The sequence below is a fragment of the Tachyglossus aculeatus genome, chromosome 10 (genome assembly GCF_015852505.1).
Source record: "Tachyglossus aculeatus isolate mTacAcu1 chromosome 10, mTacAcu1.pri, whole genome shotgun sequence".
Lineage (NCBI taxonomy): Eukaryota > Metazoa > Chordata > Mammalia > Monotremata > Tachyglossidae > Tachyglossus > Tachyglossus aculeatus.
In genome coordinates this window covers 53651985-53720384 of record NC_052075.1, presented here as the reverse complement: position 1 = coordinate 53720384, position 68400 = coordinate 53651985, and the positions used below count along the sequence as shown (strand labels likewise).

At 54.3% G+C, this 68400-nt stretch overlaps 4 protein-coding genes and 5 non-coding genes across 11 annotated transcripts; 2 read left to right on the top strand and 7 right to left on the bottom strand.

Moving 5' to 3' along the window:
* Positions 1-2932: 2932 nt before the first annotated feature.
* Positions 2933-3004, bottom strand: TRNAW-CCA. Its single transcript has one exon. It is a non-coding gene; the product is annotated as a tRNA-Trp (tRNA).
* A 774-nt stretch (positions 3005-3778) lies between these two features.
* Positions 3779-3871, bottom strand: TRNAI-UAU. The gene is given in 2 exon segments: positions 3779-3814; positions 3834-3871. It is a non-coding gene; the product is annotated as a tRNA-Ile (tRNA).
* Positions 3872-5989: 2118 nt separating this feature from the next.
* On the bottom strand, positions 5990-6081 carry TRNAI-UAU. Its single transcript is given in 2 exon segments — positions 5990-6025; positions 6044-6081. It is a non-coding gene; the product is annotated as a tRNA-Ile (tRNA).
* Positions 6082-11794: 5713 nt separating this feature from the next.
* ZNF641 (zinc finger protein 641) lies at positions 11795-23853 on the top strand. Of its 3 annotated transcripts, none has more exons than XM_038753203.1 (8): positions 11795-11832; positions 14609-15088; positions 17389-17638; positions 18080-18171; positions 20491-20578; positions 21046-21150; positions 21364-21791; positions 23642-23853. In XM_038753203.1, the coding sequence occupies exons 2-8, from the start codon at positions 14705-14707 to the stop codon at positions 23822-23824; spliced, it is 1530 nt and encodes a 509-aa protein (XP_038609131.1). In that variant the 5' UTR covers positions 11795-11832; positions 14609-14704; the 3' UTR covers positions 23825-23853. The 3 variants fall into 3 exon arrangements, with proteins under 3 accessions (XP_038609131.1, XP_038609132.1, XP_038609130.1); XM_038753204.1 differs by having other exon boundaries at positions 20449-20578; positions 21364-21731; XM_038753202.1 differs by having other exon boundaries at positions 20449-20578.
* A 4065-nt stretch (positions 23854-27918) lies between these two features.
* Positions 27919-27992, bottom strand: TRNAT-AGU. Its single transcript has one exon. It is a non-coding gene; the product is annotated as a tRNA-Thr (tRNA).
* A 701-nt stretch (positions 27993-28693) lies between these two features.
* TRNAP-CGG lies at positions 28694-28765 on the bottom strand. The gene has a single exon. It is a non-coding gene; the product is annotated as a tRNA-Pro (tRNA).
* Positions 28766-32345: 3580 nt separating this feature from the next.
* On the bottom strand, positions 32346-33293 carry LOC119933630 (histone H1.3-like). Its single transcript, XM_038753181.1, has one exon. The coding sequence runs from the start codon at positions 33161-33163 to the stop codon at positions 32408-32410; it is 756 nt and encodes a 251-aa protein (XP_038609109.1). The 5' UTR covers positions 33164-33293; the 3' UTR covers positions 32346-32407.
* Positions 33294-38732: 5439 nt separating this feature from the next.
* On the top strand, positions 38733-45429 carry MCRS1 (microspherule protein 1). The gene is made up of 14 exons (XM_038752987.1): positions 38733-38781; positions 40029-40167; positions 40403-40541; positions 41178-41336; positions 41749-41858; positions 42089-42197; positions 42347-42485; positions 42593-42668; positions 43847-43875; positions 44008-44100; positions 44301-44383; positions 44481-44568; positions 44794-44921; positions 45075-45429. Exons 2-14 carry the CDS (start codon positions 40058-40060, stop codon positions 45159-45161), a joined length of 1350 nt encoding a protein of 449 aa, XP_038608915.1. The 5' UTR covers positions 38733-38781; positions 40029-40057; the 3' UTR covers positions 45162-45429.
* Positions 45422-65913, bottom strand: KCNH3 (potassium voltage-gated channel subfamily H member 3). The gene is made up of 15 exons (XM_038752988.1): positions 65791-65913; positions 62419-62652; positions 61872-62006; positions 61547-61680; positions 61042-61285; positions 60379-60536; positions 58552-58759; positions 57497-57787; positions 56772-56971; positions 54500-54749; positions 52580-52800; positions 49497-49816; positions 49171-49274; positions 46413-46492; positions 45422-46312 (listed from the first exon to the last, which is right to left on the bottom strand). Exons 1-15 carry the CDS (start codon positions 65864-65866, stop codon positions 45743-45745), a joined length of 3225 nt encoding a protein of 1074 aa, XP_038608916.1. The 5' UTR covers positions 65867-65913; the 3' UTR covers positions 45422-45742.
* Positions 65914-68400: the final 2487 nt, after the last annotated feature.

Below are 68400 nucleotides of genomic sequence, written 5' to 3'. Positions count from 1 at the left end.
CTTCCCAAGCGCTTAGTACAGTGCTCTGCACACAGTAAGCGCTCAATAAATACGATTGATGATGATTGATGATGATGATGATTGATTGATTCTTCAGGGCGGAGTAAGGAACTGGAGAAGCCAGGCCGCTAGCCACAGCGGCCGGCCCGACTCCCTGTGTGATATAGCAACAGAGCGAGCCGAGGAGGATGCAAATCTGACCATCCCATTGGCTGAGACGCTGAGACGCTCTCAAATCCTATTGGTTCTTCTCCGCCTTCTCCAGCGCCTTCACCAATCATAATTCGAAAGAGCTCCAGGGCGCTTCCCAACCAGGGCTGCGGTGTAGCAGGGGAGGCGGAATAAGCAGGGGTGACGGGGGAATGGAGCCATTTTTCGGGCGCCCTTAGTTGGGCCGTGCAACCTGGATACTCCCTCGGAGTTTAACGTTCTTTTACTGGGCTCCCCTCTCCCCTCCACCCCAGAGAAACCCTGGAAAGAATTTTTCTTACCCCTAGGTTATACCTCCCCAGAGATCACTTCAGCGTCAAGAAATGTTAAGGTGTGCCAATATTACACACTTGAATATGTGCCAAGCTTTGAGGGAGATAATCGGATCGGACACCTCGGGTAATTTATCCCCATTTTAAAGATGAGGAAACCAAAGCGACAGAGAAGTTGTGACACTCCCAGGGTCACACAACAGGCAAGTGGCATTAGAAATTAAGGCTCCTGACTCCCAATCCGGTGCTCTATTAGGTCACACTGCTTCTTACAACTGTGTATTTGTGTTCAGGCAGCTACCGGTAGCATACAATTTTTCCATCTAAGCACTATCTCTTATACTTATTCTCTTCACCTTCTTCCTCCTATCCGAAAATTATTTTGGCGTTTGTCTCCCCTGCTAAGTTGTAAACTTCTTGAGGGCAGGAGATAGATCTAGTAACTATTGCACTCTCTCAAATGCTTAGTACACAGCTCTGTGTCTAGTACATGCTCAAGAAATGCAGTTGGTTGATTGATGGTAGGGTGTTTTATACCCATCTCGGCACCTATTTACATCTGTATACTTGGCTGTATATTCAATTAGTTTACCCTGATATCCTGTGATTAGTATATCTTTGTTCCTCCTCTTGCTTCCACTCTCTAAATAGTTTGTCGGTGTGTCTCCCCCATTAGTGTGTAGACTCGTTGAGGGTAGAAAAAATGAATCCGGTTACTATTGTTCTCTTCCAAACCCTGTTTCCCCCACTAGACTGTAAGATCCTTGAGGACAGGGATGGTGTCTATTAACTCTAATGTTCTCTTCCAAGCACTTGGAACAGTGCCCTGCATAGAATAGGCTCCTCATAGTAGAGAAATAGTATGGCCTGGTGGAAAGAGCAGAGGCCTGGGAGTCGGAGGACCTGGGTTCTAATACCTGCCCAGCCAATTGCTTGCTGTGTGACCTTGGACAAGTCACTTAACTTCTCTCTGCCTCAGTTTCCTCAACTGTAAAATGGGGATTCAATGCCTATTCTCCCTCCTACTTAGACTATGTGTCCTATGTGCTCAATAAATACAATTGCATGAATAAATGAATGAATGAGACAGGGACTGTATCTGACTTTATTAACATGTATCCACCCCAGTGCTTGGAACAGGTTTTGACGCATAGTAGGCACTTAACTAATACCATAAAAATACTATTGATTGATTGATTGATTGATTGAGTCCCCATTTGTCAGAGCTCTGAGGGGCTATGATGATAACTCTGCTCTTTCACCCTTTGCTGCTGGGGTGTTGTTCTAAACGATAAATTCTTTTCTGCACTTTCCCAACACAGTTTTTCATTTCTCCTCACAAGATCCTTAGGAAGTCCTGGATTGTATTAGAGATGGGGAAACAGAAACCCAGAGAGATGAGTTCCAGAGGGAATCAATCAATCAATCAATCAATCAATCAATCGTATTTATTGAGCGCTTACTGTGTGCAGAGCACTGTACTAAGCACTTGGGAAGTACAAGTTGGCAATCAATCAATCAATCAATCAATCAGTCGTATTTATTGAGCGCTTACTATGTGCAGAGCACTGTACTAAGCGCTTAGCACTGTACTATGCAACATATAGAGACAGTCCCTACCCAACAGTGGGCTCACAGTCTAGAAGGGGGAGACAGAGAACAAAACCAAACATATTAACAAAATAAAATAAATAGAATAGGTATGTACAAGTAAAATAAACAGTTTGACTAAAATGGTCCTAGTAATAGTAACAATAATAATGGTATTTGTTGACGCTATGTCCCAGGCACTGGGACAGATACAATACTATAAGGTTGAACACAGTCCCTGACCCACATAGGGAAAACCTGATTATCTTGTACCTACCCCAGCGCTTAGAATAGTGCTTGGTGCATAGTAAGTGCTTAACAAATACCATCGTTATTATTATTATTAGTATCATTATTTATTGAGCATTTACTGTGTGCAGAGCACTGTACTAAACGCTTGGGAGAGTACACTAGAACAACAAACAGACACATTACTGTCCACAAAGAGCTCACAGTCTAGAGGGTGAGACAGACATTAATATAAATAAATAAATTGCAGACATATACATTTATCTTTGCTCGTCCTCTTGCTTCCACCCTTTGTAAATAGTTTTTCGGTGTGTCTCTTCCATTAGATGGTAGGCCCGTCGAGGGCAGAGAAAACAAATCCCGGCTCTGTTATTCTCTCCTAAACCCTCTCTGTTTCCCCCACTAGATCCTTAAGGGCAGGGATGGTGTCTATTACGTGTAATGTTGTCTCCCCAGCCCGTGGTACAGCGCCTCGCACAAAGTGACTCCACTGTCGTCCTCACACGACCGCTTCTCCCGCGGGGATGGTGATCCAAGGCTCCTCCCTTCGGGGATCGGGGACGAAGCCACCAAAGGGGAAATTCGACTCCCCCGGGGGATAAAAACAGATGTGACCCCGACGTGATTTGAACACGCAACCTTCTGATCTGGAGTCAGACGCGCTACCGTTGCGCCACGAGGTCCTCTTCTCCTAAAATCTCCAAGCGAGCTGGACAGGGTGTCGGATATTCGAGGCGGGGGGCTGCAGGGAGGATGACGTGCCTGAGTTTTTTCGGATCTCCAAATTGAGTCTATCCCCCTAAATCCCCAAGACTCACACACAAACACACTCTCACACGCGGACTCAACGGGCTTTTGGCACGGCACACCAAGAGGATACCCAACACAGCGCAGGAACTAAAGCAGAGGTGGAATAAACTCCCTAGATAGCTCCTCGTTTCTTATTTTATTTTGTTAGTATGTTTGGTTTTGTTCTCTGTCTCCCCCTTTTAGACTGTGAGCCTTCTGTCGGGTAGGGGCTGTCTCTATATGTTGCCAAATTGTACTTCCCAAGCTCTTAGTACAGTGCTCTGCACACAGTAAGCGCTCAATAAATACGATTGATGATGATGATGATGTCTCCCCCTTTTAGACTGTGAGCCTACTGTCGGGTAGGGCCTGTCTTTATATGTTGCCAAATTGTACTTCCCAAGCGCTTAGTACAGTGCTCTGCACACAGTAAGCGCTCAATAAATACGATTGATGATGATGATGATGTCTCCCCCTTTTAGACTGTGAGCCTACAGTCGGGTAGGGCCTGTCTCTATATGTTGCCAAATTGTACTTCCCAAGCGCTTAGTACAGTGTTCTGCACACAGTAAGCGCTCAATAAATACGATTGATGATGATGATGATTATTATTCCCCCGCTATGAAGCTCCCAGTTCGGAGGAAACCGACTCTCCAAAAAAAAAAAACTGCTCCAGGTGAGGCTCGAACTCACAACCTCGGCATCGCTCGCTCTGCACCGTCTTATAAGTACCGCGCGCTAACCGATTGCGCCACTGGAGCCCTGCAAACTCCTATCTTGGGGTCCCATCCCGAGCAGATACGGCAAGTAACTGTAAGCTGCCTGCTCTCCTCTGCCCCAAATTTCAGTGCAGTTCGGCTAAAGGGAGAAAAGAGTATCGTTCATTCATTTATTCATTCATTCAATCGCACTTATTGAGCGCTTAGCGTGTGCAGAGCACTGTACTAATTGCTCTGTTTTACCCCCCTCCCAGGCCCACAACACCTGTGTATATATGTACGTATTTAATCAATCAATCAATCAATCAATCGTATTTATTGAGCGCTTACTGTGTGCAGAGCACTGTACTAAGCGCTTGGGAAGTACAAGTCGGCAACACATACAGTCCCTACCCAACAGCGGGCTCACAGTCTAGAAGGGCTCACAGTCTAGAAACTATTTAAACAGTGCTCAGCGCTTAGAACAGTGCTTTGCAATCAATCGATCAATCAATCGTATTTATTGAGCAATTACTGTGTGCAGAGCACTGTACTAAGCGCTTGGGAAGTACAAGCTGGCCACATGTAGAGACGGTCCCTACCCAACAGTGGGCTCACAGTCTAGAAGGGGGAGACAGAGAACAAAACCAAACATATTAACAAAATAAAATAAGTAGAATAGGTATGTACAAGTAAAATAAATAAATAGAGTAATAAATACGTACAAACATATACATATATACAGGTATATATATACATATATACAAGCACATAGTAAGCGCTTAACAAATGCCATTATTATTATTATTATTATGTGTATATAACTATAATTCTATGTATTTATATTGACGCTATTGATACCTATCTACTTGTTTTGTTTTGTTGCCTGTCTCCCCCCCTTCTAGACTGTGAGCCCGTTGTTGGGTAGGGATTGTCTCTGTTGCCGAATTGCACTTTCCATGCGCTTAGTACAGTGCTCTGCACACGGTAAGCGCTCAATAAATACGATTGAATGAATGAATGAATACATTAGAACAATAAACAGACACATTCCCGGTCCGCAATGAGCTTACAGTCTAGAGGATGGTCCCGAAGGAGGCAAAATCTTCCTTCCACTAGACTGTAAGCTCATTATGGGCAGGGAAAGTACTTCTGATGTAGTGTACTTTCCCAAGCGCCTAGTACAGTGCTCTGCACATAGTAAATGCTCAATACCACTGATTGATTGTCCACCACCCATCCACCAACCTATTGCTGAGGGTCCCATCCGGAAAAAAATCCCACCCTCATCAATCAATCAATCAATCAATCAATCGTATTTATTGAGCGCTTACAGTGTGCAGAGCACTGTACTAAGCGCTTGGGAAGTACAAGTCGTCCTCGCCCTTTCTCGAGCAGGGAGTTTATTAGGGTAAGAAAGTGCCCTAATATAAGTCCCCTCTTCTGGACTGTGAGGCCGTTGTGGGCAGGGATTGTTTCTATTTGTTGCTGAATTGTACTTTCCAAGCGCTTAGTACAGTACTCTGCACAGCTCTCTTCCTCCCTTCAAGGCCCTGCTGAGAGCTCACCTCCTCCAGGAGGCCTTCCCAGACCGAGCCCCTTCCTTCCTCTCCCCCTCGTCCCCCTCTCCATCCCCCCATCTTACCTCCTTCCCTTCCCCACAGCACCTGTATATATGTATGTATGTTTGCACATATTCATTACTCTATTTATTTATTTATTTATTTTATTTGTACATATCTATTCTATTTATTTTATTTTGTTAGTATGTTTGGTTTTGTTCTCTGTCTCCCCCTTTTAGACTATGAGCCCACTGTTGGGTAGGGACTGTCTCTATATGTTGCCAATTTGTACTTCCCAAGCGCTTAGTACAGTGCTCTGCACATAGTAAGCGCTCAATAAATACGATTGATGATGATGATGCACAGAGTAGGCGGTCAATAAATACAAGTGAACCCACTGTTGGGTAGGGACTGTCTCTATATGTTGCCAACTTGTACTTCCCAAGCGCTTAGTACAGTGCTCTGCACACAGTAAGCGCTCAATAAATACAATTGATTGATTGATTGATTAAATGAATGAATTAAAGTGCCTCTCCCGTCTCGGCTTCTTCCTTCCGCAGTAGTTTCTCACCGAGAAAAAACTCCCCCTCTCAGCTCCTACGCCGGCCCCCAAAAGAGATGCTCCAGGTGAGGCTCGAACTCACAACCTCGGCATCGCTCGCCCCGCACTGTCTATAAGTACCGCGCGCTAACCGATTGCGCCACTGGAGCCCGGGTCAATTCACTTGGGGGGTCCCAGGCTCGGCCTGAGCCTCCGGCTCCCTTCGGGTCACCCCTGGGTGTGGAACAAGGAGCCAGGGGTGGGATGCTGCGGGGCAGGGAAGCGGAGAGCAGGATAATGAGGAAAGAAGAGGGATCCCCACGTAAAAAAGAGAAAGGGGATTTGGGATCTGCAGAGGGGAGAAACGTCGTTCTTCCCCCTTCTATCATCAATCGTATTTATTGAGCGCTTACTGTGTGCAGAGCACTGTCCTAAGCGCTTGGGAAGTACAAATTGGCAACATATAGGGACAGTCCCTACCCAACAGTGGGCTCACAGTCTAAAAGGGGGAGACAGAGAACAAAACCAAACATACTAACAAAATAAAATAAATAGAATAGATATGTACAAGTCAAATAAATAGAGTAATAAATATGTACAAACATATATACATATACACAGGTGCTGTGGAGAAGGGAAGGAGGTAAGATGGGGGGATGGAGAGGGGGACGAGGGGGAGAGGAAGGAAGGGGCTCAGTCTGGGAGGGCCTCCTGGAGGAGGTGAGCTCTCAGTAGGGCCTTGAAGGGAGGAAGAGAGCTAGCTTGGCGGAGGGGCAGAGGGAGGGCATTACAGGCCCGGGGGATGACGTGGGCTGGGGGTCGATGGCGGGACAGGCGAGAACGAGGTACGGTGAGGAGATTAGCGGCAGAAGAGCGGAGGGTGCGGGCTGGGCTGGAGAAGGACAGAAGGGAGGTGAGGTAAGAGGGGGCGAGGTGATGGACAGCCTTGAAGCCCAGGGTGAGTAGGGACCGTCTCTATATGTTGCCAACTTGGACTTCCCAAGCGCTTAGTACAGTGCTCTGCACACAGTAATTGCGCAATAAATACGATTGAATGAATGAATTCCCCTCCAGCTCCTCTTATCAATCCATTGTATTTAATCAGCTTTTACTGCGAGCAGTGCACTATGCTGGGCACTTGGGAGAGGACACTAAATGGTCTTCCCACTCGGTAGAGTAACCCCTTTCCAGTCGTTCAAGCTTTTGCCTCCTCCTTTCTGCACGAGGGTCCCATTCCCATCATATGTTGCCAACTTGTACTTCCCAAGTGCTTAGTACAGTGCTGTGCACATAGTAAGCGTTCAATAAATACGATTGAATGAATACCCCCACCTCGCAGGCTGCAGCCCTTCGCCCAGGTGCCTCAGGAAGACTCGGGGTCTTGGGTGCATTGGCTGCTCCCGAGTCTAGGGGCCTGAAAGGGTCTAGAACATAACAGCTTGGCCTACTGGATAGAGCACAGGCCGGGGAGTGTGACCATGGGCAAGTGACTTCATTGCTCTGGGCCTCAATTGCCTCATCTGTAAAATGGGAATTAAAACTGTGAGCCCCATATGTTCTAATCCTGACTCTGCCACTTGTCAGCTGGGTGACCTTGGGCATGTCACTCCACTGTGCCTCAGTTACCTCATCTGTAAAATAGGGATTGAGATAGTGAGGACCCCTGGGGACATGGACTGTGTCTAATCTGATTATTTTGTGTCTATCCCAATGCTTAGATTGGTGCCTGGCCCATAGTAAGTGCTTATTAAATATCATTTAAAAAAGAAAATGAGAAGAATTTCTGTTTCCCTTCCTTTCCTTTTCTAACCCATCCACTCTTGACTCCCAGGCTAGAAATGGAGAGGGGAATGCACGTGATTTTCATTCAGTGTGTCCATCTCTCGGTCCGTGACTTTGTTTATAAGTGTGATTGATGACCGGATGCATCTTGGCAAGTGGCTGTTTTTCCTGTGTGCGTATGTGTGTACTTGAATCTGTGACCTGTGAGCATCTGATAATCGCCCCACGCTCAGCTGCACAGCATTATATAAATATTTATATATACATATATGTTATATATTCTAAATTTTGTATTTATATTAACACCTGTCTCCCTTTCTAGACTGTGAACTTGTTGTGGGCAGGGAATGTGTCTACCAACTCTATTGTACCTTCCCAAGCACTTAGTACAAGGCACTTAATGTCTGTTTCCCCTTCTAGGCTGTGAGTTTGTTGTGGACAGGAATGTGTCTGTTGTTATACTGTACTCTCCCAAGTGCGTAGTACAGTGTGCTTAATGTCTGTCTCCCCAGCTAGACTGTGAGCTCCTTATGGGCAGGAATGTGCCTGTTGTTATACTGTACTAATGCACTTAATGTCTGTCTCCCTTTCTAGACTGTGAGCTCCTTATGAGCAGGAATATGTCTGTTTGTTGTTATATTGTAATAATAATAATAATGGCATTTACTAAGCACTTACTGTGCGCAAAGCACTGTTCTAAGCGCTGAGGAGGTTACAAGATGATCAGGTTGTCCCACGGGGGGCTCACAGTCTTAATCCCCATTTTACAGATGAGGTAACTGAGGCATAGAGAAGTTAAGTGACTTGCTCAAAGTCATACAGCTGGCAAGTGGTGGAGCCGGGGTTTGAACCCATGACCTCTGACTTATACTCTCTCAAGTGCTTAGTACCGTGCTTTGCACATAGTAAGTGCTCAATAAATATGATTGAATGAATGAATGAATGCCCACAGTAAGCGCTCAATAAATGCCACTGATGGTGATGATGATGTGTATGATTGTCAGTTGCACCTACGCTTGTGTGTGTGATTGTATGTGAATGAGCACTTGTGTGCTTCCCATTACAAGTTCCAACTCCTTCATCCTTCCATCCCTCTCCCCCCACCCGAGGGCGGGGGTGGGGGGGACTGCAGGAACCACATGGAACAATGCTTGTCACATAGTAAGCACTAAAAAAATACCATCAATAAAAGGGGAAATGAGGCCCTCACGGGAGAAGCAGCCTGATCTAGTGAAAAGAGGCCAGGCCTGGGAGACAGAAGACTCTGTCATGTGCCTGCTGTGTGAACTTGTCACTTCACTTCTCTGGGCCTCAGTTCCCTCACCTGTAAAAATAACAATAACTATGATGCTTCTTAAGCACTTACTGCATGCCAATCAATCAATCAATCGTATTTATTGAGCGCTTACTGTGTGCAGAGCACTGTACTAAGCACCTGGGAAGTACAAGTTGGCAACATATAGAGACAGTCCCTACCAAACAGTGGGCTCACAGTCTGAAAGGGGGAGACAGAGAACAAAACCAAACATACTAACAAAATCAATCAATCAATCTTGAGCGCTTACTGTGTGCAGAGCACTGTACTAAGCGCTTGGGAAGTACAAGTTGGCAACATATAGAGACAGTCCCTACCCAACAGTGGGCTCACAGTCTAAAAGGGGGAGACAGAGAACAAAACCAAACATACCAACAAAATAAAATAAATAGAATAGATATGTACAAGTAAAATAAATAAATAAATAAATACAGTAATAAATATGTACAAACATATATACATATATACAGGTGCTGTGGGGAAGGGAAGGAGGTAAGATAAATAGAATAGATATATACAAGTAAAATAAATAAATAGAGTAATAAATATGTACAAACATATATACATATATTAGCTCTGGGGTTGATACAAGTTAGTCAGGTTAGACACAGTCCCTATTCCACATAGGGCTCACACTCTTAATCCTCGTTTTCCAGATGAGGTCACTGAGGCCCAGAGAAGCAAAGTGACTTGCCCAAGGTCACACAGCAGACACGTGGTAGAGGCAGGATTAGAACCCACGACCTTGTGACTCCCAGGCCCATTTTCTATCCATTATTCCATGTTGTAAAAATGGGGCTTTAGACAGGGAACCCCACGTGGGGCAGGGACCAGGTCCAACCACATGAGTTTGGATCTACCCTAGCGCTTAGCACACTGCCTGGAAGTGTTTAACAAATACCAACTGCATAGTGAAGCAGCACAGTGTAGTGGCTAGAGCACAGGCCTGTGAATCCCAAGGTCATGGGTTCTAATCCTGTCTCTGCCACTTAGCTGTGTGACGTTGGGCAAGTCGCTTCACTTCCTCCGGGCCTCAGTTCCCTCATCTGTAAAATGGGGTTGGAGTCTGTGAGCCCCACGTGGGGCAAGGGATTGTGTCCAACCCGAGTTGCTTGTATCCACCTCAGTGCCGGAACACGGGGCCTTTGGTAGGAAGTTTTAGTACTCTTCTAATCTAATCCCAGTTCTGCCACTTGTCTGCTGGGTGACCTCGGGTGAGTTATTTAACTTCTCCGTGCCTCAATTAACGTCATCTTTAAAATGGGGATTAGGACTGTGAGTCCTGTGGGACAGGGAAGGTGCCCAACTTGATTACCTTGAATCTATCTCAGCGATTAATACAGTACCAGGTACATAGTAAGCGCTTAACTACAATAAGGTTTAGTACAGTGCTCTGCACACAGTAAGCGCTCCATAAATACGATTGAATGAATACGGTTGGACTGTGTCCAACCCAAGTTGCTTGCACCCAGCCCAGTGCCTGGCACATAGTAAGCGCTTAGCAATTACCACCTCCCCAGCGCTTAGAACAGTGTTTTGCACATAGTAAGCAGCGTGGCTCAATGGAAAGAGCCCAGGCTTTGGGGTCAGAGGTCATGGATTCAAATCCCTGCTCTGCTGATTGTCAGCTGTGTGACTTTGGGCAAGCCACTTAACTTCTTTGTGCCTCAGTTACTTCATCTGGAAAATGGGGATTAAGACTGTGAGCCCCCCATGGGACAACCTCATCACCTTGTAACCTTCACAGCGCTTAGAATAGTGTTTTGCACATAGTAAGTGCTTAATAAATTTGAACTTCCCAAGCGCTTAGTACAGTGCTCTGCACATAGTAAGCACTCAATAAATACGATTGAATGAATGAGTGAATAAACGTCATTATTATTATTAGCAACTATTGTTATTATTGAAAAGAAAAGGGGGGAGAGTGGAAGGCTCCTCCAGCCTTGACTGTATATATGTCTATATGTTTGTACATAGTTATTACTCTATATTTATTTATTTTACTTGTACATATCTATTCTATTTATTTTATTTTGTTAGTATGTTTGGTTTTGTTCTCTGTTTCCCCCTTTTATCTTCATCATCATCATCATCATCAATCGTATTTATTGAGCGCTTACTATGTGCAGAGCACTGTACTAAGCGCTTGGGAAGTACAAATTGGCAACATATAGAGACAGTCCCTACCCAACAGTGGGCTCACAGTCTAAAAGGGGGAGACAGAGAACAAAACCAAAGATACTAACAAAATAAAATAAATAGAATAGATATGTACAAATAAATTAAATAATTTAGACTGTGAGCCCACTGTTGGGTAGGGACTGTCTCTCTATGTTGCCAGCTTGTACTTCCCAAGCGCTTAGTCCAGTGCTCTGCACACAGTAAGCGCTCAATAAATACGATTGATTCATTGATTGACTTCTAGCTGTTCCAGCGCTTAGAACAGTGCTTTGCACATAGTAAGCGCTTAATAAATGCCCTTATTGTTAACAAGTCCGGCGCCTGGCACATAGTAAGCGCTTCTTCGTCCCCTCCGAGGCGCTTTGTCCTCTCCCAAGCGCTCAGTCCACTAAGCGCTCAATAAATACGATCGAATGAATGAACGAACGCCGGCGGCGGTCGAGAGGTGGACCCTCCCCCCGGGCCCGCCCCCCCGGGCCGAGCCGAGCCGAGCCGGGCCGGGCCGGGCCCCGGAAACGGAGGGGATTTCCGTTGCTGGCGGTGGCGGTGGCGGCGGCGCCGGGCCGGGGTCTCCGCTGGGCCCGGGCCCCAGCTCCGGAGGGCGGGGCCCGGTCCGGTCCGGTCCGGTCCGGCCCGGCCCGGGGTGAGTGGGGGGCCGGGGCCCAAGCAGGCCCGGGAGGCAGGACCGGGCCGGGGACCGGGGGGCCATGCGGGGGAGGGGGCTGGCCCTCCGCTTTTCTCCATCTCCGCCTCCCTGCGGCTCTCTCGCCTGACTCCTCGGGCCCTCGGTCTGTCTCCCTGGGTCTCCCCGTCCCCAGTCCCGGTCTCCTCGGATCTCGGTCAGTCTCTGTCTCGGGGCCGCCCTCGTCCCTCTGTCCCCGGGTTTCTTTGGCCCCAGGCCTCGGTTTCCCCGGGCCTCTCTGTCCCAGGTTCCCTGGCTCTCAGTCTCCCCAGGTCTTGGTCTCCCCTTGTCTTGGTTTCCCCGGGCCTCTCTGTCCCTGGTTCCCTGGCTCTCGGTCCCCCCAGGCCTCGTTTTCCCCAGGTCTCGGACCCCCCTTGTAACGGTCTCTCCGGGCCTCTCTGGCCCTGGTTCCCTGGCTTTCAGTCTCCCCAGGCCTCGGACCCCCCTTGTCTCGGTCTCTCCGGTTCTCTCTGTCCCTGGTTCCCTGGCTCTCAGTCTCCCCAGGCCTCGGTTTCCCCAGGTCTTGGCCTCCCCTTGTCTCGGCCTCTCTGGGTCTCTCTGTCCCTGGTTCCCTGGCTCTCGGTCGCCGCAGGTCTTGGTTTCCCCAAGTCTCGGTTACCCCTTGTTTCGGTCTCCCCTTGTCTCTCTGTCCCTGGTTCCCTGGCTCTGGGTCTCCCCAGGCCCCGGTCACCCCTTGTCTCGGTCTCCCCCTGTCTCTCTGTCCCTGGTTCCCTGGCTCTCGGTCTCCCCAGGCCTCGGTCACCCCTTGTCTCGGTCTCCCCTTGTCTCTCTGTCCCTGGTTCCCTGGCTCTCGGTCTCCCCAGGCCTCAGTCACCCCTTGTCTCCGTCTCCCCTTGTCTCTCTGTCCCTGGTTCCCTGGCTCTCGGTCTCCCCAGGCCCCCGGTCACCCCTTGTCTCGGTATCCCCCTGTCTCTCTGTCCCTGGTTCCCTGGCTCTCGGTCTCCCCAGGCCTCGGTCAACCCTTGTCTCGGTCTCCCCTTGTCTCTCTGTCCCTGGTTCCCTGGCTCTCGGTCTCCCCAGGCCCCTGGTCACCCCTTGTCTCGGTATCCCCCTGTCTCTCTGTCCCTGGTTCCCTGGCTCTCGGTCTCCCCAGGCCTCGGTCAACCCTTGTCTCGGTCTCCCCTTGTCTCTCTGTCCCTGGTTCCCTGGCTCTCGGTCTCCCCAGGCCTCGGTTTCCCCAGGTCTCGGTCTCCTCTTGTCCCGGTCTCTCTGGGGCTCTCTGTTCCAGGTTCCCTGGCTCTCAGTCTCCCCAGGCCTTGTTTTCCCCAGGTCTTGGTCTTCCTGTCCCTGGTTCCCTGGCTCTCGGTCTCCCCAGGCCCCAGTCACCCCTTGTCTCGGTCTCCCCGTCTCTCTGTCCCTGGTTCCCTGGCTCTCGGTCTCCCCAGGCCTCGGTCAACCCTTGTCTCAGTCTCCCCTTGTCTCTCTGTCCCTGGTTCCCTGGCTCTCGGTCTCCCCAGGCCTCGGTTTCCCCAGGTCTCGGTCTCCTCTTGTCCCAGTCTCTCTGGGGCTCTCTGTTCCAGGTTCCCTGGCTCTCAGTCTCCCCAGGCCTTGTTTTCCCCAGTCTTGGTCTCCCTGTCCCTGGTTCCCTGGCTCTCGGTTTCCCCAAGTCTTGGTCACCCCTTGTCTCGGTCTCCCCTTGTCTCTCTGTCCCTGGTTCCCTGGCTCTCGGTCTCCCCAGGCCTCGGTTTCCCCAGGTCTCGGTCTCCTCTTGTCCCAGTCTCTCTGGGGCTCTCTGTTCCAGGTTCCCTGGCTCTCAGTCTCCCCAGGCCTTGTTTTCCCCAGTCTTGGTCTCCCTGTCCCTGGTTCCCTGGCTCTCGGTTTCCCCAAGTCTTGGTCACCCCTTGTCTCAGTCTCCCCTTGTCTCTCTGTCCCTGGTTCCCTGGCTCTCGGTCTCCCCAGGCCTTGGTTTCCCCAAGTCTCGGGCACCCCTTGTCTCTCTGTCCCTGGCTCCCTGGCTCTCAGTCTCCCCAGGCCTCGGTTTCCCCAGGTCTCAGTCTCCCCTTGTCTCGGTCTCTCTGGGGCTCTCTGTTCCAGGTTCTCTGGCTCTCAGTCTCCCCAGGCCTTGTTTTCCCCAGGTCTTGGTCTCCCTGTCCCTGGTTCCCTGGCTCTCAGTCTCCCCAGGCCTCGGTTTCCCCAGGTCTCTCTCTCCTCCGGTCACTCCAGCCCACAACCCTGGCTCCCAGACAGATGCTCTGTTATCCTGGTCCTTTCACTGTTTCAGGAAGGCCTGCTTCCTGATGTTTCCCTGCCCACCCCCCAGCTCTTCTCCTCTACGCCCCGATTTATGCCTGCCTGAGGTGAGCGGAGAGATGTAGACCTGAAGGCCTTAAGTCCTCTCCCCTCCCCATCCCCAAAGGGCCTTGGTGGGCAACTTAGCTTAATAATAATAATAATAATAATCATGATGGTATTTATTAAGCACTTACTATGTGCAAAGCACTGGTCTAAGCACTGGGGAGGTTACAAGGTGATCAGGTGGTCCCATGGGGGGGCTCACAGTCTTCATTCCCATTTTCCAGATGAGGTAACTGAGGCACAGAGAAGTTAAGTGACTTGCCCAAAGTCACACAGCTGACAATTGTCAGAGTCAGTATTTGAACCAATGACCTCTGACTCCAAAGCCCATGCTCTTTCCACTGAGCTATGCTGCTTATCTAGGACGCTTAGGACGCCTTTGAGCATTTCCCTTCGTGATCTCGTCTCTCCCCTCCCCCAGCAATTCCTCCTCCAGGTGTTCAGCGGCCCAGGGATCCCAGGAAAGACCAAGGCTTAAGGCCCCCCTCACCCCCCACCCTGACCTCCGACCCCAACGATGGCTACGGCCCCGAGCTCCCCGGCTCGGGCTTCCCGGGAGCATGAGGGGCCCCTGACGGTCCAGGTGGCAGAAGACTCGGTCTGGGGACAGGACGACACCGGCCCCGAGAGCTTCCGCCAGCGCTTCCGCTGGTTCCGCTACCAGGAGGCGGGCAGCCCGCGGGAGGCCCACAGCCGGCTCCGGGAGCTCTGCCGCCGCTGGCTGCGGCCCGAGCTGCGCACGAAGGAGCAGATCATGGAGCTGCTGGTCCTGGAGCAGTTCCTCACCGTCCTGCCCCGGGAGATCCAGACTCAGGTGCGGGAGCGGCGGCCGGAGAGCGGCGAGGAGGCCGTGGCCCTGGTGGAGGGTCTGCAGAGGGAGACCAGGAGACCGAGGCGGTGGGTGAGAAGGGGGAATCGGGCTTTGTGTGACGCGGGGGAGGGAGGGGCTGAACGGGGGTGGGTTTAGGATTCCGGGATGGCGGCGGTGGTGGTGGGACTGGAGCTTTGAATGGCCACCTAATTTTCTCCAGGTCGTGGATCTGTTTTCCCCCCAGCTGAGGCTAGGATGAGTCCGCTCTTGTTGAAAAAAATAGTGGGTGAGCAAAGTTCTGGCCCATGCAGGCATTAGCCAGCTCTCCCGGGCCACGGGCAGAGCTCTTAATAGTAATCATAATAATAATTATGGTCCTTGCTAGGCACTTCCGATGTGCTAAGCACTGAGGTAAGTATAAGTCAATCAGGTTGGAATTCCCATTTTACAGATAACTGAGGCCCAGAGAAGTCAAGTGACTTACCCAAAGTTACACAGCAGACAGGTGGCAGAGCCAAGATTAAAACGCAGGTCCTTCCGACTTCCAGGCCCAGGCTCTGTCCTTCCCACCCACAGCACCCCATTCCCAGAGAGGCAGTTTTTCCTCTCTCTCCCTCGCTGTCTCTTTCTCCCCCTCCACCCTATTGGGCTCATCCTTCTTTGGCACAGGAGTGACAAAAGGGCCTCTAGGCCAGCCAGAAGGTGCCACCTGCAGCTGGGGCTTGCCACTCTCCCCATGCCCCGAGACGCCGCATTTCCACCACCCCTCGTCCTCCTGGAGCCCAGCAGAGGCACAGCGGAGGGCCGGGATGGTCGCTCAAGCGGTTGGACAATTGGCTCAAAGGGTTCGTGGAATCCTTCAAGAGAGATGAGAGTAGTAAGAATATTAAGCACTTACTATGCGCAGGGCCCTATACTGAGCCCTGGGAAAGAGTACTCCAATGACAATTAGATACGGTCTCTGTCCCTTGGAGAGCTTACAATCTAAGCCTGAAAAGTGGGAGGGGGAAGTGGTGACAGATTCATAAGGAGAGATGAAACAAAAATCACACTAAAAGATAAAGACACAAAAACAAAGATCACTTCACAGTTGGCATTCCTCTTGTCCCCACTCTCATCTCTTTTGGTTATGCCATCTCGGGCCAGGGCATCATAGGAACCCGCCATGGCAGCTTGGGTCTTGAGGCCCACAGTCTGGCACCCATCTTGCCCACTTTTTCTGGCGTCCCTCTGGGAACCAACCACGGCCCCTTCCTGCCCCTAAAACCCCATTGCCTGTGGCCTATCTAGACTCTCTGCCCCCCGAGAGGAAGTCCCTGACCAGTGGGCAAGCCCACCGCAGTTTCAGTGGCCATTTTTGGTCATCTGACCAAACAATAGTATTGCTTGAGCATCTGCAGCATGCAGAGCACTGGACTAAGCCTTTGGTAGAATACAGTGGAGCTAGAAGACCCAATCCTGCCATCAAGGGGTTTACAATCTCGTGGGGAAAACAAGCACTGAAATAATTTATGGAGAGGAGGAAGAAGTGGGTAAGTGTAGGAAGTATTTGCTGTCTAAGAAGCCCCTGTTCAGGTTTCATAGATAAGCAGTTCTGTGAACCCCTAAATGTTCATTGCCAGACACACAAGGGCATATGCACACACACATGCACCTCCCTCCCTCTCCCCTTCAATCACCCCTAAATTAGCAGCATGGCGTAGTGGATAGAGCACGGGCCTGGGCATCAGAAGCTAATGGGTTCTAATCCAGGTTATGCCACTTGTCTGCTGTGTGACCTTGGGCAAGTTGCTTCACTTCTCTGGGCCTCCATTGACTCATCTGGAAAATGGGGATTGAGGCTTTGTGACCCACGTGGGATAGGGACCGTATCCAGCACAATTTGCTTATATCCACCCCAGTGCTTAGTACAGCGCCTGGCACATGGCTATTATCATTATTATTATTATTATTATTATTATTATTATTATTATTATTATGATATCCACCTCCCACCTCAGGCCGGACAGACTTGCGAGCTCCGTACTCGGAAACCTGGACTTTTCATTACCTCAGGCCTAGCCCACAGTGGAGGGGAGGGTTTACATTTGTCCAGAACCTGGGGTTCCCAAATCCCTGCTGTTCCTGGCCCCGTTGGAGGCCTTCTTCCCTTTGGAGACCCCTTACCATCCTCACAGCAGCCCCCGGCCCCCACAATTCCTGGAAGTGGTGGCTGGAGGCATCTGACAATGCGGGACACTGGATCCCACTGCTTGGAGGCCTTGTGAGGGGGTTGAAATGACCTTGAACGGATTCTCCCCGCTCCCCACCCTCAGCCCCATAGCAGCTTCGGGTCTCCCTTTGAGACCTCCCAGGGGCTGGGGGTGACAGGCGCACTGCCTTGTTCCCAGGTGACAGTGTGTGTGCGTGGCCAGGAAGTGCTCTCGGAGCAGACCTCCGCCCTGGGCCCCACACCGTGGGAGCCCCTGACCATCCAGCTGGACAGGCCGGAGTCCCTGGACCAGGAGGAAGAGGAAGAGGAAGAAGAGGAGGAGGAGGAGCCACCGAGCCCGGAGACCCCAAGCCGGGACGTCGGCTCCCCGGACACGCCGGGCTGGGATCCTGAGGAGGAACCGCCCCTGCCACCCACCCAGGAGAGGGGTGAGAGGCTGCCATGTGGTATGGGAGGAGACACAGGGTTCTCTGATTGAACAGGCCTTGATGATCTACATCCACACACACACGCACCCCAAATTCTTCCTCCCCCATTTGCCTAGTTGTCCCCCAGCCCTTGGGAGCGGCCCAAAGATACTTCAGGATGGCTTATGTGGCCACAGAGTCCCAAGGATTTCCTGTTGAAGCCTCTAGACTATAAGGTCCTTGTGGGCAGGGAATGTGTCTACAAATTTGGTTGCCAGGGGACCACCGAGCCCTCCCCCCAAGCGCTGGGAGATGCGGCAGGGTGGGGCATGACCCCTGGAGCGGGAATTTCTGGTGGGAGGGGAGGGAGCAGTTGTGAATGCCTTCCTCCCCCTGCCCACCCCCCCGCCCCGAGCCCCTGTCAGCTGCTGCTGTCTTAATGCCTCCTCTGTCCCCCCTCAGCCCCGTCTGCTCCCCGAGTCCCTGCCTCCCCGCCGGACGGGAGCAGCACCGAGCGGGAGATGGCCGCCTCCCTCCTGGCCGCTGGATCGCAGGTAAACTGGACTGGAAGCTTGCCCTCTAGACTGGAAGCTCGCTGTGGGCAGGGAATGTGTCTGTTTATTGTTCTGTTGGACTCTCCCAAGTGCTTAGTACAGTGCTTTGCACACAGTAAGCGCTCAGTAAATATGATTGAGTGAATGAATAAATGAATGAAAGGTGGGTCATGGCTCCCTTGGGGAGCCTGGCCCTTTCCCGCCACCCCCTTGTCTTCCAGCCGACTCGTCCCGCACACCCTAGGGCAGCCTCCTCGTGGACCCCAGCTACAGCCTGGGCTCCTTGGGGTGGGCCTGGCTGGCTGCTGGCTCCGGGGGGCCTGGGGAAACTGAGTTGGGAGAGGACAGGTGGCCGAGCTCGGCCAGCAGGGGAGGGGGGCCGCATAAGGGTGTGGGTCTAGGAGGGTCCTTGCAGCTGAGCCACAGCGGGTGGTCTTCTGTTGCCGATTTCTACTTCCCAAGCCCTTAGTACAGTGCTCTGCACACAGTAAGCGCTCATGAATGAATGAATGGTCTTGGTTAGCCTTGGTTAGCTTGGAGGTGCAGGAACGGGGGGGCCACAGGGGACTCTCCTTGGAAAACCCCTTCCCCCTGCACCTCCACCCTCATGGTAGACCTTCGCTTCTTTCCGCTTCCCCCTGCTGTTGCTCCTCAGGGCGAAAATGGTGGAGATGAGTGCCCACGGGAATGTTTGGCAGAAGCTTGGATACCTCTCTCCTCTTGGGTGGGAACGATTGTGTGGCAGTCATGTCCCCGTGTGTTTGAGAGGGTAGGAGGGGAAGACCAGTGGATGCCAGACTCCCAGGACTCAGAGTCTCAGAGTCACGGGAGGCATGTGTTCCTGTCGGCTGGTATTAGGGTGATCATGGGGAGCGTTAGTGTACAGTACAGTACACTAACTGTGGGTGTGAGTGTGTTTGTGGAGCGGTTGTGTGCCCATCTGGCTGGATGAAGTGTAGTGACAAAGTGACGATGTCATTTCCCTTCATCTGACGGCACAGTGATGTCCTCAGTTGCTAACAATGGTATTTAATTAGGGTATTTGTAAGTGCTTACTATGTGCCAGGTACTGTACTGAACCCTGGAGTGGATACAAGCAAACGGGGTTGGACACAGTCCCTGTCCCATATGGGGCTCACAGTCTCAATCCCCATTTTCCAGAAGAGGGAATTGAGGCCTAGAGAAGTGAAGTGATTTGCTCAAGGTCCCCCAGCAGACAAGTGGCAGAGTCGGGATTAGAACCTGTAACCTTCTGACGCCCAGGCTCTATCCACTAGGCCATGCTGCTTCCCATAAATCTTCCCATGCTGCTTTTCACTCCCCCCTGTCTCCATGTTCCGTTTTGCTGCTGCTGTCTCTTTCCCCTCCCCACAGCATCCATTCATTCTTCTTTCTTGAAGCAGCGTGGCTCAGTGGAAAGAGCCCGGGCTTCAGAGTCAGAGGTCACGGGTTCAAATGCCAGCTCCACCAACTGTCAGCTGGGTGACTTTGGGCAAGTCACTTCTCTGGGCCTCAGTTCCCTCATCTGGAAAATGGGGATGACTGTCTCCCCCTTCTAGACTGTGAGCCCGCTGTTGGGTAGGGACCGTCTCTATATGTTGCCAACTTGTACTTCCCAAGCACTTAGTACAGTGCTCTGCACACAGTAAGCGCTCAATAAATACGATTGATTGATTGATGACCCAGACTGAGCCCCCTCCTTCCTCTCCCACTCCACCCCCCGCCTTACCTCCTTCCCTTCCCCACAGCACCTGTATATATGTTTGTATGTATTTATTACTCTATTTTACTTGTACATATCTATTCTATTTATTTTATTTTGTTAATATGTTTTGTTTTGTTCTGTCTCCCCCTTCTAGACTGTGAGCCCACTGCTGGGTAGGGACCGTCTCTATATGTTGACAACTTATACTTCCCAAGCGCTTAGTACAGTGCTCTGCACACAGTAAGCGCTCAATAAATACAATTGATCGATTGAGTCCCTTAATAATGAAGCAGACGATTTATTAGCTACTGGCAGCTTTATCCAAGCCAGCCCCGTCCAGCCCCTAAGTGAGTTTGCCGTGCCTTCTATTAGGCAACGGGTTTCCAGGTACTTTGCTCTGTCCGTTTATGTATCGGCTGAGTTTTCCTTCCTAGGTCTCCTCTCGCCCCCGGCACAGCCCACACTCCCTCACGCTCTGCTCCTCACCCCTCCCCTAGCCCCAGTCTCCCCATGTCCTGCTCCAGGATGGGGGTGGCCGAGCGCTGAAGGGCTAGAGTCTTGTTTCGTTTCAGGGCCTGGTGACCATCAAGGACGTGTCCCTGTGTTTCTCCCAGGAGGAGTGGGGGAGTCTGGACCCCGGGCAGACGGACTTTTACGGCGAATACGTCATGCAGGAGAACTGTGGGATTGTGGTGTCTCTGAGTAAGGGCTTGGGCCTCGGGGGGGCAGCTGTCCAAAGGCCCCCCGGCAGACTACCCCCTCTGAGATCCTGTGACATGACAGGGAGAGGGGTCCCCTCCATTACTGAGGGTGAAGGGGAGGTTCGGCTATTTGGGGGCGGGTAGGCAGGGTTGCTGCAACCAATCGGCTGTAGTGAGCACATACTGTGCGTCTGGCACCATTCAAAGCACTTGGGAGGGGATGCTACAACAGTTAGCAATGCGACAAGAGCCCGTCAGAGACTCCCCTGTTTCCCCAGCCAAAGGACCGGGACTACACCGGTGCGGGGAGTGGGAATGGGGAGGGAGGAGCTGGGGGCGGGGAGGTCGAGACCATCCAGCAGGCTGGCATCTTCAGGTTCATGATCGTAGCCTCTCCTGCCTCTCCCTCGCCGTGCAGGGATGAGCCCCAATCCTATTGACTCTTCCTTCTCCTCTCCCACGGGACAGGGTTCCCAATTCCCAAACTGGATGGCTTCTCCCAGGTGGAAGGAGGGGAAGACCAGTGGATGTTGGACTCCCAGGACTCAGAGATTCTCAGAGTCACCTACCCAGGTGAGGAGAGCATCCCATTGTTGGCCCAGCGGGGAACCCCTCCTCCCTTCAACCCCCCACCCCCGATCCTGCCCCTCTCTGGTCTTTCCAGCCCAGGAGGGAGTTGTGGGGAAGGGGCCAGGGCAGAGCTAGCTCCGGCCTTACCTACGAGCAGCTCCCCTGACCCCAGAGTCCCCTTTCACCCCCACGGTCCTCCCTTACCCCCCGCCATAGGAGACGGCAGTGAGCCCGACGGAGTGGTGCCGGAGCCAGAGCCGGCCGGCCTGCCAGCCGACGGGCCGGAGGAAGCCCTCCCCTGGAGCCCCGAGCCGGGTGGGCCCTGGCCGGACGGATCCTGGCCGGACGGGCCAGGGAGCCCTGGGGCCCGGAGCCTGGAGCTGGCCACCCTGCGGGCCGGTGCCTTCCCTGGCCTGCTGTGCCGGGGGGAGCTGGATTCCCTGATGCGGTCGCACCTGTGCCCCCAGTGCGGGAAGAGCTTCGTGTGGGGCTCCCACCTGGCCCGGCACCTCCAGACCCACACGGGCGAGCGGCCCTACTGCTGCCCCAAGTGCCAGAAGAGCTTCGGCCGGAGGCATCACCTGGTGCGCCACCAGAAGACCCACCTGCGCGAGAAGCCCAGCCGCTGCCCCGACTGCGGCAAGGTTTTCCGCTGCCCCGCCCACCTGGCCAGTCACCAGCGGGCTCATGCCGAGGGCGAGGTCCCCGGCCGGGCTCCGGCCCCGGGGCGGGCCCGGGCCTTGGTAGACGGGTGGGCCCGGCCCCCGGGTGTAGGGAGGGCCCGGCCCGGGCCCGAGGGCCGGGAGGGCAAGCCGGCCAAGCCGCGCCAGGCTGGGGAGGGGCCCAGCAAGGTGAGGCGGCGGCGGGCCCCACCCGCGGAGCGCTCCCACATCTGTGGGGAGTGCGGCAAGAGCTTCGGCCGCCGCCACCACCTGGTGCGCCACTGGCTGACTCACACTGGCGAGAAGCCCTTCCACTGCCCCCAGTGCCAGAAGGGCTTTGGCCGCAAGCACCACCTGGACAGGCACCTCCTGACCCACCAGGGACAGAGCCCGCGAGCCCCCCCGCCCCTGGGGACCGCCTTCCCGCCATCCCCACCGGCCACGTCCGCCCAGGGAGCCGGCCTGGGCCCCGGCCCCCTGCCCTTCCAGGACTGGCTCTCCGGGGGCCTGCAGGGACCGGTCCTTCCCCTGACCTCTTTGGGAACATGAGCCCCAGCCCCACCCTGGTGGTGGGGGGAAGAAGAGGAGCCAGTGGGGACGGGGGGGAGGGGAGGGGCCGGAACCATCATCCCTGAGCCAGGACTCCTGGCTCCTAGGCCCCTTTGATTTCAGGAGCGACGGTCCTCGTCGTTAATAGTATTTGTCAAGTCTACTGGGTGCAGGACACCGGGGTGGGGGCAAGAGGGTTCACCCAAGACAGGGTCCCTGCCCAGAAGGAGCTTAATGGGAGGAGTCGAAGAAACCACTGTAGAGGGGGTGCTAGGGCCCCATTGGTTGGGAGAGAGGGCCGAAGGGGCCGTGACCAAGCTCCCTGAAGGCTGTGCGGTGAAGCGTTCAGGCTTTGAAGGAGCAGCACAGGGGACGGCTGAATGGGGGGGTCAGCAAGGCGCTCAGATCCGGGGAGAGGAGAGTTGTCAACAGCTCTTGGGTGACCAGCAGGGGACAACCGCAAGGAATACATTCGGGCAGAGCTGGAGTGTAGTGGGGGGAAAAAAGTTCCGTTAGTGTGACGATTTGTCTCCTTTGTTGGCACTGTCATCATAACGATGGTATTTATTAATAATAATCGTGGTATTTAAGCGCTTGCTATGTGCCAAGCACTGTACTAAGCACTGGCTTAGAGGCAAGATAATTAGGTCAGGTGCAGTCCTCACCCCACATGGGGCTCAAAGTCTAAGGGGAAGGAAGAACAGGGACTTGCTTACCTTGTGCCTAGAAAACTGCTGAGCTCTGAGGTAAGATATGAGGTCACTGGGTCAGAATCGGCTCACGTCCCACATGCGAATTCAGTCTAGGAAGAAGAGAAAAGGAATTCACACTGCTTCACAGTGAGGTCTCTCCTTAGTAATAACTGCTCACTGCCCCCTGACAGGGTGTAGGATAAAGACCTGCGAGAATGGAAAAAGTATTCTCATCCTCTAGTCTAAGGCTTTCTCCGACTGGAGTTTGACCTGTGCCCGGCCTCGGGCCCCCAGTTTGCTTTTGCTGTTTCCTCCATGTGTCTCGGGTCCCCGTCCATCCCCCACAGTCCTGTTTCCCGCGTTAGTCTATTCATCTCCATTGCCGAGTGTTCAGTATTGGTGTCGCTGCCCCTAGGCCTCTGTGGCCCTTTCCTGCTCCCAGAGGCCCCAGGAGCTGTCGTGCCCTGCGGGAGTTGGGGATTCTAGGTAGTGACAGAACTGTTCCAACACAGGGCGTTCTAGGAAAGGTCAGGGTTCCCTTGATGCAAGACCATCGACGTTGTCATTTGACTTCGGCTGCCCCATCCACAGGTGCCAGGATACCGGGGACACCAGGATCGCTCCCACAAGGACGAGGACTCGAGTCTGCCGGCTCCTGAAGGGGCCACGGAGCTCGTGGGCTGGGACTTTGGGAAAGAGCCTCAGGATTGCCAAGGAGCTGCCGGGCTTCGGGGGGGTGGTGGTGTGTGTGGTAGTGACTGTGGTTTTTGCTGAGTGAGTCACAAATTGTTCTGTTTTCTTAACTGGAGTTTGTGTTTTGTTATCCATCTCCCCCTCCACAGAGCACCATTGCGCAGGTGACAGACCGAAGGGTCTGCTCCACTTTATATGTAGGACCAAGTGATTTTCCTTTCTACCCAGGCAGGACAATTAGGCCGTCAGCTTATTGAGAGCAGGAAACATGTCTACCTATTCTGTTCTCTTGTACTCTCCCAAGCACTTAATACAATGTTCTGCACACAATAAGTGCCAAATAAATACCACTGATTAGAATGGGGGAGGAGAGGATAGGTGAAGATTTTTCATTATTAGAAGGTGCAAAAAGGAGCAGGTTTTTAGGGTTTCCAGCAGGGTCTGGATACGTGCAGAGCACTACGGTAAGTACTTGGGAGCATGCAATGCAGTAGAGCTAATGGACCAAAAAGCCACCCTTTTGGATCCTTTCCACCCTGACTGTAACACTCTGGAAGCTGGGATAGGCAAGTGCGGGAGCCTAGCACACCCAGCCATGGAAACTTCCTGTCGACCTGGCCCTTGTGGCCAACTGCCCAAGGAGAATTCCAGTTCCCATTACCACTTCCCCTTCAAGGCGAGTTATCAAGAACAGGGCAGAGAAGCAGTGTGAATATCTGGCCACTGATGACCTATGTATGAACCTGAGGAAATGGGTGGGAGCCCAGGGAAAAGCCTAGGGCTAGGACTCCTTTTGGGCCCCTGGGACAGAATTGATAGAAAGTTGGCAGCGGGAACCTGGAGGGTCTGCTCTCCACCAAAGAAAGGCAATGGAGAGAAGGAGGAGAGCCTTTGTGCTACTCTTGCCAAAAAGAGAGGAGAAAGGGGACCCCTGGTAGCTGTTCAATGCCCAGACACCCCACGCTGGGCTCCTGGTCTTCCCTGCCACCTCACCCCATGAAGGAGCAGTAAAGTTCTTATCAGCTCAGGCCCTCCCCTCCCCCTATTTTAATGGAATTTGTGAGCTAAGCGCTAGGATTCATTCATTCAGTTGTATTTGAGTGCTTACTGTGTGCAGAGCACTGCACTACACGCTTGGGAGGGTACAATACAACAATAAGCATACACACTCCCTGCCCATAACGAACTTACAGTCCGGGGTGGGGGGCGGGAGAGAGGGGAGAGACAGACATTAATAGAAATAAGTAAATGACAGATATGTATATAAGTGCTGTGGGGCTGTGATACGGGAATGAACAAAGAGAGCAAGGGTGACGTGAAGGGAGTGGGAGAAGGGGGTCAGGCTTACTCAGGGAGGCCTCCTGGAGGAGGTGTGCGTTCAAAAAGGTCGATACAAGCTAATCAAATTAAGCACAATCGCTGTCCTGCAGTCGTTATCCCCATTCTAGAGATGAGGTAACAGACACAAAGAAGCTGTGAGTTGCCCAAGGCCGCACAGCAGACAAGTGGTGGAAGCTGGGATTGGAATCCAGTTCCTTCTTACTCCCTTGGCTCAACTAACCTTGTTGGGCCTTTTAGTTTGTCTCACGGGATCAAGGGTCCAGAGTGTTTTCCCCCACCCTGGCCCAGCTGTCATAATAATAACAATAATAATAACAATAATGGCATTTGTTAAGTGCTTACTATGTGCAAAGCACTGTTCTACGCACTGGGGAGGATACAAGGTGATCAGGTTGCCCCACGTGGGGCTCACAGTCTTAATTCCCATTTTACGGATGAGGTAACAGGCACAGAGAAATGAAGTGACTTGCCCAAGGTCACCCAGCTGACAATTGGCAGAGCTGGGATTTGAACCCATGACCTCTGACTCCCAAGCTTGTGCTCTTTCCATTGAGCCACGCTGCTTCTCCCCCTTCTAGACTGTGAGCCCACTGTTGGGTAGGGACTGTCCCTATATCAATCAATCAATCAATCAAATTTATTGAGTGCTTACTGTGTGCAGAGCACTGTATTAAGCGCTTGGGAAGCACAAGCTGGCAACATATAGAGACAGTCCCTACCCAACAGTTGGCTCACAGTCTAGAAGGGGGAGACAGAGAACAAAACCAAACATACTAACAAAAAAAAATAAATAGAATAGATAGGTACAAGTAAAATAGAGTAATAAATATGTACAAATATATATATGTTGCCAACTTGTACTTCCCAAGCGCTTAGTACAGTGCTCTGCACACAGTACTTGCTCAATAAGTACGCTTGATTGATTGATTGATTCTCAATAGGGCCTGTCTTGGGGTGAGCCACCCCGTCCTGGGCACCGGTTCCGAGCAGTTCGGGCCGAGAGCAGTGGAAACTACAATTCCCGGCGGGCAGTGCGCGCGAGGCCTACAACTCCCAGCAAGCCACGGGGCAACCCGCCCTTCTCATCATCAATCGTATTTATTGAGCGCTTACTGTGTGCAGAGCACTGGACTAAGCGCTTGGGAAGTACAAGTTGGCAACATATAAAGACAGTCCCTACCCAACAGTGGGCTCACAGTCTAAAAGGGGGAGACAGAAAACAAAACCAAACATACTACCAAAATAAAATAGAATAGATATGTACAAGTAAAATAAATAAATAGAGTAATAAATATGTCCTTTTCCCTCCCTCTGTGGCCGCCTCCCGTTCTGCTCCCATCCCCGCCAGTCTCCGACCAGAGGAGCCGTTGAGAAGAGGGAGGGAGGAAGGGTGGTGACATAAGGGCAGTTTCAAATGAAGAAACAGGTGTGAAAAGGGCCCAGCACCTTGGCAAAAAAAAAAAAAAAGGAAAAAAGAATGGGATCCGTCCAACGTCCTGCTCAGAGGGGGCGAGGATGCTCTTGGGCCGATGCGCGTGCGCGGCGGAAAATCCAGCATCCACTTACCGATTTAACAATATCAATCAATCAATCAATCGTATTTATTGAGCGCTTACTCTGTGCAGAGCACTGTACTAAGCGCTTGGGAAGTACAAGTTGGCAACATATAGAGACAGTCCCTACCCAACAGTGGGCTCACAGTCTAGAAGGGGGAGACAGAGAACAAAACCAAACATACCAACAAAATAAAATAAATAGGATATGTACAAGTAAAATAAATAAATAAATAAATAGAGTAATAAATATGTACAAACATATATACATATATACAGGTGCTGCGGGGAAGGGAAGGAGGTAAAATGGGGGGATGGAGGGGGGACGAGGGGGAGAGTTAGGAAGGGGGTCACATTTGTTAAGCGATTACTAGGTGCCAGGCACTGTACTAAGCGCCGGGGTGGATACAAGCAAATCGGGTTGGACCCAGTCCCTGTCCCCTGTGGGGCTCACAATCTCAATCCCCAAAGTCACTTAACTTCTCTGTGCCTCGGTTACCTCATCTGGAAAATGGGGATTAAGTCTGTGAGCCCCACGTGGGACAACTTGATTACCTTGTCTCTTCCCCAGGGCCTAGAACAGTGCTTTGCACATAGTAAGCGCTTAAGAAATGCCATCATCATTGAGGCACAGAGAAGTGAAGTGACTTCTCCAAAGCCACACAGCAGGCAAGTGGCGGAGGCGGGATTGAACAGAGATTACTTTCCGAGTCCCAGGCCCGGGCTCTATCCACTAAGCCATGATTTGAGAAAGACCTTTTCATCTGGGTCAACTCCCGGGATCCAAACAATCATCTTGGCCTCCTTTCCAGCCTCTTCTATCTGACCTCCTCCCCGGCGGGGGCCTCATCGAGGGAACGGGCTTAGACGTAATTTAACGGCAAAATAAACCCCCAGAATGGGCGGGGGGCGTGAGGCCGCAGGATCGAACTGGTCCTGAGGGTCACTGGACGCGGGGGGATCGGGGCAAAAACCTGAGTGCGGCAATAACTGCAACCACGCAGCGCTCGAACTCTTCGTGCAGGTGAATAAAAGTCGCGTGTTGCAGCCATGGAGTAGACGAGACTCCCTTAAGGAGCCGTCGGGGGGAAGGAATACCCCCTCCCTGGAACTCAAAGTTAAGCGTCTTAATCAACCCAGGCCCCTTTCAATTTTCCTTCTCAAGGACCGCCCCAGTCACGAGTGAACCCCGTGACCGGATAGGGATTTAGGGATACACCTGTACCGAGGTGGGGAAGAAGAACTAAATGAGAAGGAAAAACGAAGCAATGCAAGAAGTTGAGGCACCGCTGGGATTCGAACCCAGGATCTCCTGTTTACTAGACAGGCGCTTTAACCAACTAAGCCACGGCGCCGGCGGAGAGCTCATCTGCTGAGAGACATATGGGACTCAGTAAGAGCTGCCTGAAGTGGGACACACCCGTTCTGATAAAGATATTGACTCAACTCCTGTTCGAAGATGAAAAACTCTCCCGGATGTGTTGGGAGTCCTAATTGAAAGTTTCAGACCCTTCCCTCCAGCTGTCCCCCACAACACCGTCCACCTAATTCCCTCCCCCTTGGCAACCGAAGGACCCAGGGGGACGTAGATACCCCAGCTAGAGTGGGAAGGGGCTCTGTGGGCCCCGTCTGAGAAACTCCTTCAAATTCCCAACGTTCCCGCGTTATCCACCCGGTCGAGGTCTGGAATACTTCTTCGAGCCTACCCCATTAAACCACGCCACTCCGTACTGGACAGTGTGACCCCGCCATTCGAGGTCTTCACGAACCAAGGATAGAACTGAGGCGAATTACCCGGAAAATTTAAACAGAATCGTCAATATCCCCTGCATACATGGACTCTGGGTTTCCTTATGTTATTTGTAATGGGGTGACCCCGTTGCCTAGGTCCCGGACTTTGCCTGCACTTTTTCTCCTTGATTATCTTGCATCTAACATAAGTGCACAACCAAAACTACACTTCTTATTCTCCCGCTCGCAGCTTTCCACTCCCCTCCGCCTCTTCCTGGCGACGAGAACAGAAGCACAGGCGGCGAAGAAAAAGTATGCAAAATTTGGGCTCGTCCGGGATTTGAACCCGGGACCTCTCGCACCCGAAGCGAGAATCATACCCCTAGACCAACGAGCCACTTACTTCCACACTTCCTGGATATAGCCTCTCATCCCTGGGTACGAACTCCCATTGGGTTGTACTGTAAAATAAATTACCTGATTTTTTGGCTTCTTTCCCTTTCCCTTACTTTTCCCCCCGTCCTCGCGGGATGCAGTTGGTAATCGGAACAAGGGCAGAAGTAAGATGAGTGACCTTCAGCAAATCACATCACTTCTCTGTGCCTTCAGTTACCTCATCTGTAAAATGGGAATTAACACTGTGAGCCCCATGGGTCCAACCGGGTGAGTTCGTATCTACCGCAGCGCTTTGTACAGGGCCTGGCACACAGTAAACGCTTAACAAATACCATAAAAACAAAATGCAGTCGATTCATGAATCTCCCATGATAGGAGGGAGTGGAGAGTGGGAGGAAGGGAAGGTAGGGAAAGGTGAATTGAGAGGTGGGCGAGGAAAGAGGATGGTAAAGGGGGTAGAGGAGAGAGACGAGAAGCTCCTTTAGAGAAGTGGGTAGTGGCGGGACAGGCTGCGGGAGCGCGGTGCCCGCTCTTGGAAGATACTATAACTCGTCCCACCCCAACCCCGCCCCCCGGAGTCCCTTCTAACCCCCCCTGAGCCGGGGGACGGGAGAATTCATTCATTCATTCAATCGTATTCATTGAGCGCTTACTGTGTGCAGAGCACTGTACTAAGCGCTTGGGAAGTCCAAGTTGGCAACATCTAGAGACGGTCCCTACCCAACAGTGGGCTCACAGTCTAGAAGGGGGAGGCAGACAATAAAACAAAACATATTAACAAAATAAAATAAATAGAATACGTACAAGTAAAATAAATAAATAGAGTAATACATATGTACAAACATATATACATATATACAGGTGCTGTGGGGAGGGGAAGGAGGTGAGGAAGGGGGGGGGCTCGGTCTGGGAAGGCCTCCTGGAGGATGGCGGAGGGGGGAGGGGCACTTGGCTTCTTTAGAGAAGAATAGTGGCTCAATGGAAAGAGCACGGGCTTTGGAGTCAGAGGTCATGGGTTCCAATCTCGACTCCGCCACCTGTCAGGTGTGTGACTTTGGGCAAGTCACTTAACTTCTCTCTGCCCCAGTGACCTCATCTGGAAAATGGGGATGAAGACTGTGAGCCCTCCGTGGGACAACCTGATCACCTCGTAACCTCCCCAGCGCTTAGAACAGTGCTTTGCACATAGTAAGCGCTTAATAAATGCCATTATTATTATTATTATTATTATTATTATTATTATTATTATTATTATTATTATTATTATTCTTTCGCCTGGCTGCTCAGGGCCGATTTCGATCCTCGCGGTGTTAGGGAGCCCCCCAGTGGACACAGCGCGGACCTGCAAGCGGCTTTTCTTGCTCCTTTTTGAGGCCGGCGTCTCCTTCAGGGGAACTCACTGTTACGTCTATGTTATGGAACAGTGATCCGCCAGATTAATTTATTCATCCATCCAATATATTTCCCCCCCCTATTGCATCACTTAGATTAGCATATTTTGGACACATAATCAGGAGGACTAATTCTCTGGACAAGATCCTAATGCTAGGAAACGGCCAGGAAAAACGGGGAAGAGGCAGTCCGGCAGTTAGATCATCATCCTCATCATCATCATCAATCGTATTTATTGAGGGATTACTATGTGCAGAGCACTGTACTAAGCGCTTGGGAAGTACAAATTGGCAACATATAGAGACAGTCCCTACCCAACAGTGGGCTCACAGTCTAAAAGGGGGAGACAGAGAACAAAACCAAACATACTAACAAAATAAAATAAATAAATAAATAAATAAAATAAATAGGATACATATGTAATGGATAGAGACCATAGCAACGATATTGGAAGAATAATTAGAAAGGTTGAGGACTGTGGCAAGAGGACAGGACGTTCTGGCGAAAGTATATCCATGGAGTCGCTATGAATCGGAAACGACTCGACGGCATTTAATAATTGTATCACATGCACTTGATACCCTCTAGACTCTAAGCTCGTTGTGGGCAGGGAATGTGTCATTGTGTTCATTCATTCATTCATTCAATCGTATTTATTGAGGGCTTACTGTGTGCAGAGCACTGTACTAAGCGCTTGGGAGAGTACAATGCAACAATAAACAGAAACATTCCCTGCCCTCAATTGTTGTATTGCACTCACCCAAACGCTTAGTACAATGCTCCGCACACAATAAATATGAATGAATGAATACCCTCTAAAAACTTGGGCAGTCACCCCAAGCCCACAGCACTTATGTCTATATCATCATAGTCTTCTTTCTATAATAATAGTAATAATGATGGCATTTATTAAGTGCTTACTATGTGCAAGGCACTGTTCTAAACCCTGGATTTACCTCTTACTTAGACTACGAGCCCCATGTGGGAAAGAGACTGTGTCCAACTTGATCATCTTGTACCTACCCCGATTTTTAGTACAGTTTTTGGCACATATTAAGAGATAAGTACTGGAAAAAATGTCTGTTGTCTCTATATGTTGCCAACTTGGACTTCCCAAGCGCTTAATACAGTGCTCTGCACACAGTAAGCGCTCAATAAATACGATTGATGATGATGATGATGAGGGCAGGGATCATGTCTACCAACTCTAGTGTATTGTCCTCTCCCTAGCGCTTAGTCCAGTGCTCCGCACAAAGCAGGCGCTCAACAAATACCATTATCAAGAGTGGGTATAAGCGAGTTGAAAAGCATGGCGTGATGGGCGAGCCACACCCCTAAAAGCCGGAGCTCCTGGGTTCAAGTCCTGGCTCTGATACTCGTTCCCTATATGGCCTTGGGCAAGTCCCTTAACCTCCCTAGGACTCAGGTTTCCCAGGCTAAATTGGGGATAATAATACCTGAATCCTACTGTGAGGAGTAAGTTACTATTTAATGTAATGAGCTTTGTTAATAATAATAATGATGGCATTTGTACAGTGCTTACTGTGTGCTGAGCACTGTTCTAAGCGCCTGGGTAACAATAATAATAATAATAATAATAATAATAATAATAATGGTATTTGTTAAGTGCTTACTATGTACCAAGCACTGTTCTAAGCACTGGGGGGTTACAAGGTGATCAGGTTGTCCCACGGGGGGCTCACAGTCTTAATCCCCATTTTACAGATGAAGTAACTGAAGCTCAGAGAAGTTAAGTGACTTGCACAAAGTCACACAGCGGACAATTGTCAGAGTCGAAATTTGAACCCTTGACCTCTGACTCCAAAGCCCGTGCTCTTTCCCCTGAGCCACGCTGCTTACACAAGGTCATCAGGTTGCCTCACGTGGGGCCCCCAGTCTTAATCCCCATTTTCCAGATGAGGTCACTGAGGCACAGAGAAGTCAAGTGACTTGCCCAAAGTCACCCAGCTGATCAGTGGCAGAGCCGGGATTGGAACCCACGACCCCTGACTCCCAAGCCCGGGTTCTTTCCACTATGCCACGCCGCTAATAGAAGCATTCCCTAGAAAGGCAGTTTTACTCTAGACTGTACGCTCGTTGTAGGTCAGGGATGACTCTACTGTTGATTCATAGCCTCCCAAGAGCTCAGTGCGGTGCAGAGCACACAGTCACCACTCAATAAACACGACTGGAGGCCTGAATGAAGGGAGCCACTGTCCGTGGCGTCACCCAGCTTTATTGTCCCGCTAGGCTAGCGACTTTCACTGTGGCGATGAGCCCCCCTGGCCCGCTTCGGGCCTTTTTGAAGGGCGTTTCCCCGGGCCACGTTGGAGCGGAGGCCGGTGGGAGCGGACCTCTTCCTGGGCGCTTCCTTGCATCGGGAACGGCTCCCCCGGGCCGGGGCGGGGGTCTTCCTCTTTTGGGGGGTTTGCTTCCTCCGGGGCTTGCGGTGGTTCGGGCTGCCTTTCCCTTTGGCCTTGGGGCGGCTGGGGGCCGTTGGGGTGCTCCTTGGCTTCGCCCGCCTCCGCTTGGCCTTCACCCTGGCTTCGGCCCTGGCCTTCTGATGACCCCTTGGACCCGGGGGCTTGGCCCTGCCCCTCGCCTGGCCACTGCCCTGCCCCTCGGCCTCGCCCCTCGGCTTGGCTCGGGCCCTCCGCTGGGCCTCGCCCCCGGTCTCCGTCGACTGGAGCGTGATGCTGGGATTCGGGCCCTGGCAGACCCTATAGGTGCCCGAAACCCCCCGGCCGTTGATGCGCAGGAGAGCCCCATTGGAGTCGGAGCTTTCCGCGGCCCTGCGCACGTGGTAGCCCGCGTCCTGGAACTCCTTCCTGAGCCGGGCGAGGGACAGTCCTCTGCGACCGGGGGCGGCCGCGATGGCCCGCAGCAACACCTGGGACAGGGGCAGGGCGGCCCGCCGGTCCCGCACGGGAGGCGAGCTCGGTGCCGGCCCCCGCCGGGACCCCGAGGCCGCGGTCAGGTCGGCATCGGAGCGCCGCTGCTCAGCCATGGCTCGGCTCGGCTCGGCTCGGCTCGGTTCTGCTCTCGTCCTCTCTGGCGCGGGGCCCGGCTCACCGGCTCCTTTCTTACGTTGGGGCGGAGTCGGAGCAGGCCCGTCGCCGTCACAAAGCCGGACCGGTTGCTACCCTCTCGCCCCTAGCCCGGGAAAGGCCCCTTGTTGCCTAGGGACCGTCTCTGTTGCCGAATTGTACTTCCCAAGCGCTTAGTAGCAGCGTGAGAAGCTTGAGAACCTTGAGAAGCGGCGTGGCTCAGTGGAAAGAGCCCGGGCTTTGGAGTCAGAGGTCATGGGTTCTAATTCCGGCTCCACCAACTGTCAGCTGTGTGACTTTGGGCAAGTCACTTCTCTGGGCCTCAGTTACCCCATCTGTCAAATGGGGATTAAGATTGTGAGCCCGCCGTGGGCCAACCTGATCACCTTGTAACCTCCCCAGTGCTTAGAACAGTGCTTTGCACATAGTAAGCGCTTAATAAATGCCATCATTATTAGTAGTAGTAGTAGTACAGTGCTCCGCACACAATAAGCGCTCGATTGAATGAAAAGGCCAAGACGCCGAACACAGCCAATAATAATAATGAAGGAATTTATTAAGCGCTTCTTATGTGCAAATCAATCAGTCAATTGTATTTATTGAGCGCTTACTGTCTGCAGAGCACTGTACTATTCACTCAACAGTATTTATAATAATAATCATAGTGGGTTTTTAAGCACTTACTATGTGCGAAGCACTGTTCTAAGCGCTGGGGAGGTTACAAAGTGATCCAGTTGTCCCACTGGGGGCTCACGGTCTTAAGACCCATTTTACAGATGAGGGAACTGAGGCCCAGAGAAGTGAAGTGACTTGCCCAAAGTCACACAGTTGACAATTGGTGAAGCCGGGATTTGAACCCAGGACCTCTGACTCCAAAGCCCGTGCTCTTTCCACTGAGCCACGCTGCTTCTCCTAATCCTCACTCACAGGCTAATCCTCACTCACAGGCCGATACGCGCTCTCTGGACATTCTAGATGGTAAACTCGTTGTGGGCAAGGAATGTGTCTGTTGTTGCAGTGTACGAGCGCTTAGTACAGTGGTTTGGACACAGTAAACCCTCAATCGCAGCTCTGCCACTTGTCAGCTGTGTGACCTTGGGCAAGGTGTGTGACTTGACACCTGTCCACGTATTTTGTTTTGTTGTCTATCTCCCCCTTCTAGACTGTGAGCCCGTTCATTCATTCATTCAATTCATTCATTCAGTCGTATTTATTGAGCGCTTACTATGTGCAGAGCACTGTACCAAGTGCTTGGGAAGTACAAATTGGTGACATATAGAGACGGTCCCTACCCAACAGTGGGCTCACAGTCTAGCCCGTTGTTGGGTAGGGACCGTCTCTATATGTTGCCAACTTGTACTTCCCAAGTGCTTAGTACAGTGTACAGAGCACAAAGTAAGAGTTCAATAAATACGATTGAATCAATCAATCAATCAATAAATCGTATTCATTGCGCGCTTACTGTGTGCAAAGCACTGTACCAAGCGCTTGGGAAGTACAAGTTGGCAACATCTAGAGACAGTCCCTACCCAACAGTGGGCTCACAGTCTAAAAGGGGAAGACAGAGAACAAAACCAAACATACTAACAAAATAAAATAAATAGAATAGATATGTACAAGTAAAATAAATAAATAAATAAAAAATAAATAAATAAATATTGAATGAATGAATGAATGAATGAATGAAGTCACAACTTCCCTGTGCCTCAGTTACCTCATCCGGAAAATGGGGATTCAGACTGTGAGCCCCACGTGGGACAACCTGATCACTTTGTATCCCCCCCGAGCTCTTAGAACAGTGCTTCGCACATAGTAAGCGCTTAAAAACCCACTATGATTATTATAATAAATACGATTGAGTGAATGACAATCCGCGCTCCTCGGCTCCTCTCCCGGCGTAGCTCTCTGGCGCCACCTGCCGCCGGTAGAGTGAAAGACCGTCCAAAAAGCTCCCCTGGCCCTCGCCTTTCATTCATAATAATAATAATGTTGGTATTTGTTAAGCGCTTACTCTGTGCAAAGCACTGTTCTAAGCGCTGGGGAGGTTACAAGCTGATCAGGTTGTCCCACGAGGGGCTCAAAATTTTAATCCCCATTTTCCAGATGAGGTAACTGAGGCCCAGAGAAGTTAAGTGACTTGCCCAAAGTCACACAGCTGACAGTTGGCAGAGCCGGGATTTGAACCCATGACCTCTGAATCCAAAGCCTGGGCTCTTTCCACTGAGCCACGCTGCTTCTCTATAAAAGTTTTATCTCAGCACTCTTAGGTGATCTATTGTAGACCCTCCTAGGTATTTACAATCTTTTTTTAAACTCTCATACCAGAGAAGGGATTAGAACCCAGGCCTCCAGCTTTTCAAGGCTGTTATTTTCCCTCTGAGCCACCACAGGCCTCATTCAACCGTATTTATTGAGCGCTTACTGTGTGCAGAGCACTGTACTAAGCGCTTGGGAAGTCCAAGCTGGCAACATCTAGAGACGGTCCCTACCCAACCGTGGGCTCACAGTCTAGAAGGGGGAGACAGAGAACAAAACAAAACATATTAACAAAGTAAAATAAATAGAATAAACAGGTACAAATAAAATAAATAGAGTAATAAATACGTACAAACATATATACAGGTGCTGTGGGGAGGGGAAGGAGGTAAGGAGGGGGGGATGGGGAGGGGGAGAGGGGGCCCGAACTCCCGAGGCTATTCTGCGCAGGATCCTCCACGCGGGAGAGGATGGTTGGGAGGGAAGAGAAATGGGGGACTGGACTAGGGAGGGGAAATTAAGCATCATCGATGAATCAATCAGACGGTAGCAGAGGACTGACAATTGGTCAGACACTCCCTAACGGTCCGTGCGGAAGAGACGTTCAGCACTTGAGACAGCTCACATCCCGAGTTTGGAGCCTCTTCCTCCCCCGCTCCATCTCCACGGCATTTGCTAAGCGCTTACCATGTGCCAGGCACTGTTCTAAGCGCTGGGGTAAATACAATCAATCAATCAATCGTATTGATTGAACGCTTACTGTGTGCAGAGCACTGTACTAAGCGCTTGGGAAGTACAAGTTGGCAACATATAGAGACAGTCCCTACCCAACAAGCTACCATACCGTCCAGGTCCCAGATGGGGCTCACGGTCAGTCTTAATCCCGTTTTACTGATGAGGTAACTGAGGCACGGAGAAGTGAAGTGACTTGCCCAAGGTCACACAGCAAATAAGGGATGGAGCTGGGATTAGAATCCAGGTTCTTCCATCTCCCAGGCCCGGATTCGATCCACTAAGCCATGTAGGTCCTCCTTTAACGTGGCACTGCACAGTGAGCCCACTCTCCACCCTCCCCACCCCTCCTGGCCCGTTGATTCATTTAATTGAAGTGGCGGAGGGGGGACTAGAACTCAGGTCCTCTGAATCCCAGGCCCTGGACCTGGCCCTGTCCACGTTTGACACCTGTCCACGTTTGACACCTGTCCACGTTTTGTTGTCCGTCTCCCCCTTCTAGACTGTGAGCTGGTATTTGGGGAGGGACCATCTCTGTATGTTGCTGTGGCTCAGTGGAAAGGGCCCGGGCTTTGGAGTCAGAGGTCATGGGTTCAAATCTCAGCTCTGCCAACTGTCAGCTATGTTACTTTGGGCAAGTCACTTAACTTCTCTGTGCCTCAGTTACCTCCTCTGTAAAATGTGTGAGCCCACCGTGGGACAACCTGATCACCCTGCAACCTCCCCAGCGCTTAGAACACTGCTTTGCACATAGTAAGTGCTTAACAAATACCAACATTATTATTATTATTCTGTTTCCAACTTGTACTTCCCAAGCGCTTAGTACAGTGCTCTGCACACAGTAAGCATTCAATAAATACGATTGAATGAATGAATGAATGAATGGGAAAAGCATCATTCATTCAATCGTATTTATTGAGCACTTACTGTGTGCAAAGCACTGTATTAGGCGTTTGGGAGAGTACACTATAACAATAAACCGGCATGTTTGACACCTGTCCACATGTTTTGTTGTCCGTCTCCCCCTTCTAGACTGTGAGCCCACTGTTGGGTGGGGACCGTCTCCATCTGTTGACAACTTGGACTTCCCAAGCGCTTAGTGCAGTGCTCTGCACACAGTAAGCGCTCAGTAAATACGATTGATTGATTGATTGATTGACCGTCTCTATCTGTTGCCAACTTGTACTTCCCAAGCGCATAGTGCAGTGCTCCGCACACAGTAAGCGCTCAATTCATTCATTCATTCAGTCGTATTAATTGAGCGCTTACCGTGTGCAAAGCACTGTCCTAAGCGCTTGGGAAGTACAAGTTGTTAACATGTAGAGACGGTCCCTACCCGACAGTGGGCTCACAGTCTAGAATAAATACGATTGAATAAATACGATTGAATTCTATTTATTTTATTTTGTTAGTATGTTCGGTTTTGTTCTCTGTCTCCCCCTTTTAGACTGTGAGCCCACTGTTGGGTAGGGACTGTCTCTATATGCTGCCAATTTGTACTTCCCAAGCGCTTAGCACAGTGCTCTGCACATAGTAAGCGCTCAATAAATACGATTGATAATTGAATAAATAAACAGGCACATTCCCTGCCCACAAAGAGTATAGAGGGGGCGACAGACTGTGAGCCCACTGTTGGGTAGGGACCGTCACTATATGTTGCCAACTTGGACTTCCCAAGCGCTTAGGACAGTGCTCTGCACACAGTAAGCGCTCAATCAATACGATTGATTGATTGATTGATTAGGGACTGTCTCTCTATGTTGCCAACTTGTACTTCCCAAGCGCTTAGCACAGTGCTCTGCACACAGTAAGCGCTCAATCAATACGACTGATTGATTGACAGACGGCGCCCTCAATCAATCAATCAATCATATTTATTGAGCGCTTACTGTGTGCAGAGCACTGTACTAAGCGCTTGGGAAGTCCAAATTGGCAACATATAGAGACAGTCCCTACCCAACAGTGGGCTCACAGTCTAGAAGGGGGGACAGAGAACAAAACCAAACCTATTAACAAAATAAAATAAATAGAATAGATATGTACAGAGATCACTTCAGCGTCAAGAAATGTTAAGGTGTGCCAATATTACACACTTGAATATGTGCCAAGCTTTGAGGGAGATAATCATCATCATCAATCGTATTTATTGAGCGCTTACTGTGTGCACAGCACTGTGCTAAGCGCTTGGGAAGTACAAATTGGCAACATATAGAGACGGTCCCTACCCAACAACGGGCTCACAGTCTAAAAGACTGTACTTTAGGTCTAAAAGCCCTCACCAACATGGCCGCCCGCAAGGCCCAGCTCGGGCTCGACTTCCGCCCCTCCCCGCCTCCGACGCTGACGTCACTTCCTTTTCGTACGAGAGGGTGACTCCGAAGCAAGATGGCGGCAGCCTGAGCCCACTGGAGGTGCCCTCACCAATATGGCCGCCAGCTGACCCCCCCCCCCCGCCGGGGTTTCCGAATTTGAACCGGAAGAGATCGCCCCCCTTCGCGTAACCCGGAAGTTGCGTCGCCTGGGGAAAGCCCGCTGAGGGCCTGCGGCTGCCGCCGCCAAGGAAACCCTGGAGCGAACGATCCCAGGAATGGTGAGGCGTCGAGGAGGAGGAGGAGGAGGAGGAGGCTCATCCCTGAAGGCTCGACAGCAGGGGGTGGGTCCCTCCTGCTCGGTGGAAGGCGGGGAACCCCATGCCGGTAGCGCCCTGGTTTTCTGCGCATGCGCCGCTCCGGATTCGAACCAGCCTTGGCTCGTGGTAGCGCGCATGCGCGCACGGTGGGCCGGCGGTGGGATAATAGTAATAATGATCATCATTATCATCAGTCGTATTTATTGAGCGCTTACTATGTGCAGAGCACTGTACTAAGCGCTTGGGAAGTACAAATCGGCAACATATAGAGACAGTCCCTACCCAACAGTGGGCTCACAGTCTTAAGCGCTTACTACTATCTCCCCAGTGCTATATGCAGGGTAAGCAGGGTAAGCCAAGCACTGTTCTAAGCACTGGTGTAAGTACAAGGTAATCGGGTAGAACCCGGTCTCTGTTCTCCGTGGGGCTCAGAGTCTTATTCCCCATTTTACAGATGAGGGAACTGAGGCCCAGAGCGGTGGAGTGACTTGCCCAAGGTCACACAGCAGGCATATGGCAGACGTGGATTAGAACCCATTTCTCTGGCTCCCAGGCCTGTGAGCTTTCCACTAGACCATGATGCTTCCCTATTACTTTTACAGGGCATCTGAGTAGGAATGGATTCCAACTCCCTTGACCTCTGACCTCCTGCTTGGAGGAGTGAAAGGGCTGGGGAGGTGAATAAGAGATAAGATAAGACACCCAGATAAGAGAGTTCAGAGCCATCCATGCCCCCCCCCCCCCTTTATAGTACTTGTTAAGTGCTTATTATATGTTAAGCACTGTTCTAAGTGCTGGGGCAGATACAAGCTTATTAGGTTGGACACAGTCCTTGTCCCACAAGGGACTCTCAGTCTAAAATTTAGGGAGGACTTAGTCCCCATTTTACAGTTACCTGAGGCACAGAAAAGTAAAATGACTTGCCCAAGGTCACACAGCAAGCACGTGGCAAAGCCGGGATTAGAACCCAGGTCCTCTGACCCCCAGGCCCGGGTTCATTCCATTAGGCCAAGCTGCTTCTCCCACGCTGGCTGCTGACCGCAGACCTGTTGGGGATCAGGAGGACTCTAGTGGGAGGGGAGGCCCCAGGCCCCAACTGGCCAAGCCCCCAAACCCAATAGGCCTGGGAGCGAGGGAAGCCCCTCTGATTGGGGGTCCCCTTTCACCCTGGGACCCCATGTGTGAAGCTGGGTCTCTCTCCTCCCCAGACCCCCAAGGGCTCCTGGACTCGTCGCTGATGGCGTCGGGCACTGCCAGCCGCTCAGAGGACGAAGAGTCTCTGGCCGGGCAGAAGCGGAGTTCTTCCCAGGCCCTGGGCACCATCCCGAAGCGGAGAAGCTCGTCCAGGTTACTACTACTGGTCGGGGGGCCGGGGGGGATGTACGTGAAGTGAGGGTGGGGGTGGGTAGGGCTGACCTCAGAGCATGACACCCCCAAAACCACTCCCCTGTCTGTGATGGTTGCCTCAAGGTCCAGAGCCCCTCAGACTCGCCGCCTGCCCCTGGATCCTCTGACCAGATGGGGGTCCACAGCCCCTGGGGTGGTGGGAGGGGAGAAGGTGAACAGGTCAGACCCCCCGCAGGTTTATCAAGAGGAAGAAGTTTGACGATGAACTGGTGGAGAGCAGCCTGGCCAAGTCGTCCACCCGGGCCAAGGGGGCCACCAGCCTGGAGCCAGGACGCTGTTCGGGTAGCGAGCCCTCGTCCAGTGAGAAGAAGAAGGTGAGGGGACAGCGGTGGAGGAGAGGGGACTGGAGCATGCTGAAACCTCCCCCCCTGTGACTACAGGGCCTGTGGTAGCCTAGGCAGCACAGCCTAGGTAGCCTACTTACCCCTCCTGGGGGGCTTAGAGGGCTTAGAGCCCAGAATGGCACAGCCCACCAGGTACTCAGGCCAGAGAGGTAAAAAATCATCTCCAGTTGGCAGCGCTGTGGCCCCGGCCAGTTTTCCAGGAGTAGCCCAGGAGGAGGAAGAGAAAAGATCTCAGATCCCTTCCCCACTCCCACGCCCAAGGGAGGGAAGTTGGTGGAGGGCAGGGAAGAAGGGGACAGGAGCCTAGTGAGGGGAGCAAGAGAGAGGAGGTGGGGGACAGGAACTTTGCACACTGTAAGCGCTCAATACGTACAATCGAATGGATTGAATGAAGGGGCCTGGGGAAGAGGGGAAGAGGGGGACAGGAGCCTAGGATGGGGAGGAGGGGGACAGGGGCCTGGTATGGGGAGGAGGGAGGAGTGGGGTGAGGGCTCAGGTCAGGCTTAGCCATCCCACGGCAGAGCAGACGGTGTCAGGCCCCCGGCCAGCTCTGGCTTCCTCCGTCCCTCCTTCCGGCCCTGGGCTCAGTCTGCCAACGACCCCCAGGTGTCCAAGACGCTGAGCGCGGCTGTGACCCCAAGCCCGGCCCCCGCCCCCAGCCTCACCAAGCGCGTGAAGAAGAGCAAACAGCCCCTGCAGGCCACCAAGGACCTGGGCCGCTGGAAGCCGGGAGACGACCTCCTACTCGTCAATGCTGTGCTGCAGGTTCCCCACCACCACCGTCACCCCAAGCCGGAGGGAGGTCGGGCCAGCAGAGAGAGAGCCACAAAGCCCAATACGGGCAGAGGACTGGACAGACAGTCACCAAGGAGCAATGGCAACCCACAGTCTGCTCAGAGAGGGAGGGGGTGGGGAAGAAAGAGAGATACACACCCACACATAGGGTGACTGGAGTGAGTAGAGGTGCCAGTGTAATGGAGTCAGTCTGAGAGGGCTCCCTGGAGGATGCGAAATCTGAAGGCATTCAGGGGGAGGGTGGGGCCCAAGTCCAGAGGATTAGGGGAAGTTTCCACCCGAGGCGGGGAGGGTGGCCCCCTGGGAAGCCGGGTCTCAGTGGGTGTGGATGGGGTGGTGAGAAGGACCTGCAAACCCAAGGCAACCGCTTCTTGTCACCCAGACCAACGACCTGACGTCTGTGCACCTGGGCGTGAAGTTCAGCTGCCGCTTCACGCTGCGGGAGGTGCAGGAGCGCTGGTATGCGCTGCTCTATGACCCGGTCATCTCCAAGTGAGTGGGGGTGAAGCCCCCCGGGTGGGCGGGGGGAGGAATCTTGGGGTGGATTCACAGGGCGGGGCAGGAGGCCCTGGCTCTCCCCCACCAACCCTCCCTATGGGGGCCTCACGCTGTGGGGTGAATGTTATGAGGCCCCCAAAGGGAATCCTAGGGGCACAGGGGGAGGATGGCGGGGCCCCTTGTCCCACTGCCCTCCCCGATACCCGACCCGTCTCCTCGACCAGACTGGCATGCCAGGCCATGAGGCAGCTGCACCCCGAGGCCATCGCTGCCATCCAGAGCAAGGCCCTGTTCAGCAAGGCCGAGGAGCAGCTGCTTAGCAAAGTGGGATCGGTAAGCTCGGGGAGGAAGAGGACCCCCGCCGCCCGGTCCTCCTCGTTCGGGTACCTTGTCCCCACCTGGGTCGGGTGGGTAGGGGTCCAGTGGGGGCCCCCGGGCTCCAACTGGGGCGGAGCCCCCACGTGTCCCTTCCCCACCCCCAGACCAGCCAGCCCTCGCTGGAGACCTTCCAGGACCTGCTACGCCACCACCCCGATGCCTTCTACCTGTCACGCACGCCCAAGGCACTGCAGGCCCACTGGCAGATCATGAAGCAGTATTACCTCCTAGAAGACCAGACCGGTACCCACCCGGACCGGGGGGTGGGGAGGGGCAGGAGCCCGGGTGGGCAGCCTCGGGCGTTCACCCCTCCAACCTCATGTCACCCCTTCCCTCTCCCCCCGGTTCAGTGCAGCCGTTGCCGAAGGGAGACCAGGTGCTCAACTTCTCAGACGCGGAGGACCTGATCGATGACAGCAAGCTCAAGTGAGTGGGGAGAGGGTTGTCGTCCCCCCCATCCCGGCCCCTTCCCGGGAGGAAGGCAGCTCCAGAGGCCTCTCTGGTCCTTGAGCAGTTGGGAGCCCCTCTCGGAACCCTCACTCAGCTGCCCAAAATTGACCGTTTTCTGACTGGGTTGAGGGGTCGATTTCTCCTTGTCTTTGTTGGGGGTGATCCTGAGCCCCTTTATAGATAGATAGATAGATAGCATTGAGTGTTTGCCCTGTGTCAGGCACTGTATTAAGCACTGTGATCGATTGGACACAGTCCCTGTCCCACATGGGGCTCACAGTCTTAATCCCCATTTTTCAGATGAGGAAACTGAGGCACAGAGAGACATGACGTGACTTGCCCAAGGTCACACAGCAGGAGGCAGAATTAGAACCCAGGTCCCTCTGACACCCAGGCCTGGGTTCTATCCACCCGGGCTTCGGAGTCCGGAGGTTCATGGGTTCAAATCCCGGCTCTGCCAGTTGTCAGCTGTGTGACTTTGGGCAAGTCACTTCACTTCTCTGGGCCTCAGTTACCTCATCTGTAAAATGAGGATTAAGACTGTGAGCCCCCTTTGGGACAACCTGATCACCTTGTAACCTCCCCAGCGCTTAGAACAGTGCTTTGCACATAGTAAGCGCTTAATAAATGCCATTATTGTTATTATTAGGCCACACTGTTGCTGTAGTGAGCAGCTCTCCTGATGAATCCACATCCCCTGAGAGAAACAAACCCCCCCCACCCCCACACACTCTCTTTTTATCTCTCTTTCCTTCTCCTCACCACCCCCCAGCTCTAACCCTGGTTGTGCCTTCCCCATGCCCTCACCCACCCTCCCCCCTCCCCCCCATCAAAGGGAATAGCCACAGTGCTGTCCAGCTGACAGTGAACTCCCACTACTTGCTCCAGGAGCCTCCAGTGACAGGGATAAATAGACCCCTTCCCCTGAAATACGATTGAATAAATGAATCCTCCCACCTTTCCTCCAAACCCCCTTGAGCTCTCCGGAGGGTGGAATTGGGGGGGCTTCTGGAAAACGGCACCGACTTCTTCCAGCTGGGGGAACCGTTGCTGGGGGCTTTGGGTGCGAGGGGTCCCTGTCCCAGGGCCCGGAAGCCCAGAAGTTGGGCCAGATGCCTCCCTCACATCTGTCTCCATCTCTCCCTTCTGCTCAGGGATGTGAGGGACGAGGTGTTGGAGCATGGTGAGTCGCCCTCTCTGGGGCCCCGGGGGAGGAATGGGGTGGGGTGGGGTGGGGGGGACAGCCCACCCCCACCTAGTTGCCTCCGCTCCCCGTCACCCTCCCCCTCCCCTGTCCCACCCCGTCCTGTCCCAGAGTTGACGGTGGCCGACCGGCGCCAGAAACGGGAGATCCGGCAGCTGGAGCAGGAGCTGCACAAGTGGCAGGTTCTGGTGGACAGCATCACAGGTGAGACCACTCCCCACCCAGGACCACCACCCCCCGAACCGCCCCGCCACCCTCCTCCTCTCGGCGGGGTCCGGTCCAGACCCCCCAGGGCCGGGGCACAGGAAGGTGTCTTCTTGCTCTTGGGAGCCCGGACCTGTGTGGACGCTGGCAGGAGGGCGGTGGGAGCCTGCCCCATCCCCACTGCCTCCACCTTTACCCAGGGATGAGCTCCCCTGACTTCGACAACCAGACGCTGGCCGTTCTACGTGGGCGCATGGTGCGTTACCTGATGCGATCCCGAGAGGTGAGGCCCGGGACCCCCCCATCTGCCCGGACTCACCCCTCCCTTCTCACCTCACCCCAACTCGGCCCCCCCTACTCACTGTACCCCACGCCCACAGATCACCCTTGGCCGAGCCACCAAGGACAACCAGATCGATGTGGACCTGTCCCTCGAGGGTCCGGCCTGGAAAATCTCCCGCAAGCAGGGTACCTCTCCCCTCGCCGCCCCCAGCGCCCCTCAGGAGCGAGCCAGAGGCGGGGAGGGGCGACTCTGGGATTAGGAGAGACTCTGCCTAGAGGCGGAAGGGGGCGGCCACTCCGGAGCCCTCCCGGACCTGGGGGTGGGGGGCAGCGATTGGATCCCTCCCGTGGGCGGCCCTCACTCACCTTCTTAGTGTGGGATGGTTCCCCCAACTCCCGTCTCCTCCCCAGGCGTCATCAAGCTGAAGAACAACGGGGATTTCTTCATCGCCAACGAGGGCCGCCGCCCCGTGTACATCGACGGGCGGCCCGTGCTCTGCGGCTCCAAGTGGAGGCTCAGCAACAACTCCGTGGTGGAGGTACGGTGGGGCCGGGGCTGGGGCGGCCAGGGAGCCACCTGTTGGGTCCGGGCCTCCCTGAGCCTCTTGACGCTCCCCGACCCTGGGGACCCCTCAGCCCAGAGCAGCCGACGACCCCCACCCCGAGGTCTCGCAACTCTCCCCTCTCCCCAGATTGCCAGTCTGCGCTTCGTCTTCCTCATCAACCAGGACCTCATCGCCCTCATCCGCGCCGAAGCCGCCAAAATCACCCCGCAGTGACAGAGCCCCGGCTTCCCGCGGCCTTGCCCTAACCCCTGCCCCGCCGGACCAAGCCAAGGCGGCCCTGGGGGTCCCGGGGAGGGTTGAGGGGCCCCCGGGGCTGGGCCGGATCTGTGCCCTGCAGTTGGAGGTGGACAGGGGCCAAGACTGACCCAGCACATAGGGGCCCTCTCCGCAGCCCGGGCCGCAGCGCGGCCGGCACCCTGCCCCAGATCTCATCCCCCTCCCTACCTTCTTGTAAATACAAACAAGGCACTCGGTTCCAAACATGAGTATCGTTTTAATTTAAAAAACCAAAAGGAAAATTGGCCCAGCCTAGATGGGAAGGGGGTTGTGTGGGGGGCACCGGGCGGGGGACACATGCAGGGGCCCCCACCACTCTTCCTCAGTGCGCCATGGGGGGCTGGGAGGATCGAGCCTGGGGCAGCCTCTGGGAAAGGGGGCCCTGAGCTGGTTTTTCCCACCCTCTCCTCCTCCCCCCCGCCTCAGGCTAGACCCCCCCACCACCACCGTACCACCTAGCACCCAAGGGTGGGGGGCTCCCCCTAACCGGGCCTTCCCTGAGTGTGGGGGGGAGGCGCTCAGACGCCCGTGCCCTCCTCTTGGGACCACTGAACGGGGGCCGAGCCGTGGCGGCCGATGAGCACCATCTCCAGGCCGTGGGGGTCCCAAGAGAGGGTCCGGCCCTGGGGGGGCTCCCCCAGGCCGGGGGTTTCTGCAGGGGCCGCTAGAGGGTCCTCGGGGGGCAGGGGTGAGGCGGCGACCCCCGGGGGCTCAGGGGCCAGTCCTCCAGCGGCTGGGGGTGCCGCCTCGGGCGTCGAGGTCCAGAGTGGGGCAGGCCGGGGCCAAGGGGAGCTGTGCGAGGCTGGGGGGCCCCAGGGCCAAGAGGGAAGAGGGGGCCCGGTCTGGTGGTGGCAGGCCGCACCCCGCGGGGGGCCGTAGGCGGGGGTGCTTGTGTCCACGCAGAGGGGCTGCAAGAGCCCGCCCCCTCCCAGCGCCTCGGGCTCGGGGAAGCCCCCGCCAGGGCCGGGTCCCTCCCCCGCAACCCCCGGTCCCAGATCCTGGCGGGGCACCAGGAAGAGCTGCACGGCCTGGCGCAGAGCCTGGAGCCCCTCACGCATCTGCAGCACCTGCTCCGCCAGCTCCGTCACCTGCCCGGCATGGGGAAGGGAGGCGGCTCAGAGTGGGTCCCTCCTCCCCATTTCCACCCCCCCCCCCACGCTCCCCCCTCCAGCCCCAAAGCCCCCTCACCGCCTGCCACAGTTTGTCCAGGGTGTCCGCGTTCCTGGCTTCAATGGGGGCCGTGGGGATGGTGAGCAGACCACTCTCCGCTGTGGGGGGTGGGAGAAGAAGATGGGGGTGAGCAGCAGAGACCCTTGTCAGGGACCTCTCCAACCTGGAGAGGACAACCCTCCCCTCTTCCTCTCCCAAGCAGGAAGGGGTGGGACACAAACCTGCTATTGGAGTCCCCTGGGGAAAGAGACAACCCAGCCTCACTGCCCTAACCAATTGATGTCTAACCTCCATCCCTTCCACTGCAACATCAGCCCGCCTGCTCCCATTTGGTCTTGGTGAAGGCAAACCCTCTTCTCTCAAATGATTCCTCAACCCCTGAAAACTGGGACTCCATCCTCTCCCATTCCCTCCCAGCCTTGCCCATGTCTCATGTCAGTCATAGTATTTATTGAGTGCTTACTGTGTGCAGAGCACTGCACTGAGCGTTTGGGGGAGGACAATAACAACAACAGACACATTCCTGGGGGCTCCATTGGCTTTTCTCTATAGGTTCTCTGACAGCCCCTTCCCCCCCCCCCCCCCCAGACTGGTCCAGGAGACAGGAATCCTGGTTCTCTAATTGCTTATATTGTCCTTTCCCAAGTGCTTAGTACAGTGCTCTGCACGCAGTGTTCGATAAATGCAACTGATTGATTGGGATCAAGGGAGGCTTCTGGTGCTGGGGATGGACAACAATAAACAGACCCATTCCCTGCCCACAACGAGCTTACAGTCTAGAGGGGGGAGACAGACAGCAGTACAAAGAAATAAATGATGGATACGGACATTATAAGCTGCCTCGAATTCCTCAACACCAACTCTCTCCTCGACCCCTCCAGTCTGGCTTCCGTCCCCTACATTCCATGGAAACTGCCCTCTCAAAGGTCACCAATGACCTCCTGCTTGCCAAATCCAACGGCTCCTACTCTATCCTAATCCTCCTCGACCTTTCAGCTGCCTTCGACACTGTGAACCACCCCCTCCTCCTCAACACGCTATCCAACCTTGGCTTCACAGACTCCATCCTCTAATGGTTCTCCTCTTATTTCTCCGGTCGTTCATTCTCAGTCTCTTTTGCAGGCTCCTCCTCCCCCTCCCATCCCCTTACTGTGGGGGTTCCTCAAGGTTCAATTCTTAGTCCCCTTCTGTTCTCGATCTACACTCACTCCCCTGGTGACCTCATTTGCTCCCACGGCTTCAACTATCATCTCTATGCTGATGACACCCAAATCTACATCTCTGCCCCTGCTCTCTCCCCCTCCCTCCAGGCTCGCATCTCCTCCTGCCTTCAGGACATCTCCATCTGGATGTCTGTCTGCCACCTAAAACTCAACATGTCCAAGACTGAACTTCTTGTCTTCCCTCCCAAACCCCGCCCTTTCCCTGACTTTCCCATCACTGTTGACGGCACTACCATCCTTCCCGTCTCACAAGCCCGCAACCTTGGTGTCATCCTCGACTCCGCTCTCTCGTTCACCCCTCACATCCAAGCCATCACCAAAACCTGCCAGTCTCAGCTCCGCAACATTGCCAAGATCCGCCCTTTCCTCTCCATCCAAACTGCTACCCTGCTCGCCTATCCCGTCTGGACTACTGTATCAGCCTCCTCTCCGATCTCCCATCCTCTTGTCTCTCCCCACTTCAATCCATACTTCACGCTGCTGCCCGGATTGTCTTTGTCCAGAAACGCTCTGGGCATGTTACTCCCCTCCTCAAAAATCTCCAGTGGCTACCAATCAACCTGCACATCAGGCAAAAACTCCTCACTCTCGGCTTCAAGGCTCTCTTCAAGGCTCGCCCCCTCCTACCTCACCTCCCTTCTCTCCTTCTCCAGCCCAGCCCGTCCCCTCCGCTCCTCTGCCGCTAATCTCCTCACCGTTAGGCCTCGTTCTCGCCTATCCCACCGTCGACCCCCGGCCCACGTCCTCCCCCTGGCCTGGAATGCCCTCCCTCTCCACGTCTGCCAAGCTAGCTCTCTTCCTCCCTTCAAGGCCCTACTGAGAGCTCACCTCCCCCAGGAGGCCTTCCCAGACTGAGCCCCCTCCTTCCTCTCCCCCTCCTCCCCCCTCCACCTCCCCCGTCTTACCTCCTTCCCTTCCCCACAGCACCTGTATAATATGTATGTACGTACTTATTATTCTATTTATTTATTTTACTTGTACATATCTATTCTATTTATTTTATTTTGTTAATATGTTTTGTTCTCTGTCTCCCCCTTCTAGACTGTGAGCCCACTGTTGGGTAGGGACCGTCTCTACCTGTTGCCAACTTGTACTTCCCAAGCGCTTAGTCCAGTGCTCTGCACACAGTAAGCGCTCAATAAATACGATTGATCGACTGATTGATAAGCGCTGTGGGGACGGGGGGGGGGCGGTTGGGGAGAACAAATTATGTTGCCGACTTGTACTTCCCAAGCGCTTAGTCCAGTGCTCTACACACAGTGAGCGCTCCATAAATGAATGAACAACAGGAGCGAGTCAGGGCGACTCAGTAGGGAGTGGGGGAAGAGGAAAGGGCTCCAAAACTGCCACCGATCGGCTGCTGGCTATCTCCGAAGTGACACACACACACACACACCCCAACTACTCCCACCGCCCGGCTAGATTTCGCCCCGGGAGGACCCCCCGGGGAAGATCCCTATATGTTGCCAACTTGTACTTCCCAAGCGCTTAGTCCAGTGCTCTGCACACAGTAAGCGCTCAATAAATACGATTGATATTGATTGATTGATTACCGGGCCCCGGAGAGGCGCTGGTGCAGTCGGGGCCCGAGGGGCCCATGTGGAAGACGAATTTGGGTTGGTCAGAGCCGCAGCCGTCCTCGATGCCGTCCACCACCCTGCCGGACGAGAAGCCTAAAGAGCCCCCCATCCGGGACCCCCCCCCACCCCTCCCCAAGCCTGCAAGGCCTCCTAAGGCAGAGATTGTGGGTTCGAGTCCCATCTGGGGGGCGTCGGTTATCTTGCAAGCGCTTAGCACAGTGCTCTGCACACAGTAAGCGCTCAATAAATACGATTGATGATGATGATGATGATGATGATGATGCTGCCCCGGGCCTCACCTGGGGCTGAGGTCCTGCGGGGCGGTCCAAGCCCCCGGGGGCAGCCGCAGCCCCTCTGCCGGCTTGGGCCCGGGCCGGGCCGGCCTCCCGCGGGGGGCCGGGGGTCTCGGGGGTCCCGGCGGGGGGTCGGGCGGCCGGCCGGTGCGCGGGGACAGCAGCTGGGCGGCCGAGGCGCAGCCCGGGGACAGCAGGGGGCTGCCGGACTCCTCCTCCTCCTCCTCCTCCGGGGCCACCGGGCCCGGGCCCGCCTCGCCGTCCGTCTCTTTCTCCTCCAGCGTGGACATCAGCGTGTTGTCGCCGCTCAGGGAGCTGGTGTCGGGCTGGGCGGGGGGCGAGAAGCGGGGGTGACCACCCTCCCCTTCCCAGCTTGGACTTCCCGAGCGCTTAGTACAGTGCTCTGCACACAGTAAGTGCTCAATAAATGCGATTGATCGATTGATTGATTCCCACCTCCACCTCGGGGGCTTCCTAGGTGGGCTCCCTTTCTCCCCTCCCTCTCTTAATAGTAACGGTGGTATTTATTAAGCGCTTACTGTGTGCTGAGTGAGCACTGTTCTAAGCGCTGGGTTGGGTACAAGGTAATCAGATTGTCCCACGTGGGGCTCACAGTCTTAATCCCCATTTTACAGATGAGGGAACGGACGCACAGAGTAATGATAATAATGACGGTATTTGTTAAGTGCTTACTACTACTACTACTACTAATAATAATAATGATGGTGTTTGTTAAGCGCTTACTACTACTACTACTAATAATAATGATGGTATTTGTTAAGCGCTTACTATGTGCAAAGCACTGTTCTAAGCGCGGGGGGGGGGGTACAAGGTGATCAGGTTGTCCCACCTGGGGCTGTCTTAATCCCCATTTTACAGATGAGGGAACGGACGCACAGAGAATAATGATAATAATGATGGTATTTGTTAAGCGCTTACTACTACTACTACTACTACTAATAATAATAATAATGATGGTATTTGTTAAGCGCTTACTATGTGCAAAGCACTGTTCTAAGCGCTGGGGGGATACAAGGTAATCAGGTTGTCCCACGTGGGGCTCACAATCTTAATCCCCATTTTACAGATGAGGGAACAGATGCACAGAGTAATGATAATAATGACGGTATTTGTTAAGCACTTACTACTACTACTACTACTAATAATGATGGTATTTGTTAAGCACTTACTATGTGCGAAGCACTGTTCTAAGTGCTGGGGGGATACAAGGTAATCAGGTTGTCCCACGTGGGGCTCACAATCTTAATCCCCATTTTACAGATGAGGGAACAGATGCACAGAGTAATGATAATAATGATGGTATTTGTTAAGCGCTTACTACTACTACTACTACTACTACTACTAATAATAATGGTATTTGTTAAGCGCTTACTATGTGCAAAGTGCTGGGTTGGATACCTGGTGATCAGGTTGTCCCACGTGGGGCTCACAATCTTAATCCCCATTTTACAGAGGAGGTAACTGAGGCCCAGAGAATCAATCAATCAATCAATCAATTGTATTTATTGAGCACTTACTGTGTGCAGAGCACTGTACTAAGCGCTTGGGAAGTGCAAGTTGGCAACATATAGAGACAGTCCCTACCCAACAGCGGGCTCACTCAGAGAAGCAGCGTGGCTCAGGGGAAGGAGCCCGGGCTTTGGAGTCAGAGGTCATGGGTTCGAATTCTGGCTCTGTCACTTGTCAGCTGCGTGACTTTGGGCAAGCCACTTAACTTCTCTGTGCCTCAGTTCCCTCATCTGTAAAATGGGGACTGTGGGACAACCTGATCACCTTGTAACCTCCCCAGCGCTTAGAACAGTGCTTTGCACATAGTAAGCGCTTAACAAATGCCATCATTATTATTATTATTATATAGAGACAGTCCCTACCCAACAGTGGGCTCACTCAGAGAATCAATCGTATTTATTGAGCGCTTACTGTGTGCAGAGCACCGTACTAAGCGCTTGGGAAGTCCAAGTCGGCAACATACAGAGACAGTCCCTACCCAACAGTGGGCTCACAGTCTGAAAAAAGTGAAATGACTTGCCCCAAGTCACCCAGCTGACAAGTGGCGGATGGGGGGATTAGAATCAATCAATCAATCAACCGTATTTACTGAGCGCTTACTATGCGCAGAGCACCGTACTAAGCGCTTGGGAAGTCCAAATCGGCAACATCTAGAGACAGTCCCTACCCAACAGTGGGCTCGCAGTCTACCTGCCTACATGTTTTGTTGTCCGTCTCCCCCTTCTAGACTGTGAGCCCGTTTTGGGGTAGGGACCGTCTCTAGATGTTGCTGACTTGTACTTCCCAAGCGCTTAGTCCAGTGCTCTGCACACAGTAAGCAAGCGCTCGCCCCCTCCTACCTCACCTCCCTTCTCTCCTTCTCCAGCCCAGCCCGCACCCTCCGCTCCTCCACCGCTGATCTCCTCCCCGTACCTCGCTCTCGCCTGTCCCGCCATCGACCCCCGGCCCACGTCATCCCCCGGGCCCGGAATGCCCTCCCTCTGCCCATCCGCCAAGCTAGCTCTCTCCCCCCCTTCAAGGCCCTGCTGAGAGCTCACCTCCTCCAAGAGGCCTTCCCAGACTGAGCCCCTTCCTTCCTCTCCCCCTCGTCCCCCTCTCCATCCCCCCATCTTACCTCCCTCCCTTCCCCACAGCACCTGTATATATGTATATATGTTTGTACATATTTTTTTTACTCTATTTATTTAATTTATTTGTACATATCTATTCTATTTATTTTATTTTGTTAGTATGTTTGGTTTTGCTCTCAGTCTCCCCCTTTTAGACTGTGAGCCCACTGTTGGGTAGGGACTGTATATGTTGCCAATTTGTACTTCCCAAGCGCTTAGTCCAGTGCTCTGCACACAGTAAGCGCTCAATAAATACGATTGATGATGATGATGATGATGAATAGATACGATTGAATGAATGAATGAATAAAAGGGGGAGACAAAGAATAAAACCAAACAAATAAAATAAATAGGAACCCACGCCCTCTGCGTCCCCAGCCCGTGCGCCCCCCTGCCAACTCTCCTCGGGTGTCCGGCCCCCCGGGTGCGCCCCCCGGTCCGGGGGCTCACCTCGGTGGGTCCTCCGGCGCCGGCCCCCAGGTTGTAGCTGAGCTCCCCGCGGAGGCCGCGGCTGAAGCGCGGAGCGTACTCGGGGTAGAGGTCGAGGCTGTCGTGCAGGCCGGCCAGCTGCAGCCGCTGCAGCGCGCAGTAGGTCAGGCCCTTCACGTCCGCGTTCGCCTTCACCACGCGCTCCCTCGGGGGCAGCTCACAGCCGATCAGGTCCCCCTTCCCTAAGCAAGGATGACAACGCCACTTCGTGAAGCATTCCCTATATATATATATTTTTTTGCTATTTCTTTTATTCTGTTTGTTTGGTTTTGTTCTCCTCCTCCCCCTTTTGGAGTGTGAGCCCGCTGTGGGGTAGGGACCGTCTCTAGATGTTGCCAACTTGTTTAGTACGGTGCTCTGCACACAGGAAGCGCTCAATGAATCAGTCAATCAATCAATCATATTTATTGAGCGCTTACTGTGTGCAGAGCACTGGACTAAGCGCTTGGGAAGTACAAATTGGCAACATATAGAGACAGTCCCTACCCAACAGTGGGCTCACAGTCTAAAAGGGGGAGACAGAGAAAAAAAAAACCAAAAACCAAACATACTAACAAAATGAAATAAATAGAATAGATGTGTAATACGATTGATTGATTGATTGATTGACCGAGGGACCGCTCGGCAACCGCCTGCGCGCCCCCCCGGGACTGGTCAGCGCCCGCCTGCGCCCCCCACCGTTCGGGACTGGTCAGTGCTCGCCCGCCCGCCTGCGCCCCCCACCGTCCGGAACTGGTCAGTTCCCGCCCACCCGCCTGCGCCCCCCACCGTCCGAAACTGGTCAGTGCCCACCGTCCGGGACTGGTCCCGCTCACTCGCCTGCGCCCCCCACCGTCCGGGACCAGGTCAGCGCCTGCCCACCCGCCTGCGCCCCCCACTGTCAGGGACTGGTCAGTGCCCACCCGCCTGCGCCCCCTACCGTCCGGGCCCGGTCAGCGCTAGCCCATTCATTCATTCATTCATTCAATCAATCATATTTATTGAGCGCTTACTGTGTGCAGAGCACTGTATTAAGCGCTTGGGAGTACAAGTTGGCAACATATAGAGACAGTCCCTACCCAACAACAGGCCCAATCGCCTGCACCCTCCACCGTCCGGGACCAGGTCAGTGCCCGCCCACCCGCCTGCGCCCCCGACCGTCCGAGACTGGTCAGTGCCCGCCCGCCTGCGCCCCCCACCGTCCGGGCCCGCTCAGCGCCCGTCCGTCCTCCTGCGCCCCCTACCGACCGGGCCCGGTCAGCGCCCGTCCGTCCTCCTGCGCCCCCTACCGTCCGGGCTCGGTCAGTGCCCGCCCGCTTGCGCCCCCTGCCGCCCAGACCCGGAGGGGCAAAGCGGGCAGCGGGGTGAGGGCCAGCGGCAGGCGAAGTCGAGGGAGAGAATCGAAAGGAGGGGGGGGGGGGACACCAGAAAAGGAGAGAAAATCCCCAAAGTCACTCCCCCGCCTTCACCAACCCCCCGGCTGCTCTCTGCTACTCTCCCATCCTTCCCAGCAGTATCCTCAGAGGAGCTCTCCTCCCTCCTCCCAAGTGCTACTCCGGCCACCTGTGCTTCCGACCCCATTATGTCTCTATATTATTTATTTATTAATCTTATTTACGTATTAATCGTATTTATTGAGCGCTTACTATGTGCAGAGCACTGTAGGCAACATATAGAGGCAGTCCCTACCCAACAGTGGGCTCACAGTCTATATGTTGCCAGCTTGTACTTCCCAAGCGCTTAGTACAGTGCTCTGCACGCAGTAAACGCTCAATAAACACGACTGATTGATGATTGATTGATTGAAGTGGGGGCACCGGTCCCCTCTCCCCTCCCCAGGTGGTCAGACTCAGTTGACCAGCCCGGCGTGACCGGCGCGGCCTCCCTCCCCCGGGGTCAGACCTAGGATGGCCAGCACGGTGCCGTCCTTGAGCACCTCCATGGAGCCGGAGCAGACGAAGTAGAGGGCCTGGAGGGCGTCGCCTTGGTGGATGAGGAACTCGCCGGGCGTGCAGAAGGCCGGGCGGATGGCCAGCGAGAGGGCACGCAGGCAGCCCCGGCTGGCCGCCTCGAACAGCGGCAGCTGCAGCACCTCTTTGTGCAGGTGCATGGCTATGTCGGCCCGCAGCTCGTCCGGCAGGCTCTGCAGCAGCTAGGGAGCGGAACATAAATACGATCGAATGAAAAGTGTTAGGCGCATACTGAACGCTTAACAAAGGCCACAACTCTATTACTTGGGAGTCAGAAGGTCATAGGTTCTAATGCCGGCTCCGCCACTTGTCAGCTGGGTGACTTTGGGCCAGTCTTTTAGACCGTGAGCCCACTGTTGGGTAGGGACTGTCTCTATAGGTTGCCAATTTGTACTTCCCAAGCGCTTAGTACAGTGCTCTGCACACAGTAAGCGCTCAATAAATACGATTGATGATGATGAGTCACTTCACTTCTCTGTGCCTCAGTTCCCTCATCTGTCAAATGGGGAGTAAGACTGTGAGCCCCACGAGGGACAACCTGATTCCCTTATATCCAGAGAAGCAGCGTGGCTAGAGAAGCAGTGTGGCTCATGGGAAAGAGCCCGGGCTTTGGAGTCAGAGGTCATGGGTTCAAATCCCAGCTCCGCCAACTGTCAGCTGTGGGACTTTGGGCAAGTCAGTTCACTTCTCTTGCCCTCAGTTACCTCATCTGTAAAATGGGGATTAAGACTGTGAGCCCCAAGTGGGACAACCTGATCACTTTGTATTCCCCCCAGGGCTTAGAACAGTGCTTTGCACATAGTAAGTGCTTAACAAGTGCCATTATTATTATTATTATTATTACCCCAGCTCTTAGAACAGTCCTAAGCACTTAGTACAGTGCTCTACACACAATAAGCGCTCAATAAATATGATTGAATGAATGACATAGAGCGGGTTGGTATGAGATGTGCTAAATCTCTTGTAGTGTACTCTCCCAAGCACCTAGTACAGTGCTTCGCATGTATTAAGCGCTCAATAATAATAATGGCATTTGTTAAGCGCTTACTATGTGCCAAGCACTGTTCTAAGCACTGGGGAGGATACAAGGTGATCAGGTTGTCCCACGGGGTGCTCACAGTCTTCATCCCCATTTTACAGATGAGGTAACTGAGGCCCAGGGAAGTGAAGTGACTTGCCCAAAGTTACACAGCAGACAAGTGGCGGAGGCGGCATTAGAACCCACGACCTCTAACTCCCAAGCCTGGGCTCTTGCCAATGAGCCACGCTCTTTACATTAATGTCTGTCTCCCCCTCTAGACTGGAAGCTCGACGTGTACTATTTATTGCTACAGTGTACTCTCCCCAGCGCTTTGTACAGTGCTTTGTACACAGTAAGTTCTCAATAAATATGAGAAGCAGCATGGTGTAGTGGATAGAGCACGGGCCTGGGAGTCCGAAGGTCATGGGTTCTAATCCCAGCTCTTCCACTTGTCTGCAGTGTGACCTTGGGCAAGTCACTTTACTTCTCTGTGCCTCAGATCCCTCATCTGGAAATTGGGGATGAGACTGGGATCTCCATGTGGGACAGGGACTATGTCAATCAATCAATCGTATTTATTGAGCGCTTACTGTGTGCAGAGCACTGTACTAAGCGCTTGGGAAGTACAAGTTGGCAACATGCAGAGACGGTCCCTACCCAACCAGTGGGCTCACAGTCTAGAAGGGGGAGACAGAGAACAAAACAAAACATATTAACAAAATAAAATAAATAAAATAAAATAGAATAGATATGTCCAAGTAAAATAAATGTCCAAACCTATTTGCTTGTATCATCATCATCATCATCATCAATCGTATTTATTGAGCGCTTACTGTGTGCAGAGCACTGTACTAAGCGCTTGGGAAGTACAAATTGGCAACATCAAGAGACATCTACCCCAGCGCTTAGTCCAGTGCCTGACTAAGCGCTTGACAAATACCATAATTATTGTTATAATAAACACGATTGAGTGATTGAATGAAATTCCATTGATTGACTGATTGACAAGAGGGGACCCGAAGGGAGGGAAAAAAAAGGGTAAGGTGTGAGTTGGGGGAGGAGGCAACAGAATATTCTTCTCTGCACACCCCTGGCCCTGCCAGTCCCCGCCAAGTCCAAACCACCCCAGGAACCCCGCATGCCCAAGCTGCACCCCCGGACGGGCCTGCGACCCCGGCCTGACCTCGGTGGTGTCGATGCCGTTGTTGACGGCCCACGTGGCCTGGAAGTACTCGAGCATGCGCTGCTTGAGCGGCTTGGGGATGCGGTGGATGCGGATGTAGTCACGCAGGTCGCGCGTGCGGCTGTGGTACAGGAAGCGGCGGGCGTACATGCGCTGGATGATGGCCGTCACATTCCCGAACACCACGGCGTGCATCAGTGCTGGGGGCGGGGGCAGGCCATGGGCACGGGCCCACCAGTGCCATCCTCCCCACTGCTAGTCTGGGCCTCCCCCTCCGTCCCCGAGAGCACCCCACCTCTCACCCCCACTGGGCCTCCCCCAGCCCACTGTGCAAAACTCACCCCCCAACACACACACACACACCGCTCTTCCAGGCCCCCATGCCTTACCCCACCCTGGCACCTGCCCCCTCCCCAATGGGGGCCGACACGCCTCCTCTATCCTGCAGCCTGTTCTGTGATTGTCATTATTAGCGTTAGGGTGTTCGTTAAGCGCTTACTATGTGCCAGGCACTCTACTAAGCGCCGGGGTGTAGACCAGCAAATCGGGTTGGACGCAGCCCCTGTCCCACGCGGGGCTCACAGTCTCAATCCCCAGTTTCCAGAGGAGGTCACCGAGCCCAGAGAAGCGAAGTGACTTGCCCAAGGTCCCACAGCAGACAAGTCCCGACCTTCCCGGGGCCGGAGCGGGGCTGGGGGCGGGGCGGCGGGAGGGGGGGGTCTCACCGCCAATGAGCATGGTGCAGATGGAAAAGATCTTCTCGGTGTCGGTGTTGGCAGAAACGTTGCCGAAGCCGACGCTGGTGAGGCTGCTGAGCGCGAAGTAGAGCGAAGTGATGTAGGCACTGCGCAGGGACGGGCCCCCCAACAGCTCCAGCCCCGTCCCATTGCCCTCGGCCCTGGTGCAGTTGTCCCCGGGCCCCGGCCCCAGCCCCGAGCGGTTCCCCGAAGCCCCGCCGCTGCGCCCCACCAGATAGTAAGGGGTCTCCAGTCGCCGCGCCAGCTCCTGCAGCCAACCTGGGTCAGAGGGAGGGCGGGAGAGGCGGATGGGGGCGAGACTGCGAGCCCCCCGCCAGTCCGCCACCTTGCCGCCTAGGCTGCCCACCCGTTCCCCAGGCCGAGGCGGGTGTCCTGGCACATCCGGCCCCTGGGGTCTCGGCTGGGAGGGCCCGAGCAGACCCCAGGCAGGCCCCAACTGAGCCAGGACGGACGGTGTGGGTCCCCAGGGGTCGGGGGGGGAGGGGGGAGAAGAGCAAGGGACAGTCTACTGTCTGAGACACACACCCCCACCCCTTCCTCAGGAATGGCCTCTCCCTTAATAATGATGGCATTTATTAAGCGCCTACTATGTGCAAAGAACTGTTCTAAGTACTGGGGAAGTTACAAGGTGATCAGGTTGTCCCATGGGGGGCTCACAGTTTTAATCCCCATTTTACAGATGAGGTAACTGAGGCACAGAGAAGTAAAATGATTTGCCCAAAGTCACGTAGCTGACAAGTGGTGGAGCCGGGATTTGAACCTATGACCTCTGACTCCAAAGCCCGGGCTCTTGCCACTGAGCCACGCTGCTGCCCCCTCCCTCCTCTCACACCAAGCCCAACCGCCCCAGGACACCCTATCTGACCCGCTGCCCCCAACCTTGAGATAAATCCCTCCCCTGCCTTCCTTCTCCAGCTCCAGTGGCTTCCCCCGGCCCTGCCTCGACAGGCCCCTTCGCCCCACTTCGGGCCACTGTGTCCCAGGGCCCCTCCCCACCGGTCCCCGGGTCTCCCCGTCCTTACCGATCTCGGGCAGCTCGGCTTGGCTGCTCTCGATCTCCCGCTGCCCGATGTAGTACCAGACGCAGGCCACCCAATGTGCCAGCAGCGCGAAGACGGCCATGAGCAGCGTCAGGACCACGGCGCTGTACTGGGAGTAGCGGTCCAGGCGGGGAAGCAGCCGCAGCAACCGCAGCAACCGCAGCGTCTTCAGCAGGTGCGCCCCGAAATACTGGAGGGGGAGGTGGGGGAGACGGGACGAAAGGCACGGACTCAGGCCAAAGACCCAGCCCCCCGCTGGACCATGACACCACCCCAGATCTCTGGGAACTCACCCACCCCAACCACTTTCTTCCCCCACCCTCTCTATATATTATTTTGCTAATAATTATGCTATTTGTTAAGCGCTTACTATGTTCTAAATGCTAGGGTACATACAAGGTAATCAGGCTGGACATGGTCTCTGTCCTGCATGGGACTCACAGTCTTAATCACGTTGAGAACTTACGCTGAGAAGCAGCATGGCTCAGTGGAAAGAGCCCGGGCTTGGGAGTCAGAGGTCATGGGTTTGAATTCTGGCTCCACCACTTGTCAGCTGTGTGACCTTGGGAAGCCACTTAACTTCTCTGTGCCTCAGTTACCTCATCTATAAAATGGGGATTAAGACTGTGAACCCCACGTGGAACAACCTGATCACCTTGTATCCCCGCCAGCGCTTAGAACAGTGCTTCGCACATAGTAAGCACTTAACAAATACCATCATTATTACCATTATTAATCCCCATTTGACAGATGAGGTTACTGAGGCACAGAGAAGTGAAGCGACTTGCCTAAGGTCACGCAACAGACAAGCGGCGGAACCAGGAATAGAACCCACATCATCCGACTCCCAAGCCCGTGCTCTTGCCACTTATAGTAATAATAGTTGTGGTACTTGTTAAGCGCTCACTGTGTGCCAGACACTGTACTAAAAAGCACTGGGGTGAAGACAAGCAAATTGGGTTGGATACAGTGCCTGTTCCACATGGGGCTCACAGTCTTAATACCCATTTTAAAGTGTCTGTCCCTTCCAGGTTGGACCCCGAGGGCCAGGATCGTGTCCACTGACTATTGTGCTCTCCTGAGCACTCAGTACAGGGCTCCGCACACTGTGGGTGCTCAAACCCTGTTTTCTACCCAGTCAGGTCCTCCATCTCATCCTCGGTCTCCCGCTTCCCTTGGTCTCTCTGTCCTAGGGTCTTCCCTAGAAGCAAAGTGCATGGATAAAGCAGGGGACGGGGAGTCGGAGGTTATGGTCCTCTTCATCGTCATCATCAATCGTATTTATTAAGCGCTTACTATGTGCAGAGCACTGTACTAAGCGCTTGGGAAGTACAAATTGGCAACATATAGAGACAGTCCCTACCCAACAGTGGGCTCACAGTCTAAAAGGGGGAGACAGAGAACAAAACCAAACATACTAACAAAATAAAATAAATAGAATAGATATGTACAAATAAAATAAATAAATAAATAAATAGAGTAAAAAAAATATGTACAAACATATATACATATATACAGGTCCTATTCCCAGATCCGCCACTTGTCTGCTGTGTGAACTTGGGTGAGTCATTTTGCCCCATGTGGGACAGGGACTGCGTCCAACCCGGTTTGCTTGTATATGTTCCAGCGCTTAACAAATATCATAATAATAAGAATAATTATTATTATTATTCCTGTCTCCTGATCTCAATCTAGCCCCGTGGGCCGTGGCCCCTCTGCCTGCCCCCACCATCCCTTCCCCAAACTTCCCTAAACCCACCAGCCCCGTCCAGCTCCCCCCGGGGCCTGGTCCTCCCCGGCCCTACTGACCACGTTGACCTTGAGGGCGTGGAGCAGGTCAAAGGGCAGCGCGGCCACCAGGTCCAACAGGAACCAGGTGGTGATGTAGTGGAGGCAGATGGAGCGAGGGGCAAACACCACTTGGCCAGACTTGGAGACGAACGTCGTCCGGAAGTTCAGCACGATGTCTGCGGGATGGGAGACAAGGAGGGAAGGTGGGAGGGTCACAGCTGGAGGGGCACAGAAGGGGTCATGGGATGGGTGGACAGGGGCGTGGGTGGGTAGGGGGCTTGGGTTGCTGCTGAGGAGAGAGCCAGGGCTGGAGGGGTCTCGGCCAGGGGGCAGGGTGTCCCAGCTGAGGGTGAAGGGAACTCCAGATTCCTGGTGCCAAAGGGAGTCAGAAGGTCATAGGTTCTGATCCCAGCTCTCCCACTTGTCTGCTATGTGGCCTAGGGCAAGTCACTTTACTTCTCTGGGCTTCATTTCCCTCATCTGTAAAATGGGGATACAGACTGTGAGTCCCACTTGGGGCAGGGACTGTGTCCAACTCGATTTGTGTGTATCCAACCCAGCGCTTAGTACAGTGCCTGGCACATAGTAAGTGCTTAACAAATACCAATATAGTTATTATTACTATTATGGGGAACGGGCCTTCTAGGGATGGGCAGGAAGCAGGAAGCAGGAGGACGGTACCCAGGATGAAGAGGACCTCGACAGAGAGGTCGCAGATGCTGGGCGGCCCGCGGGAGGCACTGGCCTCGCGAGCCGAGCTGAAGCAGACGCTGTAGGGGACGGTGACGGCCACGTAGAGGGTGGCCAGCAGGATCAGGCCGTCCCAGCCGGCGCGGAACGGGCCGTAGTGCAGCAGGATGAAGGGCGACGTCCGCAGGGCCGCCACTTTGTACTCGGGCAGAGACGGTTTCTCTCCAAACACCCCCTGCGGGGCAGGGATGGGGATCAGGAGGGGGCAGCGCCTGTAGTTTCCCCTCTCGTTCACTCCCACGCCCATCCCCGTGGGCCTCAATCATTCATTCAGTTGTATTTACTGAGTGCTTACTGTGTGCACAGCACTTGGGAGAGTACGACAGAAAAACAAGCAGACACATTCCCTTCCCACAACGAGCTTATGGTCTGGAGGGAGAGCCCTGTTTAGGATACCCCCCATAAGGCCCCTCCAGCCAGCCGCTGTGCCCCTCACCTTGTTCAGCTTGTTCTTGCCCTTGGGTTGCTTCTGCAGGTGCCCAGACAGGTGGTAGAGTACGGCCCGGCTGCGCCGCCGGTTGGCATTGAAGCCCTTGGAACCGGCCCTGCCGAAGCGGCGGCGCCCGCCTCCTGCCAGGGAGAGAAGCCCATGATAGGGTCGGGAGGTTGGGTTGGGGTGGGGGGGGGCGAGTGCAGAATTGAACCGCAATGGGGGAGAGGGAGAGGGCTGGGCAGGCCTCAGGGTCCTGGCAGGATGGAGGTAGACCGGGGATCCTGGGCCGGGGCAGTGGCGGGTGGGAGGGTGGGCCGCAGAGCCTCACCTCCCTCCTTCCAGTTGTCAGGACCCCCTCGGTTCTTGGTGTCGCTGATATCCTTGTGGGAAACCAGGAAGAGTGCCACCTCCCCCTTCTCGTTCTTGATGGGCACCACGTCCAGGAGGCACCAAAACGGGGCTCCTGGAGGAGTGGAGGAGGGGACACAGAAATGGCCTCAGCTAATGGGACCCCAGAGTCCGGCCTCCCAGCCTCATCCGGGAATTTTTTCTCCCCTCCCGGTAAGGGACTTTCCATCCGGAGAAGAAGTGACTGGGGCATCCATCAAACTCAGGACTGGGGGCGAGCTGGGGCAGGCTGGAGGTGCGGGGCCAGGGGCTGCATCTCCCCCAGGCTTGGGCTTGGAGAGGGAAGCGGCTTACAAGGGAGGGTGAGGGCCCGGATTGGGTGAGCTAACCGAGGAGGAGATGGGGGTTGTTGGTGGGGGGTTTGAACCGGGTAAACCCCTTCTTCCCGCTCGGCCCAGGTTGGGTGAGGGAGGCAGAACCAGGAGGCCGTGGGGAAATGGATCTGGGAGGGGGCGGTGGCTCCTCACCACTCTTGCGGTAGAGGATAAGCTCGGCCTTGAATTCCTTGTGCTCGTCCAGGGCCTTGCGGATCTGCTGGCGGACCAGCTCGCTGGTGTCGGGGCCATAGAGGAAGGAGCAGGCACAGCTGCGCTGCATGACCTCGGCACGGGAGAAGCCCGTGAGGTCACAGAAGCCATCGGAGCAGTAGACCACCGGGAAGACCCCGCGCACCTGGGCGTTCCCCAGTACGAAGTTACTGTCTGCAAGACAGGATGCAGCCCGGCTCCCACCAAGCCCTCCTTCCTCCCTAACAATAATAGTTACCATATTCATTAAACACTTACTATGTTCATTCATTCAACTATATTTATTGAGCGCTTACTGTGTGCAGAGCACTGTACTAAGCACTTGGGAGAGTACAATACAACAATAAACAGACACATTCCCTGTTCACAATGAACTCACAGTCTAGTCCAGTACAGTGCCTGGCACATAGTAAGCGCTTAACAAATACCATTATTAGTATTATTATTATTATTAGAGGGAAAAGGACTATGTGTCAAGAACTGTACTAAGTCCTGGGGTAGATATGGCACTTCTTATGTCCATATTTGTAATTCATTTATTTCTATTAATGTCTGTCCCCCCCTCTAGGCTGTAAGGTTGTTGTGGGCAGGGAATCATAATAATAATAATAATAATTATGGTATTAAGCACTTTCTATGTGCAGGCACTGGGGTTGGATACAAGCAAATGGGGGTGGATACAGTCCCTGCCCCATGTAGGACTCAAAGTCTTGATATCCATTTTACAGATGACGTAACTAAGGTGCAAAAGAAGTGAAGTGACTTGTCCAAGGTCACACGTGGCCGAGCCAGAATTAGAACCCATGACCTTCTGACTCACAGGCCCATGCTCTATCCATTACTATACTCTCCCAAGCACTTAGTACAGTGCTCTGCACACCATAAGCACTTATTAAATATGATTGGCTGACTCACTAAAAGATCATGAGATCCCGCACGAGGCTCACAGTCTAAGTAGGAGGGAGAATGGGTATGGAATCCCCATTTTGCAGGTGAGGGAACTGAGGCACAGAGAAATAAAGTGACTTGCCCAAGGCCACACAAGCCGGAGTGTAGCGGAGCAGGGATTAGGACCCAGGTCCTCTGACTCTCAAGCCTAGGCTCTTCCCACTAGGCCACGCTGCTTCCCCCTCCATCCCTCTCAACCTACCTCCCCTTCTGAAACCCCACCTCTTCCAGGGGACTTTCCCTGACTAATCTCGCATCTTCCTCCCACCTGACTATCTCATAGCTAGTCCTGGCACCTAGTACAGCGCTTGACACATAGGAAGTGCATAACAAATACCACAGTTCTTATCATTCCTCCCCCGCATCTCTCCTCATCTTCCACTTCAGCATTTTGTCACCTGAGCACACTGGGACTAATTTCCTTCATGAAACAGATCGTTCTATTCTAGTCCCACTAATGCTAACGATAATAATGACGGTGGTTGTTTAGCTTTTAGAAAGTGCGAAGCACTGCACTAAGCACTGGGGTAGATACAAGATTAGTTCTGGTCCTACATAGGGCTCAGAGACTACGCGGGAGGGAGAACTGATACTGAATCCCCATTTTACAGATGAGGAAACTGAAGCCCAGATAGGGTAAATGAGTTTTCCAAGGTCACACACCCTGCAAATGACAGAGGCAGGTTCCCTGATTCGCAGGCCGGGGCACCCTCTACTAGGCCGTGCAGTTTCTCTTTTTTTTTTTTGCCACAAATTCCTCCCCCGTGCTCCTTTAACCCCACCCCCCCTACCACGGGGAGCACCTCACAGGCAACCAGCTCTGTTTTACCCCGCTCGGACAGCTGATTTCCACGGTCCAGCACCCTCTGCTCTCCAGTCTCCCCTTCCTTCTTTCCCAGCCTCAGTTTCCCCCTTCCCACCCATGGGAAAGGGCTGTGTCCCCCCCTCCAACTCCAGGGAATGCTGGGTGGGAGAGAAGGAGGATTTAGGGGACGAGCAAGTGGGAGGAGGAGGGTGGAGAGGCAGTCTCCCCTCCCCCTGCCTCATTTGCAGCCTCAGTTTTCCCCTGCCTTCAGCCTCAATTTCCCCCGCCTTATTTCCCAGCCTCAATTTCCCCCTTCCCACCCGTGGGAAAGGGCTGTGTCCCCCCCAACTCCAGGTAGTGCTGGGAGGGAGGGAAGGAGGATTTAGGGGACGAGCAGGTGGAAAGAAGAAGGTGGAGGGGCCTCTGGTTTGCACGCTGACAAAATTCCCTGGGGCTTGGAAACTCAGTGAGTGTGTGCATGCGTGTGTATGTGTGTGCATATGTCTGTCTCTCTGTGAGCCCGTTGTTGGGTAGGGACAGTCTCTGTATGTGGCCAACTTGTACTTCCCAAGCGCTTAGTACAGTGCTCTGTACACAGTAAGCGCTCAATAAATACGATTGATTGAATGAATGTCTGCAGCCGCAAAGGTCTGTCCATGTCTGTGCGCCCTCCTCTAAGTCTCAGTGGGGTGTGTGTGTGTGTTCTCGTGCGGTTGTGCATCATCCCGCGTGGGGGGGTGTATGGGTGAGGTGTCTCTTGCCTCTGCCTGGAGACGGGGAGCTGGAGCTGGGGGAGACACCTGGCGCGGCCCCCGCCTCTCCGCCTCGCCCCCGGCTCCGACTATTTAAGTCCCGCGTCTCCGACCGTCACCCACGCACACCGCACACGGACCGCGGCGCCGGGCCCGCCCCGTCCAAGAGCGGGTACCCGAAGGGCCGGCGGGGACCGGGAGGGGGAATCGGGGGTGGGGGGAACCGGGGGCGGCGGGGCTCATCCCCGTGGGGGAGGCGCGGCACCGTGCGGGGCTGGGGGGGTGGGGGGAGGTGAGTCAGCCGGCTGCGCCGTGCCAAACATACGGAGAGGCAGATGGTGAGAACTGCGCGGGGAGCGCGGCGGGGGGCGGGATGCGGGAGCTCCGGCTCGGGTTAACGTCCCGGGGACGGAGAAACTGAGGCACGGGGCAGGCAGGGGGCCCGGGAGTTCGGGATGGCAGACGACGGCCCCGGTCTCCGGGGAGCAAAGGAGGCTCTCAGTTTCCCTCCCGGCCTCTCTGACCACAAGCTCTCCCGGACCCCAACTGGACGGTTATCATCTCGAGGGACCGGACCCCACCTCGGAGGGGGGGCGCACGCCCACGTGCCAACTTTCTCCCTCCCACGCTCCCCGTGGCACCCCCGATCCGGCCCTCCCCCCCGGGGCCCGAGGCCGGCGGGGGCCACGCTCCTCTGCCCCGTTGCCCGGAGATCAAGAGTGCCCGTCGGGGGGCGAGTGACAGGTCCTGGCTCCAGGACGGGGTGGGCCGGACGGGGGGCGGCGGCCGGGGGGTCCCCGTACTCACGCGTCCCGTCGAAGCGGGTGGCGATGGTGTCCAGGAAGGTATTCTGCGGTGCCAGGAGCCCCCTCATCGCCGGCATCTTAGGCGGCCCCCCGCCCCATCCCTCTGGGGGCTCGGGGCGGCGGGGGGAGGAGAGGGGGTCTCAGCTCGGTGCAGCGGGGCGTGGGGGGGGGGCGCTGCCTCCGCGCAGCCCTCCTCTCCTGCCCCGTTAGCGCGGCCGTCGGGGGGGCGGCGGGCGGCCACGGCCCCGGGGCCCCGCAGCGACTTGCCCCCCCAACATGGGGCGCCCGCGCCGTCGGGGCCCGGAGCATGGCACGCTCCCGCTCCCGCCCCAGCCCCGGGAGGTCCGGGGCCCGGGGTCCGGGGTCGCCCCACGCCTGCAGCACCGGCTCCTCTCCCGCCTCCGTCTGTCGGGGAGCTGCGGCTCCCTCCTTCCCCGCAACCTGCACCGGGGTAACCATGGTGACGGGGCACACCCAGCCGGGGCCGCCCCCTTAAAGGGACAGGCCGCCCGGGGCGGGACCGCCTGATGAGCTGGGGGGTTGGGGGGACGGGGAACGGAGGGGGAGGGGGCGGGGGGTCGCGTATCGACGGAGAGACGAGTAGCTAGGAGCTCCTCGGTGGCGTCATTCCCTCGCTCCCGGTCCCTTCCCGAGGATGCGAGAGCCTTCTCCTCTGCAGCTGTACCCCGACTTCTCATAGCGGAGAAAGGAGGGCGCCCTGTTTTCCCGAAGGCAGAGACCCCACCCGTTAGCCCCCCCTCAATTCCTCCCCTCCTCCACCTCCACCGGAGAAGAATCAGGGGTGATGGGGAATGAGGGTCGGGAAAGGGGGCGCGGGGGGCAGGGGAAGGGACTTCTGTGAAAGCTAGACGTTGGCAGGGAACGTGTCCACCAACTCTGTTATACTGTACTCTCCCAAGCGCTTAGAATAGTGCTTTGAACACAGTAAACGCTCAATAAATACGATTAAATGAATGTTTTGCACACGGTAAGCGCTCAGTAAATACAACTGATTGATTGATTGATTGAAACCCAGAGGAAGGACGGAAGACCGGGATTAAAGACACTCTTCTTCCCGGGCCCCAACCTATGGAATCCCAGGCTGGGAGGTAGGATTCTTGAGTCCTCGTGCTGGGCGTCAGCCCCTCCTCTTTCTATACCTCAGTTTCCCTTTCCTCGCTCCGCAGGGAAACGGCGTCGAGCCGGAGGGGAGAAGGATGAAGAGCGATTCCTGGGTTTCGAGTTCCTGATCCTGAAGTCCAAAGCGGGAGAGACGGCCGGCCGGCCGGCCGGAATCTCCCTCCCTTTCCCGCTATTTTCCCCTTTTCAGGTTCCATCTCTTTAGAGGTTGGGAATTTCGCTCCCGCTCATCCATCTTTGATCCACCTCCCCCGAGGACAGAAGCGAAGGGAATGGGGGCGAGACTGCAGCAGGAGGGAGGGAGGTTAGACGGCGGAAAGATTCCGGATGGTCGGGAACTGGGGCGGCTTGAGGACAGCTTCCTTGGAGATCTCCCAGCGGACTTGTCTTCCGACCAGAGCCGGGGAGGGCGGACTTGGAGGCAGGGGGATGGACGGGATGACCTCAGGAAAGTAGTGGGGGAGGAGGAGAAGGGAAGAGAGGACCTTTCCTCCCTCTCCCGCACCCGTCGCTTTTCATTCCTCTCCCCCGTGCCCAGCCCCGCAGCTGCCAGCGTTCATTCCCGCCTCTCCGCCCCCGGTTCCTTGCGAGCGCCGCAGCCGCCTTCACCGAGCCCGCCTGCCATGCACCCCCCGCCCTTCCCCTTCCTTCCAGCCTTCCCGGGGCCTGGGGGTCGGGGGTGGAGAGTCGGGGGTCCCCTCGGCAGGGCCGGGGTGGAGGCACCTGTCCCCGGGGGCGGGGAGGAAGGGGGTCGCAGAGTCCGGGGTGCAGAGGAGAATAATCATCATCATTATGGTATTTGTTAAGCGCTTACTCTGTGCCAAGCGCTGAGGTAGATGCAAGGTAATCAGGTTGTCCCAAGTGGGTCTCACAGGCTTAGTTACCTCATTTGTAAAGTGGGCATTGAGGCCCCGAGAAGTTGTGACTTGCCCCAAGTCACACAGCTGACAAGTGGCGGAGCCGGGATTAGAAGGCTCTTGCAGCAGCTGTTGGAGGGCGGAGAAGGGGCAGGGGGGGCGGCCGTACTGGGCTCCTTCTCAGAAAAAGTCACCCCCTCCCCCGGACTGACGGCAGGACACACTAGAAGGGCCTGGGTGTCGTGGGAGGTAGGATAACAATAATCCTAGGTAATAATAATGGTATTTGTTAAGTGCTTACTATGTGCCAAGCACTGTACTAAACGCTGGGGTAGATGCAAGGTTGCACCACGTGGGGCTCACAGCCTTAACCCCCATTTTACAGATGAGGGAACTGAGGCACAGTGAAGTGAAGTGACTTACCCAAGGTCACACAGCAGACACGAGGCGGAGGTGGGATTAGAACCCGCATCCTCTCACTTCCAAACCCGTGCTCTTGTCACGAAGCCACGCGGCTCTCTTAATCCGCCCCCTGCCCGGTGCCCACGCTTCCCGGCCCATGCCAGGAGGCCGGGAAGACGGTTCTGCGGGGGGAGGGAGAGGGGCCCGGGGCG

Excerpts from the sequence above, each read along its gene's own strand:
- LOC119933630 (XM_038753181.1), bottom strand. The coding sequence starts at position 33,163 with ATGGCTGAGCAGCGGCGCTCCGATGCCGACCTGACCGCGGCCTCGGGG.
- KCNH3 (XM_038752988.1), bottom strand. The coding sequence starts at position 65,866 with ATGCCGGCGATGAGGGGGCTCCTGGCACCGCAGAATACCTTCCTGGAC. Across the intron at positions 57,788-58,551 it reads AGCCGAGCTGCCCGAGATCG|GTTGGCTGCAGGAGCTGGCG; the intron begins GTAAGGACGGGG and ends CCTCTGACCCAG. Across the intron at positions 49,275-49,496 it reads CCGCAGGACCTCAGCCCCAG|GGTGGTGGACGGCATCGAGG; the intron begins GTGAGGCCCGGG and ends CTCGTCCGGCAG.
- ZNF641 (XM_038753202.1), top strand. The coding sequence starts at position 14,705 with ATGGCTACGGCCCCGAGCTCCCCGGCTCGGGCTTCCCGGGAGCATGAG. Across the intron at positions 21,151-21,363 it reads TCTCAGAGTCACCTACCCAG|GAGACGGCAGTGAGCCCGAC; the intron begins GTGAGGAGAGCA and ends CCCCCGCCATAG. Across the intron at positions 21,792-23,641 it reads GCTGCCCCGACTGCGGCAAG|GTGCCAGGATACCGGGGACA; the intron begins GTTTTCCGCTGC and ends CCCCATCCACAG.
- MCRS1 (XM_038752987.1), top strand. The coding sequence starts at position 40,058 with ATGGCGTCGGGCACTGCCAGCCGCTCAGAGGACGAAGAGTCTCTGGCC. Across the intron at positions 41,337-41,748 it reads TCGTCAATGCTGTGCTGCAG|ACCAACGACCTGACGTCTGT; the intron begins GTTCCCCACCAC and ends CTTGTCACCCAG. Across the intron at positions 44,101-44,300 it reads TCTGGTGGACAGCATCACAG|GGATGAGCTCCCCTGACTTC; the intron begins GTGAGACCACTC and ends ACCTTTACCCAG.